Genomic DNA, 72,089 nt, shown 5'->3' with positions numbered 1-72,089 from the left:
GTCCGTCTGGCTGGTTGGCTGGCTGTCCATGTAAACCTTGTGCGCAGAGTACAGGTCGCAATTTTGAAGATATTTCGATAAAATGTGATACCTATAATTTTTTCGGCCCAAGGACGAAGCCTATTGAAACTGGCTGAAATCGGTCCATTATTTCACCTAGCCCCCAAACAAATGTCCTCTAGAAATTGGACTTTATAGGTCATAAATGTTTAATTTATATATGAAATTTGTGTAGATAAATTTCGCTCCAAATAAGTTTTATATATACAAAATTCATGTCACCAAATTTTGTTACGATCGGTCCATAATTAGTCAGAGCTCCCATATAGACCCGCTTTCGAAAATCACTTTAACGTGCTTAAATCACTTAAAAATGTTGGTATATACACAAATTCAACATAAATAACTTTAATATAGACATAAATCACATGACCTAATTTCATGGTGATCGGTCCATAATTGGTTATAGCTCCCATATAAGGACCAATTCCGAAAAACACAATAACCTACATAAATATCTAAAAAATATCAATATCAAAACAAAATTTCACACAGATCCGTAATTTATATTTATAAATCATAATACAGGATTTTGTGAATATCGGTCCATATTTGACCATAGCTCCCATATAAGGACCACTTCCAAAAATCAGTTAAGTACTCATAAATCTCTTACAAATACCTTTATCATGCTAAAATTCGAAAAAAATAATACTCATATACATAGATATCACTGTACCAAATTTTATGCAGATTGGCCGATAATTGGCCATAGCTCCCCTATAAGGCCCATTTCCGAAAAAGATATTAACCTTAAAAAATATTAAAAACATATCGATATCAAAATGAAACTACGCACAGATCAGTAATTTGTATCCAGTAATCATACTTCTGCATTTTGTGAATATAGGACCATATTTAACCATAGCTCCCATATAAAGTCCACTCCCGAAAATCACTAAAATCCTCATAAATTTCTTACAAATATAGTTATCAGGTTGAAATTCGAAACAAATTTATTCAATATATACAAAAATCGATGTACAAAATTTTATGATGATAGGCCCATAATTGGTCATATCCTCCATATAAAAACCACTTCAGGAAAACACATTAACCTGCACAAATATCCAAAAAAAATTATACTGAACCAAAATTTTACACCGATCAGTAATTTGTATCCAAGAATCGTACTACAAGATTTTTTAAATATTGGTCCATAATTCGGCATAGCTCCCATATAAGGTCCACTCTTGTTAATAGCGTTGATTATATGAAATTCTACAAAAATAGCCCTCAAATACTTAGGACCATAATAGGTCATAGCATCCATATATTAAACCAAAATAGTACACGGATCAGTAATTTGTATTCAAAAATCATAATACTGAATTTTTTGAGTATTGGTCCATAATTGCCACAGCTCTCATACAAATACATAAAAATCACGTTAAAATATTTTATGGCAATCGAATCATAATAGGTCATAGCTCCCACATAAGTCCCACAACCAAATATTTTGAAATTTGTCTAAAAATATTTGTATACCCTTTTTTATACTCTGTTTCTTCACTTGAGGTTAAAAGGGAAAAATGTTGATCCAAACGTATTAACTAATTATTCGGGGTTATTCCTGTTCTCACTTTCACCATTCACCTTATTTTTGGAAGCATAATTACAACAATAGTATCTAATTTTCTCAGCATTTCTAATTATAAATTTTTGAACCTTAATTATATAATTTTCGAAATTTTATTTTATATTATATTGCTGTAATTATGCTTTCAAAAATAGGATGAATGGTGAAAGTGAGAACAGGAATAGCCAAGATTAAGTATATAAATTGTTAAATTTCATACGTTCTAATAGGAATTTCAGTTATAAATTGCTGAATTAGATACAGTGTTTTGTACATTTGAAATAAAATATCTTCTGCGTAAACTAGTCCTTCTAACAGTTGTTATATTATTTCACTTGTTATACCATCATATTTAGGTGGAGGGTATTTAAGATTCGGCACGGCCGAAGATAGTACTCTTACTTGTTTTTTGATAATATTTATGAACTTTGTTGATAATTACAGGTAAATAACCAATCATGTTTGGACCCTGCTAGCTATGAGTGCCGATCACTTTTAGTCAATAATTATTTATTTAAAATGTTACATTTACAAAAGTTATGTTTTGTGGTTAATGATTCCAAGTTATTTCTTTTATAAAAAATAAAAATTTAAGATTTCTTGTAAATTTTCGAAATAGCTATTTGGTTTTTATATACATTAAGATGTAATGAATTGTGTTTATTATACATATCTAAAAAAATTCTTAATTACCACAAAATATTGAACTAAAAACTTGATTAAATGTTTTCGTTATTTTATTTTTTTTTTAATTTCAGGCTTAATGAACATTTCATATTCGCTCATTGTTTACTTCTAGTTTGTTCTAAAAAGTAATAATATATATATATTTTTTTTTTTGTTATATTTGAAGTTTTTCCCACAAAATTTTTGTATTTAAATTACTTTTTCACCATATTTATTAAGTCATCAAATATTTGATTCAAAACTTTTAATTTGTTATTGATCAATTCGAATAATATTTAGTCTGGCTGCCACAAAACAGAAAATAATAAATTTCGTTACCTTAATATTGAAAGGCCCTAACTCGTGTTTTTTAAGTCTAGATTTTTTGGCTAAATATGATTTAAGAGCGGACCATTTATCGAAATAAACGAAAATCTGGGCTTACAAAAAAGAACACTAGTTAGGGCCTTTCTATATTAATGTAACGATATGTATGTACATTTATTTACACAATGTATCATCGGTCTCTATGAATTGAACATTAAAAACATTTTATTATATTTTGGAAAACTATTTTTCTTTCTATTTGTATTATTTAATTCTATGCTCTCTAATCATATTCCATTGAACTCCGCTTTGATAAAAATTCAAATAAAAATTTCACACATTCTCAAACATGAAAAATTTATTCAAATAATTCTCACATCTAAACATATGTTCACATAGACACACAGTTATATATATATATAATATACCCTACCAACAATTGCAATTGAGAATGTCTCTCAACCATGGACTGTAGTAGTTATGAATAGGTGACGGATTTGTGTGCAAATCTCGAACGTCCAAATACCACGAATACTTAAGCAGGGCACCCGGTGGATTAACCTAATTCGAGTACGCTGAATCGAGGTATACCGGTTGTACGCAAAGTATATGTCGCACATATTTTATTTGGTTCAAGGACTAAGGTCAATTGAAATCGGTCCATTTTTTCATATAAATGTCCTCCCGAGACAGAACTTTATTGACCTTAATGTTAAATTTACAATGATATCTGAAAAAATTTCGCTCCAAATAAATGTAACAACCATTTTGGGACCTAAATCAAACTTGACACAAATAAATTTTTTATAAATAAATAAATTATGTCACATAACTTTTTGAGAATCGCTACATAATTAGTCATAGCTACCACATAACACCCACATCCGGAAATAACTTGAGAGTATTAATATCGAGCTAAAATTTAACTCAGTTAAGTTTTATATGCACAGAAATCATTCTACTCAATTTTTTTGTGATCGGTCTATAATATACTCATATACTCGATGATGGATATTAAATGGTCGTGCTTTACCGACTATACTTTCTTACTTGTTTTAAAATGTAAACTGTCGAACAAAGATATGTATATCGAGGGTTTATATTCAAATGGTGCTATAAGCAAAATCAATATTTTATATTATATACTCTAAGAGTAATAACTAAACGACGTTTAAATCCTACATATGTTAAGTTTTTTATTAATTCCTGATATTCGCGCTTATATTTTAATAGCACTTTTTACAAGTTGAAGTTTTTTCGATTCTAACAGTGAAATAAGCAGATAGCACTATTTGAACAAACATAAAAATGAGCTTTAATGTAAACTTTGAGGTTTTGATGTAAGTAATAGGGCTCATATATAACACCATCATTGATGTGCCATCAAGTGATTGTGCAATTAAGTGCTGGTACAAAATTAATTTTTTACCAAAAATTGTGTGGAAAAGGTTGTAATGAATAACGATAACATTTGTAATACACTTATTATTGCTATTATCCTAAAACGAAAAGGAAAAGGAGTAAAAAAATTCGTTTGTATAGAAAACAAAGGAAAGCTAGGTTATATTTAACTTTTATGAGCTACTTTTACAACACTCGATTCAATCATACTGGTGCAATCAAAAAAATATCAAACTATTTTTGATAAAGCACCAGCAGCTGGTACAATCACACCACAAGCTCATCCAATTTTTGGCAGTATTTTACTCTACTTTTTATGCAAGTTTTCGATAAACACGCGCGTCCAATTTCTCTTTGTTTTCTTGTTGTCGAAAATCCTAAATACTGCAGCCCTTCACACGATTTTTCTTACTTTCTAGTTGGGTTTTTGAAGCAGAAAAACTCGTTTTCTTCTACGACAAGAGACTACATTATGATTAATATGTTCATCAGGGTGGCCCTAATAAACGAAAGTAGGATTTTGGCCATTCTCACCCTCCAGTTTGGTGAACATTTGTAAAAAAATCATCCTGAAAAAATTTTAGGTAAATCGGTTGGGGATAAGACGTGCCGCAAGCCCTCTGAAGTTTTGAGATGCATTTACAAGGGGAAAAAATGCATTTTTTTCAGTTTTTGTAAACATTTTGCCATTAAAAAATTACTTTTGTAATTATGAATTTTAAGCCAAACTTATTCCGAATATTATAGTCCAGATAATTCTAAATATACTCTGAAACTTCTACTAAAATCGGAAGACGTTAACCCTTAAATCGTGAGGGTCAAAGGTAAAATTTTTCAATATTTGGAATTTCTCTTGGAAAGATTTCGAAATGGTTGAAATGTTGTATATCTTTGGGCCGATTTTGATGAAATTTAACAAAAATATAACATAAACTCTAGGGTTTATACTAACAGCACAAGAATGGAAATTAACGTTTAATGGCACTTGGGGTTAAAATAACCCCAAACTTTTAAAATCATAATTTTTTTTTATGGTTTTAGAAGTTTGGGTTAATTATAATTTTTCTGCTGTTTTTGTAAACACTAGGCTTTGTATTATATTTTTGTTAAATTTCATCAAAATCGGCCCAAAAATATACAACATTTCGAACATTTCGAAATCTTTCCTAGAGAAATTCCAAATATTGAAAAATTTTACCTTTGACCTTCACGATTTAAGGGTTTACGATTTCCGATTTTAGTGAAACTTTCAGAGTATATTTAGAATTATCTGGACTATAATATTCTCAATAGGTTTTACTTAAAATTCATAAGAGTAAGGAAATATAGCTCATTGGCCTAAAAATTGCCAAATAATTGTTTTTTCTCGAAAATTTCAAAATTTAAGTCGCAGGTACGGAAAAACTATAAGAGATATTTTCATAATTTTTTCACATTTTTATTCCCCATTATATTCTTAATAAATCCCAATGAGATGATCAAAAAATTCTGAAATTTGTTTAACAAAATTTTTAAAAATTTTAAAATGTAGTTGTGAAACTGCAGTTAAAAAAATTTTATTTTTTTGTTCATACCTAAGAATAGGTAAACGGTCTCCTACGAAGACAAAAACTCATATACAAGTAAATATGAACATATTTTAAGTAAAAATGAGCTTTTATTTTAATATTTCTCAAAATATGTTAATTTTGTTCCTGCATATCTTGTTCTAGTTGCCTGAGACACGTTAATGGCCTGGCGAATTTGTAATAACTTTAACACTTTTTGACCAATTTATGTTTTTTATGTCTCATTAGAACGACAATTGCGTACACATTTCGATTCTTTTAAATTAAATTACAAAAGTAATTTTTTAATGGCAACATTTTTACAAAAACTGAAAAAAATTCATTTTTTCCCCTTGTAAATGCATCTCAAAACTTCAGAGGGCTTGCGGCACGTTTAACCCCAACCGATTTACCTAAAATTTTTTCAGGATGATTTTTTTACTAATGTTCACCAAACTGTTCACCAAACTTTCATTTATTAAGGGCCACCCTAATGTTCATTCTCGGAATCTATAATACATTTTTAGTTAAAATTATAACTGTGACGAATTTTGAACAACAAACCTGTTATAAGATCGTCCTCATCTTCTTTAGATGAAATATAATCAATTGCAATATGCTGTAGGGAATTCATTTGTTTCATTCATTTGTTGGTTGATCAAAAATTACAACGTATATATAATATATATTTGGTCAATTCACTAGGTATCTTATCATGTCATATTTCCATAAAGTCCTAATATTTCACAATGGTTTTTATTGCTTTCCAATCAAAAAATGTCCTAAAATAATACTACTCTGTATGCTATGTTTATTGTGTTATCGTGACCAACCAGAAGAGACTGTGCCGAATGCCTAAGATTCGGATAAGCCGAGTTGCCTAGTCGTAATATATTAGGACATTATGACTATATGACTGATAAGAGACCATGTGAATTGACCAATTGTATTTTATAAAAAACACTTTTAATATTTTATTATATACACGAATATTTCATATTTTTACTAACAAAATAAATTGTGTGTTAGATAGCACAATACAAATTTTATGAAAAAAACCATTGGAAATATTTTTTTTTAAATTAAAATGACAGACGAAAAATTAGTCAGGGAATACGTTGCTATAAAAAACTCATTTTCGAGAAAATGTCGTACAGCACTATTTGAATATTAACCCTCGAATATTTTACTTTTACAAATTCAACATTAATATAATTTTTTATTGTAAAAATTCGTTTATATTCTGAATAACATTTTTTTGAACACGAAGTATAAACATTTGAGCGTATATATCGAAAAGCTTACTTCCAATTGATGGCTGGGTAATAACACATAAATATATAGATTTCAATACTAAATTGCTTTTTAAATTCCCTTTTATCCCCTGATTGGCTGGCAACACATTTACACTAACACACATCTATGTTTCGCACTCGTTACACAGAACAAATTTTGTACATAAATTCATAATAAATATAAAAAAAATTAATAAATTTTATTTATTTTTTTCATATTTTTTTTTTAATTTGTACAAATCCAGAAAACTTGAAGAAAATTATTAGAATTTTTATTTATATACATCATATTTTTGAGCCGTTAAAACACAACACTACACGACAACCAAAAAGGGCTCGACGAGCAAAACATATTTTTTTATATCTATCAGTCATAAAATCATTCAACCGATGAGTTCCTACCAATTTTCATTAGAAAAGCAATTTTGTGAAGATGGTTTTAGTCACCGAAACACTAAATTAAGTCTATTTTGTCCTTTCGTGAAGCCGATTTTCCAATTTTCCAATACAAATTTTTTAAAAATATTGAATTTTTGAAATTTGTATGTCTTGATATTTTGTATGTAGGTGTGTAGATGTGTAGATCCACTAAGAAGGATTGTTTGCAATTTAAAGGGGGGAAATGGATAAATACTTAGGTATCTTCGGAACTAATAAAGCTAGCATCAAAACTCCAAGTGAACAGGTGTGTGGTGGTTTTTGATTTTTGACTTTTAAGGGGATAATACGTGCGAAAACCGTGTTTTGGTAATTTTTTGTAGCCCATATCTCAGAAATTAAATTTAAATGGAATTGTAGTCCTTCTAAAAAAAATTTAAATGGATTTTGGATTGATCCCTCTTTTTGCTGCCTTTTTTTAAAAAATATTTTTTGTGAACATTAATATGGTAAAAAAATGAAATGTTTTTTTTTTCAACAGAGCACAGTGGGGTATTTCTGGTATTTCTAAACGGCTAGTCCGATCGCAATAAAACTTGACGTGGGCGTAGCCAAGGAGTATTCGAGTTTAAGTTATACAAATGCTCCAGGGGTGGCGCTATTGAGGCTCACGGTAGGGTATCTTCGAATCTTGGGCGAAAAGGTGACTTAACTCTTTTTTTATTAAAAAAAAACTTTCTTTAAGAACAAATAATAATGTAATATTTTTCTGTAAGGTATCTTTACGGGGAACATTTTGGTATAAAAAACATGTTCTATTTTTCGTATATCTCGGCCTTATGCCCTTCGGAAATTGACCTATTTTTATCAAAATTTCAACATTGGGCCACATGTTCCAAAATCCCAAAGCTGGGATCAGAAAACGGAAAGCAGTTTTGGAAACCTTGTATTTTCCCAGCCCCAAAGGAAATGTGGACCCTATGGGCAAAATGGTAAAATATACCATTTTTGGGAATTTCGCTACAATTATTAGGAATTTCAGGATTCCCTTTGACAAGTTTTTTTACACTTTGTTATTTGGAATGACAAATTTAAAAAACTTTGAAAATTTCATTGAGTTTTGTTAATAAGTAAAGATTTTATTACATATTACATATTTATTGAGTTTCTAAAACTAAAATTTTTATCAAAATTTAAATAGGAATGCAAATATTAGGAAGAATTTGATTTATTCCGAACTAATTCCTTTTGTTTAGATAAGTTAATTCTTGGTATAATAAAAAAAATTTCAAGTTAATATCTCAATCAGATTCAAAAATACGCCACTTTTAAAAATCACACTGTGTATTTCGGATGAGTCAATTATGCATAGTGCTGTATTTTTTTAAACATAATGGTTCCAAGACAATGGTTTCTAGACAAATTTTCCTTGCTATTTCGAAAATGGATTTTTTTATCTGTCGAAATCGATCCGTCATATTAGTTTCAGTTAATAAAACAATAGTGTATAAGCATATACACCATTATTTTTGTTATTGCATATTAAGAATCTAAATAGCTGATTCTATATATGGTCAAATTTGGTGAAATTCTACTTCCACAAAGTGGGTCAAAAGATCACTTGAAATATTACTTTTGTTCTAGATGTCTACTAACACAAAAACTTTAGACTCAATTATTTCGAAATGGCAAAAAAATTATTCACTATTGTTTTATTAATGGGACTATATATATTTCTACTTTAGGAAAAACTAAATGGTTAATAATGAAAATATGACGAAAATGTTAAATAGTTTTTTTTTTATTAAAAAATCAAAATCGATTTGACATTTAGGAAGATTTTTTTTTAAATAGCATGGGCATACTTAACCCTGATTGCTGATTGCTAAAAAGAAGCTGAATTCTTCATTAAAAAAAATCAGAATTTCGCAGCTGATATATTTGATATGAAATTAAAGAAAGGTGATTTGCAAGGAATATTATTTATGTAGTTATGAAATTTTTTTCTGTGTAATAATTCCTACAAAATGTATAGTTTCCTTTAACAAAAAAGATATGCACTGGGAAGTGATACACCACAATAACATCGTAAATTTTACAATTGTTCTTTTAGTACTCTATAACAGCTGCGGTCAAAATATTTTTTGTTGTTGTTGTATAAGTTTATACTTAATTCACAAAACTTTCAAACATTAAAAAAAAAAATTTAAATTAGACGCAAATTTTAAAGAAAAACAAGTAAGAAGGTACGGTCGGTCAAGCCCGACCATATAATACCCTACACTAAGTAAATGAGCAAAAGCAATTTTCTTTTAAAATATCAATAATTTATATTCGTGACTCATTTTCGGAAGTGGGCTTTATATGGGAGCTATGACCAATTATTGACCGATCACCATGAAATTAGGTCGTGTGATTTATGTTTATATGAAAGTTTACTATATTGAATTTTGTGAAAATACAAACATTTTTAAGCGATTTATGCACGTTAAAGTTATTTTCGGAAGCGGGTCTATATGGGAGCTAAGACTAATTATGGACCGATCCAAACAAAATTTGGTGACATGAATTTTGTTACTATAAAACTTATTTGGAGCGTAACTTGTGGAGATACATATATAAATTATACATTTATGACCGATAAAGTCCAATTTCGGAAGGACAATTTTATGGGGGCTAGGTGAAATAATGGACCGATTTCAGCCAGTTTCAATAGCCTTGGTACTTTGGCCGACTCAGAAAGTGATTCTAAGTCGATCGATATACTTTAAGGTGGGTGTTAGACTAATATTTTTGGGCGTTACGTTGGTGTAGAGTTATGGTGGGGTAGGGTGTAAATGGCACCAATATAGAAACCGATGAACCCTCGGAGGTATAGGGATTTTTTGGCGATAAATGGTATAACCAGGTCTGTGCAGACCTACATGTGATTTGTATGGAAATACATAGTCAGGTCTCCTAAAAGTATGTTTAAATTTGTTTGTTTCGCATTCAAGGCATGAGCACCTGACATGTGAATGGTGTCAACAAACCGGCGTTTTGGAATACATGCAATGAAACATTAATTATGCACATGAATTATTAATGTGTGAATCCCCTTACATTATACATAGAAAAGAGCTACCATATGTATAGTTTCCTTTTTTAATTTTTAATAATGTTCAAATTATTCATAGGTCTGCAAAGACCTGGTTATGACGCTTGAACCAAAATATTTGAAAATCTCGATTAAGCCGAACCAGGATCCACAATCGGTTCGATTTTTCGCTCATTGTGTCCGGAGAATGTTGCTCCAGGATGTAATGAAAGGATTTGTCTCTAACAAGAAAAACAATAAAGTTATACACACTTTTATATGCAAAAGGTCTGCACAGACCTGGTTATACCTCCAAGGGTTAAAATAAACAAAAACATGTAAGAAAGTATGGTTGGTCAAGTCCGACCATTTAATACCCTACACTGAGTAATACCCTACACTAAGTAAATGAGCGAAATCATTTTTCTTTTAAAATTTCAATCATTTATTTTCGTGAATGATTTTCTTAAGAGTTCATTATATGACAGCTATGACTAATTATGGAATTACGTCATTTTCATTGTAATCTATATATGGGGCATTTCATGTCAAGTGAACCAACTTTTGAAATCGATGTCTTCCGATCGGGATGAAATTTGCACCAAGGTATTGGATAGTAACTCAGACACAATTTTTCAACAACATCGGTCGAGAACTCTCTGAGTTATAGGGGGTAAAATTTTGACAATTTGGTCAAACAGGGGTTTTTTCTTATCCATGTAACTTATTACCTATTGTTCTTAGCAAAATGTGTCCCAAATAGTATAGATAGCTATTTCTTCGATCTTTCGAAAAAAAATATTTAAAAAAAAAATAAAAAATTTTTAATATTTTTTTTCCAAAATCAAAAACTTTTTTGACTTTTTTTTAAAATATGCCCTTTTTTTTTTTTTTTTTTTTTTCTTAAAATAAAGTTTAGATATTTTCCTTGAACACCTACTTGGTCGCTTAGTGGGATGCGAGTGGGATATCTATCAAAATAAATATTTTGTAACTCAAAACATAAAATTTTTGACTTTTTTTGCAAAATCAAAAACTTTGTTGACTTTTTTTTTTCAAAATGGACCCTTTTTTAATCTTTTTTTTTAGGTCAAACAAAAGCTTAGATATTATCCTTGAAGACCCTTTTGGTCGCTTAGTGGGATGCGAGTGGGATATCTATCAAAATAAATATTTTTTAACTCAAGACTTACAATTTTTGACTTTTTTTTTTGCAAATACGATTTTTTTTCCAAATGGGCCCTTTTTTTAAAATTTTTTTTGTAGTCAAAAGAAAGCTTAGGTCCATTCCTTTAAGATATTTTTAGTCCCTTAGTGGGATGCGAGTGGGATATCTATCAAAATAAATATTTTGTAACGCAAGACATACAATTTTTTAATTTTTTTTTGCAAAATCAAAATTTTTTTCCAATATGGGCCCTTTTTAAAATTTTTTTTTTGCTCAAAAGAAAGCCTAGGTCCATTCGAATTTGCAAAAAAAAAGTCAATAATTGAATGTCTTGAGTTACAACATTTTTATTTTAATAGATATCCTACTCACATCTTCCTAAGTGACAAAATAGGTCTTAAAGGAAAAGACCTAAGCTTTCTTTTGAGCAAAAAAAAATTTTTTAAAAAAAGTCCCATATTGGAAAAAAATTTCGATTTTGCAAAAAAAAATTAAAAAATTGTTACAAAATATTTATTTTGATAGATATCCCACTCGCATCCCACTAAGGGACTAAAAATATCTTAAAGGAATGGACCTAGGCTTTCTTTTGAGCAAAAAAAAAATTTAAAAAAGGGCCCATATTGGAAAAAAATTTTGATTTTGCAAAAAAAAATTAAAAAATTGTATGTCTTGCGTTACAAAATATTTATTTTGATAGATATCCCACTCGCATCCCACTAAGGGACTAAAAATATCTTAAAGGAATGGACCTAAGCTTTCTTTTGACTACAAAAAAAATTTTAAAAAAAGGGCCCATTTGGAAAAAAAATCGTATTTGCAAAAAAAAAAGTCAAAAATTGTAAGTCTTGAGTTAAAAAATATTTATTTTGATAGATATCCCACTCGCATCCCACTAAGCGACCAAAAGGGTCTTCAAGGATAATATCTAAGCTTTTGTTTGACCTAAAACAAAAGATTAAAAAAGGGTCCATTTTGAAAAAAAAAAGTCAACAAAGTTTTTGATTTTGCAAAAAAAGTCAAAAATTTTATGTTTTGAGTTACAAAATATTTATTTTGATAGATATCCCACTCGCATCCCACTAAGCGACCAAGTAGGTGTTCAAGGAAAATATCTAAACTTTATTTTAAGAAAAAAAAAAAAAAAAAAAAAAAGGGCATATTTTAAAAAAAAGTCAAAAAGTTTTTGATTTCGGAAAAAAAATATTAAAAATTTTTTATTTTTTTTTTTAAATATTTTTTTTCGAAAGATCGAAGAAATAGCTATCTATACTATTTGGGACACATTTTGCTAAGAACAATAGGTAATAAGTTACATGGATAAGAAAAAACCCCTGTTTGACCAATTTGTCAAAATTTTACCCCCTATAACTCAGAGAGTTCTCGACCGATGTTGTTGAAAAATTGTGTCTGAGTTACTATCCAATAGAGCTAACCTTGGTGCAAATTTCATCCCGATCGGAAGACATCGATTTCAAAAGTTGGTTCACTTGACATGAAATGCCCCATATATAAAAGTGAATGTGTGTCTGTATGTATGTATGTATGTATGTATGTATGTATGTTTATTATTATTAGTTTGTGATCTATAGACGGCTAAACAGCTGAACCGATTTTCTTGAAATTTTTACAGTATATTTATGTATGTCTGGAAGGAGCTATAGGCTACTTTTTGTTTTGAAATTTTAAGTGGGCGTGGTACCTCCCATACAAAGTTAATTCTAAAAATCAAATATTTAGGAAACTATATATATATATAGCAATAGTCCTCAAATTTTGCATGAGCAATACCACCGTTTGTATAAATATTTGAGGCCAAAATGGGAGTAGAAGCCACAGAGGGCGTGGCATATCCCATATGATGATAATTAAAAAATTTATTATATGGGATACAATAAGAGATAGAGTCCATACATATTATCATCAATATTAATAGTTAGGACAAGAATGGGCGGACTATCAATAGTGGGCGTGGCACATCCCATACAAACTAAATACTAAAAATTATATCTATGTGTATAATTTTGATATGTAAAGCAATGAAACTTTGTATGAACTACATATTTAGGACAAAAATGGGCAAACTAGCAAAAGTGGGCGTGGCACCTTCCATAGATATAATGACAAATTATATATATGGAAAGCTATAGCAGCTATCAATATTAATTTTTAGTACAGATGTGCGCGGACTACCAACAATATTAAGTAAATGTTAAAATTTGCATACATTTGAAACCCTTATACATATATAAAAGTCAATGTGAGTTTGTTTGTATGATTGTTTGCGTATTTATAATGGCATTCGACTTACAGTAAGGCAAATAATGAACAATCTAATCGGAGCGACCAAATTATAACTTCGGAAATGCCATTTGATTTTATTCGATTGCAGCTTCCTATTTGGTTAGTATTTGCAATGACAATTGATAAAGCTCAAGGTCAGTCTTTGCAAATTTGCGGACTAAATCTAGAAAATCCATGTTTTTCACATGAACAGAAACTAATTTCACATAGACTAACCCCCATTTTCTCAATATCTGGTTATCGTTTTTCGTAACGATAAACCTCCAATTAACATTTTTTTGTATGAGAACTGTCAGTTTATCGTCACGATAAAAAATAATCAGAGATTGAGAAAATGGGGGTAAATATATTGTAAATCTTTACGGTACGGGTAGCGAAGCACACGGGGTTTTAGCTAGTAAGATATAAAAGACAAAAATTGGTTAAAAAATGTTAAAGTTATTAAAAATCAATTTGACTGTGTTTTTTGTGATTTTAAAAGTTGATGGTCATTTGGACCCAAAGTGCTCTTAAGGGTTAATTTATATTTAGACATCTATTCAACAAATATTCAGAATGTTAATATCCATTGAAAACCTCAGGCTCTAAGCACGTTGATCGATTTACACAAATTGTTACGAAGATATTATTAATGCTCCAAAATCCAATGCAATTGATTAACAAAATATGACACACGCCCTGGATGAGTAAGAATTGAGTAAGAAAATATTATGCCATTAATTACTAAAATAAAGTTTGAAGTATTAGGCCGTTGAAAAGATGAGACAAATAAATTGACTAAGATTGTCTAAGAACTTCTATGGAAATCTATAACAAATATTTAGTTTGAAAATTTTAAAACTTAAGTAAAATAAATTTATTGCTAAATGTAATAAAATGAATTGAATCGAACTATTTTATGTAGTGCTAAAGTCACTAAAATCGAAATTTAATCCTATAATAACCAATTTTAATTTATAAGCTCAATATTTTATTTACTTCTTATATATTTTTTTTACTATTTTTACTATTTAGAACTATTTTTAAGTGCAAAAACGCTTTTTTAGAGCTTATTTTTGGTTGAAAATAATCATAAATTTCACAGAACCAATAAAACTTCTTGGGTTGTTTATTTGAACATATTGTTTTCTATTGGAAAAGTAACTTTTAAATAACAAAAGCTCAAAGAATTTTAAGACATTCCAGCAGAACCTTCGTCCAATCCACTACAAATAAATTGTACGACATTTAATATAAATTATTTGAAATATAAATTATTATTCACTTCCACATAAAGTAAAAGCCTGTTATGCATCAGTTTTTCAAATCTTTCAAAACATCTGGGTAGACTGAATTATGAATCAACTTGTTGAATATTTCAACCATTATAATGGTTGAAATATTCTTAACCCATTCCCAGCCATTGTACCTGCTTGAGTACAGAAAAAAGGCAATATTCAAATACTCATAAATTTGTTAACTAGATAAATTTGACAACTTTTTTTGTGATTTTGCATTCAACACACTATGCTTTTAAACATCACACATACAAATTTTAAAAAAATAATACCCTTAAGGTATATTTTGTCCTGGTTTTATAATGCTACATCATTTTTTGGAATATTAGCGAGGTTAGTAACAATTGAGCTGCGGAGAGCAAACACAGTTTTACGAAAGCAAGAGTTTTTTTATAATTTTGTGAAGTAGAGTGATTATGTGTACATTTTATAAAAATGTATAAGAAAAATAATTTTTTGGGACAAAGTTGTGTGATTAGGAAAATCGGTGTACCCAGTTGGGTACAATGGCTTGATATGTATTATTTTTTTTAAGATTTTTCTTACGCTAAAATAGAATTTCAGACCATCAAAACGTGAAGTTTTTAATGCAAATGTTTTAAAAACTAGATTTTTTGGAAAAATATGAGCACCACAATTTTGATAGCTATTATTTTATCAGATCCGGATTGTAATATGGATGAAGATGAAGGTGTTGCTGACGACTTTGTTAGAGATCGCATGTACCAGGTGAAATATAAGTATTTGGTGATAGTGATAGTGACGATGATGTTCAACTTGAGATGTTCTGACAGAAAATAAAGCCCATGCGATGTTCAAATGTCTCAAACTATGTTTTTGGACAATGAGTTAATATTATTTCATACTTGAATGGGAAAAGGTTATTAGTTTAACCATTTTGCAGACTTGCATTTATGCATCGCAAGCTAATAAACACAATTTTTTTTAATTTTTTTTTAATTTTCTATGTTCTTTGACCGTATTTTAGTTTAAATAAATAAATCAATTTAAAAATTTTTCATTTTAAATGGTCTTGGTTTTTAATGGGTTAAGTTGCTTAAACTCATATTCAGCATTAATAAAGAAATTGTTGAAAATGTAACAAAAAGCTAAAACTAACTTTGTCGCTTTAATGTTTATGGTTTAAAATGGCTAATTTTACCCTTCAGATCCAAGTTATAAAAATATTGAAGCTAGATATCTATATATCTTCCATATATGAATGTATTTATAGTTATCATTTAATTAAATCGGTTCAGTCAATTCGGCTAGATTGACCCCCATTCCATCCCCCAATTTATTCATATTTTTTAAATTGCTGATTTTTGACCTATTGATGATGGGCCAACAAATTAAGAATATTATAAGTTTATCTAAAATTAATTTAAATGAGTGATAATGTTATGATAATAGTTATACTCAATACCAAATATTTTACATAAAATTTCAATTGCAAATTTACTTTACTAATCGTTAAGTTATTGAAATAATTTTCATTTTCAAATTAAATTACAGAAATTTAATAAATAAAATTCATATAAATGCAAAAAACTAGCAAAACTATAGCACTTTTTTCAATATTAAACCACTAAATAACTTCGAAATTTTAAAGTTGATTATTTTAATTTTCTTTTTTAGTTTTTTAATTAAACTCGTACAATAGTTTGTATTTAAATGTGTTTTTCCAGTTGCGAGTTTATGTAACTAGTAAAAAATTACTGAAATAAAATAAAACAAAAGTAAAAACAGTAAATAAATAAAACTTTTTCGTAACTCATATTTTTATTTTCCTGCATACAGGGTTTTGTAGAATTCTATTTTGCTCTATTCTACTTGTGTTTTTCCATTGGTTTTTATTTGTTTCAATTTTGTATTAATAAAGGTTTTTTTGTGCTTATATCTCCATGGAATTTAAGTTAACACAAACAAATATGCATATATACATATATTAACTGGGGAAATGAAGAGTTGTTATATTTTTAAATTGAAAATATAAAACTCACAATTATTCTCAAAAAAAAAAATAAAATAAAACAAACTGGCAGTAATTGCTAACAGTTGTTTTTTCTACTACAAGCTAAAAAAAACAATATACCCACAGTGCGTATGATTAATAGAATTTTTTGTTTAAAGAAAAATGTTCAACAGGAAACATTTTGACAGTTTAAATATGTAAATACTTATTATTTAGATTACATCTATTTATGCACGTTTTCAGTTAACAAACCAAGGACTAATGTGCTTTCTATCTATGTTTAATTCAGTTTTTGTAGTATTTACATGTTATATTTATACATGCAATTTTTAAATAGGATTCAAACACAAAAATTTGCAAATTTTATACTTTATTTTAGAATATTCTAAAATTTGAAACCAAAACAATAGAATGACTCCTAAATATGTGCATTGAAAAGAAATTTAAAAACCACTAAACTACTTTTACGAACTAAAATTTCTGCGAAAATAATTTCGACAAATTCTAAACAAAAAACTTGGTAATGACTTGAAATTAGTAAATTACTTGCTTTTCAATAATTACTACATACCGTATGTATTACTTAGTAGTGCATTATTTATTTCATGTTGTATAATTGATAATTTTCTAGTAATTTGCATGAACACATTCTACTATTACGATTTTTTGATACCTATGTACCTTAGGGTGGCCCTTAATAAACGAAAGTTGGATTTTGGACATTCTCACCCTCCAGTTTGGTGAACATTAGTAAAAAAATCAATTTGAAAAATGTTTAAGTAAATCGGTTGGGGATAAGACGTGCCGCAAGCCCTCTGAAGTTTTGAGATGCATTTACAAGGGGAAAATGCATTTTTTTCAGTTTTTGTAAAAATTTTGCCATTAAAAAATTACTTTTGCAATTTAATTTAAAAGAATCGAAATGTGTACGTAATTGTCACACATAAATTGTAGAATAAGAAAGGTAGGAACAAAATTAACATATTTTGATAAATATTAAAACTAAAGCTCATTTTTACTTAAAATATGACCACATTTACTTGTATATGAGTTTTTGTCTTCGTAGGATACCGCTAACCTATTCTTAGTTATGAACAAAAAAATAATTTTTTTTTAACGGCAGTTTCAAAACTTCATTTTCAAATTTTTAAAAATTTTGTTAAACAAATTTCAGAATTTTTTGATCATCTCATTGTTATTTATTAAGAATATAATAGGGAATAAAAATGTGGAAAAATTATGAAAATATCTCTTATAGTTTTTCCGTACCTGCGATTTAAATTTTGAAATTTTCCTGAAAAACCAATTATTTGGCAATTTTTAGGCGAATGAGCTCTATTTTCTTACTCTTATGAATTTTAAGCAAAACTTATACAGAATATTATAGTACAGATAATTCTAAATATACTCTGAAACTTTTACTAAAATCGGAAAACGCGAACCCTTAAATCGTGAAGGTCAAAGGTCAAATTTTTCAATATTTTTAATTTTTCATGGAGAGATAGCGAAATATTATATACTTTTGGGCCGATTTTGATGAAACTTAAGAAAAATATAACATAAACTCTAGGGTTTATAATAACAGCACAACAATGGAAATTAACGCTTAATGGCACTTGGGATTAAAATGACCCCAAACTTTTAAAATCATAATTTTTTTATGGGTTTAGAAGTTTGGGGTCATTTTAACCCCAAGTGCTATATAGGGTTAATTTTAATTTTTCTGCTGTTTTTGTAAATACTAGGTTTTGTGTTATATTTTTGTAAAATTTCATCAAAATCGGCCCAAAAATATACAACATTCCGAACATTTCGAAATCATTCCAAGAGAAATTCCAAATATTGAAATATTTGACCTTTGACCTTCACGATTTAAGGGTTAACGTTTTCCGATTTTATTAAAAGTTCCAGAGTATATTTAGAATTATCTGGACTATAATATTCTGAATAAGTTTTGCTTAAAATTCATAAGAGTAAGGAAATAAAGCTCCAAATAATTGGTTTTTCTGGAAAATTTCAAAATTTAAATCGCAGGTACGGAAAAACTATAAGAGAAATTTTCATAATTTTTTCACATTTTTATTCCCCATTATATTTTTAATAAATCCCAATGAGATGATCAAAAAATTCTGAAATTTGTTTAACAAAATTTTTAAAAATTTGAAAATTGAGTTTTGAAACTGCCGTTAAAAAAAATTTATTTTTTTGTTCATACCTAAGAATAGGTTAGCGGTATCCCACGAAGACAAAAACTCATATACAAGTAAATATGGACATATTTTAAGTAAAAATGAGCTTTAATTTTAATATTTATCAAAATATGTTAATTTTGTTCCTACCTTTCTTATTCTAGTTGCCTGAGACACGCTAATGGCCTGGCGAATTTTTAATAACTTTAAATTTTTTTTACCAATATCTGTTTTTTATGTCTCATTAGAACGACAATTACGTACACATTTCGATTCTTTTAAATTAAATTGCAAAAGTAATTTTTTAATGGCAAAATTTTTACAAAAACAGAAAAAAATGCATTTTTTCCCCTTGTAAATGCATCTCAAAACTTCAGAGGGCTTGCGGCACGTCTTATCCCCAACCGATTTACCTAAAATTTTTTCAGGATGATTTTTTTACTAATGTTCACCAAACTGGAGGGTGAGAATGGCCAAAATCCAACTTTCGTTTATTAAGGGCCACCCTAATGTACCTACACAGAAAACAATTTCATATCTGGATTGAATTTCTATATAAACTGTATGAATTGAACATGTAAATTGATCCCCAAAACATTTTGATTTAGAGTATGAATCACTAACAGAATTTAATGTAAAAGGTTTTGCTTTAATTACATACTAATTGTTTATCTGAAAAACATAGAACATTTCTTAATTTTCTCATCGCTCAAACCAAGGCTAGACTTGATAAATACTATGGGAACTCTGCACCATCAATTTCAATGGTAAAAAAGTGGTTTACTGTGTGGCATGGAAGATGCCGAACGTTCTGTAAGCACAGTTGAAGTCTTTATACCAAAAACAATTGGAAAAAATCACGATATGGTGCCGGGAGTTTGGATATTGAAAGTGCGAGAGATTGTGGAAGCCATAGTCATCTCACATGGTACAGTGGTTTCAATTTTGAATGAGGTATAAGAATGCTTTTAGAAAGATGGATGCCGCGTTGGTTCACAATAGACCACAAATGCAATCGTGTGAAATTTCCCAGGTGTGTTTTGCGTTGTTTAACCGCAGTATGGACGAGATTTTGTACCGTTTCGTAATCGTGGACGAAACGTGGATCCACCACAACACACCAGAGACCAAACAGCAGTCAAAACACTGGGGTTCTCGGGGTGAATCGGCGCCAAAGAAAGCCAAAGTGTGTTTATCAGCAAATAAAGTCATGGCGACTCTTTTTGGGATGCAAAAAATTGTAAAACAATCAATAAGGAATATTATGTCGATTTAATGAGGACTTGAAAAAAAACGAACGCATTTTGCAATAAAAGAAGTTCTTTTTTACCACGACAATCTTAGAGTGCACACATGTGCAGTTTTCATTGAAAAAATCCATGAATTAGGCTACGATTTGCTCCTTCATCCGCCCTATTCTCCAGGGTGACTACATCCTGTTTCCAAACCTAAAGAAATGGCTCGGCGGATTGAAATTTGACTCCTATGATAAAATTCTCTCAAAAACAAATACATCGACAAATCTTATTTTGTGGAAGAGATAAAATAGTTTGAGAAACGTTGAAAATGTATATGGAGATCAAAGAAGACTATGTTGAAAAATAAAATGATTTTTTAATTCCGCTCGTTATTTTATTCATTACGTGAAACCATATTTAGTAACATTAAAGGCATCACCGTCACTAAAAATAATGAGCCAAAATGGTTTTGGGTAAGTAGTGAACTGTCAGAATTAAGCAATTTAACTCATTAATTGGTAATGAACTGGTTTGTACTGACACATAGGTTTAAAATCGCAGCACATTGTGATCTTTTAAAATTCTAGATTACAAAATATCCATATATAAATATAATAAAGAAAGATAAATTCATGACATTGGCGAGATCATATTTTCGGAGTCCTTCAGTTCTTCAATACAAAAAAAGACGACCGCTCAGTCGAGTGCAAATATTCAAAGCAATTGCCTGGGGAGTTTCTTCATTAATTTGATAAAAATAAAATCCAACATTAATTACACAGAAAAAATTATATTTCAAATCAAACATTTATCCCATATTGAACTGGTTTCAATTATTTCATAATTAAATCAAGTATTCATTTGCTCAAAAACAAAATTTCTTGATATTTTCTATTGAATTTTGAGTTTTGAATTTGATTATTTTGACAATTAAATATACAATTTTCGTTATTGGTTGAATTTCAAATACAAAAATTATTGAATAGATAATTTTCGTAATTGAAACACAAAAAATAACAAAAATATGTTTTCAATTACGAAAATTTTGTCTTTTAGCAAATGAATACTTGATTTAATTATGAAATAATTGAAACCCGTTCAAAATGGGATAAATGTTTCAATTGGAATATAATTTTTTCTGTGAATATTTATATTTTAAACATATAGCACATTTTTATATGGATCGATTTAGCAATCGCTATTTTGCCTTAGAGTTTTCGATAGCTTTTGGCATGAGGAAAAATAATTCCATTACAACATATCAAAAAAGAAACCATGTGATCCTTACATTTTAGGTATAAACTGTGTTCAGCAACTTTATTTAAAATGTTACGGAGAACATTTTTGTAGAATATGTTAATCCTCTAAATCCTCAAGGCATGGGTATTTTTTGTCCTTCTTTTAAAAAAGAGCAAAATACACCATTAAAACAGGGATTTAAGGGGTTAAAATGTTCAGCTAAAATATTACCCGTAAAAATTTACTATAAGTTCCTGAATAAACCAAAACGGAAAATTAAACCAGAAAAAATTTGCTATCAAAGGTAAACTAATAGAGATATTATTGATTTTTAGTTAAATTTGAATTATTTTCTTCATGCTAAATTTTTGGGGTATTCTTTTTTAAAAGCAGGACAAAAAAGACCCATGCCTTGTGGATTTACAGGGTTATTATATTCTACAAAAATGTTCTCCGTAACATTTTATTTGTTGAACATATTTTATACCTAAAATGTAAGGATCACGTGGGTTCTTATGCCGATTAACAATAGGAATGTGCCAGAGTTGGGAAACTTTAACCACCCCCCCCCTCTCATGAAATTCAGATATAAACTTTCAAAACACAGATATCTACATGTATCTTTTTATTTTGTCTCTTTTATCAAAATTTATTGGTCGGTCCTTGTTATTTTGGAAAAAAAATTGATTGTGTTGTATAGTGTTACTAAAATGTTTGGAATTTGTTAATGCAGTTGCTGAAAGTCATACATGTATTTACATCTCATATACATACGAATTTGTACTACCATATACATTAGGGTGGGCCAAAAAAAATTTTCCTAAAATTGTTGAAAAGCTCATCGATAAGATTTATTGCATCCGGAAGTCGTTTGAATTTTTAGAAAGATTAAATTTTTGATATCACATTAATAGTACTTTTTTATGAGAAATAATATTGACTACTTATGTATATATGAAACAAATAGATTTCATATATACAGTAGTCTTGTCCCTAATTTTATGGCGATTGGTCCATAATTAGACTACACTTTCTTACTTGTTTTTATTATCAAAAACATGCGTCAGATTTGTAGTTTGTAGTTTATCGACTATTCGACTTTTGAGATAACTTAATCGATTGTTCGACTTTTTTCCGAACGAATAGTCGATTTCTACTTTTTTCAGCAAAATTTATAGAACGCACAGGCATTTATTTCTCCACAGGCATTTTTAGGAGAAATTTGCAAAGCATTTGAACGCTGTGAAAATGGCAATTAGTGAAGTTTCAAACAATTCAGACGAACTTACCAGAGCTTTGCTTTAAAAATATAAGTATAAACACAAAAAGTATTTGTACAAAATAGTTGAACAAGTTTCAAGTGGTAAAGCTTCAAACGACTTGACAAATTTATCACCAGTCAAAATGCTAACACATTCTAACAGAATTCTTCGTCTATATATTTCAGTTGGAATCCTACTGCAATTCTAACAACTCTTGCAATATATATTTTAAAGGTTTAGGCTTCAGTGTTGTTTTCTATAACTACAAACTATTCCCAGCTATAAATCTGTGGACATTTGACAAAACGACTTCTCTCGAGATAAGACAACTTTACAGGATTTTTGTAGTAAATATAAAATTTGAATGCGCTTCTTTTGGTCTTATCGCCGTATTTCTATGACTTTTAGAACATAAGATACGCAATCGAAAAAACGACCTCTTTCAGGTTTTTCCCCAATTTCAATTTGACAAAACAACTTCTCTCATAGAATTCAAATCATTTTAAAAAAACTAGTAACTGCCTTTTGACAAAACAGCCTATCTCTATTTAGTTTTAGCACATTATTAACAATTATTTTTTTGATAAAATAGCTTCTTTCGAAAGAAGTCGTTTTTTCGAAAGCAAAGATTGAAAAACCTACTTGTCTGAGACAAGTAGATTTTTAAATCAGTTGATCGCGAGTTTTCGTTTTGACAAAACGTCTTGTATCGACAGAGGTTCTTTTACAAAAACGAAAATTTAAAAAAGTTAAGTCTTATCTTAACATAAGTGCTTTTAAAAATGGAAAACAGCAGAAAAGAAGCTGTTTTGCTACTTAATACTAGAATAAATAAAAATAAATTAAAATTCGTATAAATGAATGAATTAAAAAACTTGAGGCTATGGTCAATAATGTGAAAAAAAGAACACGTAAATATGTCTTTGTTTTCGACCAAAGACCATAAACTAGAAAAATCTTTGGCTAAATATATGGTTCAAGTGATGAAAATACTTTGACTGCCAAAAATTTCGATGATGTGAATGGATTGACCATACATTTCTAGTTGTGTTGCATCTTGAGTTTGATACAGTGCATGAGCAAATTGAAAAAAATTAAGAAAAATTCATCCTTTTCAATATACCATACACACGACTGGGTAAATTTAATAACGGCTACAAATCGTTCATGAATTAAACCAAAACTATTTTTTAGATTTTATTGGTCTGATGAAAGATAGATACACATGGAGGAAATGCAACATTTCAGGTATTTATAAAAATAATTTTATTTATAGGCTACATTATATATTAACTTTTTACTACTTACATACATATATCTTTTTTAGGTAAAAAATTTGAGTGAAAATAGGTTCGATGGATGCAGTACGAGTAAAGTAAACCTGGAGTTTTGCAGTAGAAATCATCACTAGACCCAGGATAGTCTTTTAAGCTGCTAGACATCAACTCTCGTCATCTAAAGATGCAGATTCCACAATTGGTCGAAGTTACATGTCTCCATTCGTCGTATCACATAACAAAAAACGCGATTTGATGGATATGCTGCCACTGATAAATACGCATCTACACATTTTTTAAAGCATAAAGATCGTTTAAAATCTATCTCAATCTTGACGAAGAAGAAACTCAATAAAGTTTCACAAAGTAAATCGCAAAATATGATTTTTTACTGTTTTCTTCTTATAATAAGATAATAGTATTATTTTATTTAAAAGTTAATTTTTATATTAAAATTCAACCTAATCAAATATTTACTATTTTTAAAGAAACATTTTTATATTTGATTAATTATTTGGCTATTGTAACGAAAAAGTTGAATAATTTTTTTTAATAATACCGAAATATGTTTGTCAAATCAACTTCTTTCGACTTTTTTTTTATATTTCAATTTCACAAAACAACTTGTTTTTACATAAGCCGACTCTAATTTAATTAAAACAATTTTGACAAAACGACTTATATGATACAAGCTAATTTGTTTGCTAAAAATACATTTGACAAAAAAGCTTAAAATTTGTTGTTGCTGTTTTAAAGAAAACTATTGCTCTTTCAAACAAAAGAAAAAGCGCTACTTGTTTATTGGATATTTGTCTATAATGTTTATATATAACATTTCTTTGATTTTCTACACAAGAACTTTTGTTAGTAGTTTTTACAGTTTTTTCGCTCTCCTGAAAAGTTGACGTTTTAGAAAGAATCCGTTTTGTCAAATGTCCACAGAAATATTGATTTCGACACCTTTTTGAACTAATCAAACCTAGCAGATGTTTACCAACAACTTTGAAGGCCGTTGTCGACCCAGTAACTCAAATCAACAGCTTTTGTGCAGTTCCCGAAAACCTATTTATTGCAATGATAACAGATCCCCTGCAACTTATTTCTGAATTAGCTGCCCATTGAATTTTGAAAAGTAGATCAACAACGTCAAATAAATGATGGAAGATTTAGTACCCGTTTGGAGTACGCTGGATGCCGACTGGTTTGCAAACAAATAGCGTAATATTTTCTGAATTGGAAGTTCAGACTATAGGTAATTTACTCGACGTCAACTTTCTTCTGCTTGTGAAACGCAGTACAATGTGAAAACAGTTAAATTATTTAAAAATTGAGTTGAACAGATCTTATCTTGTTTGCAACTGTATATTAAAATTTGTGGATGAAAAAAATCTTGAAAGATTCATCATGAAACCGGAGGCAGAAAAATAATTACGATTGCTGCCAAACTTAGTAACATGAAAATATTTATAATTAGGCACCAAAAAAACAAAATTATTTATTTTTCATGCCCTAATATAAACCCACGTATGTATATTAAATTAATAGTTAACATGTAAATACAAACATGCGTTCAAATACACTTGTAAACTCGTTGATTCTCTTGTAGTTTTTGTTTGAAATTCAATTGATTTCAATTGATTTTCAAGTTTTTTTATCTAAATTTTTGCTCTATGAACTGTTTGCTCATTTCATATGTAAACTACAGTGTCAGCCTACAATAAGGCAAATGATGTTAAAGTAAAAGTTTTTAATATGCACATATTTTAAAGTACAGAGGATCCGAATAAGGGTGCAAAATTCTGCCTTTTAGCCAGCCAAACAAATGTTGGAAACAAATGTATTTGGTATGTACGAGTATTTTTAATTTTAAAGATTATTGAAAAATTGTTTACATAAGAATTAATAAGATTCATGAGATGTTAATAACATCTTTGCATTACAATATTCCTCTGTGAACAACAAATATATAAAATTAAAATACTAGTTATATGTGTAATATATATTAATTTAATAATTTCAACAGATTAGTTGAGCTACAACAATTAAGAGTGTTATATTCGGCTGTGCGAACCGTTTTGCTTGTCTGCAGATATACTCAGAGTCTCTAGCGGGAATCGAATCCGCAACCCTCAGATTAATAGTTCAGCACACTATCGACTGGTTTATCGGGGCACCCTGATTTGATTTGATTAGTATTATATTTTCTATTAAAGAAAGTATCAGTGGTAAATTTCTTATTGTAAGATTTATGTAAGATTTAAATCTTTTTAACGGTTCAACCTATTTTTGGATACATAAGATAGCTATTGGTGGCAAATAGCGGGTTTCTATAAGCATTTATGTACCACAGAGCCATATTCCAGGAAGAAACCTAGATGCTGGGAAAAATCACGGAGCGATTCTTACCATTTCCAACAGAGCATAGACTTTTATCATAGGCCCAACGTGGTATTATCTGCAATATATTTAGAGAAGGTTGTTTCACATTTTGGTTCACAGCTCTAGTTCTACTTAACATTTTCTGATCAATAGTTAATATTTGGGAAAAAATACTGGGTATTTTGTTATTATTTCATCATATCTATGATTTTCAGTTATTTTTTGGGGAATGTCAAGTATTGTTAAGGCCGAAAAGTTAAAATATTAAAACTTTAGAAGAGCTAAATGAACATTTTGAACAAGCAACATATATTCCAAAGTAATGTGCCCTCTCATAGACTTTACTTTTCTTTTACAGCCAACTGTAAATACACAATCATACATACATATTAATGTATTTACTTAGAATAAAGTTAGCTCATGGATGTAATTGAATTATATGATTGTTCGACTGTAGAATATATGTACATATGTATATTAGGGTGGGTCGATAGGTATGGATGCAACATTTTGTTTTTTTATTTATACCCTCCACCACTATAAGTGAATGAGGGTATATATAAGTTTGTCATTCCGTCAGACCCACAAAAGTATATATATTATTGATCCTTATGACATTCTAAGTCGATTGAGTCATGTCCGCCTGTCTGTCCGTCTGTCTGTCTGTGTAAAACACGCTCACGTCCAAAATAGACACACAAAATTGGTAAACTTGCAAGATAAATACGTACTGTTCTCCTAAGCAGTTTGGTATTGAAAATCAGTAAAATCGGTTCAGTGAGTTATAAACGAAAAAGTAAGACAACCTAAAAAAAAACTTGATAATTTTAACATAGTTTTTGTTATTTGTGCAAATATATTGCAGCTAATACCATAACATTTTACACACGTTATTTTTTGTTAAAAGGCCTAACTCTGCCAAAAATTATAAGAATCGGTCTATGAATTCTCCTAGCCCCCATACAAACTTCTTCCCGAAATATGGTTATATGGTCTGTAAATGCCTACAAAATTGCAGTATCCACACAAAATTCAGGAAAAATAAGTTTCGTGCTTAAAAAAAATCACAACCCCAAATTTTTGGTGGATCCAAATTGACCATAGCCCCCAAATAAAGTTCACTTACGAAAATCACGCTATTAAGTTGAAATTCGTCATAATAGTCCCCATGTATACCAAAATCGCTGTAGATAATTCTTTGAAGATCGCCAGATAATTGGTAATAGCTCCCATACAAGGACCACTTCCGAAAAACACAATAACCTACATAAATATCTAAAAACTATCAATATCAAAACAAAATTTTACACAGATTCGTAATTTATATCTAGAAATCATACTACAGGATTTTGTGAATATCGGTCCATATTTGACCATAGCTCCCATATAAGGTCCACTTCCGAAAATCAGTTAACTATTCATAAATCTCTTATAAATACCTTTATTATGCTAAAATTCGACAAAAATAATACTGATATACATAGAAATCACTGTACTAAATTCTAAGCAGATTGGCCGATAATTGGTCATAGGGCCTTATAATGGCCCAATTCCGAAAAAGATATTAACCTTAATAAATATTTAAAACATATCGATATCAAAATGAAATTACACACAGATCAGTAATTTGTATCCAGTAATCATAGTTCTGGATTTTGTGAATATCGGTCCATATTTAACCATAGCTTCCATATTAGGTCTACTTCCGAAAATCACAAAAATCCTCATAAATTTCATACAAATATAGTTATCAGGTTGAAATTCGAAACAAATTTATTCAATATTTACAAAAATCGATGTACTGAATTGTATGGTCATAGCCTCCATATAAGAACCACTTCTGAAACACACATTAACCTGCACAAATATCCAAAAAAATCTGTACTGAACCAAAATTTTACACTGATCAGTAATTTGTATCCAAGAATCGTACTACAAGATTTTTTAAATATTGGTCCATAATTCGGCATAGCTCCCATATAAGGTCTACTCTTGTTAATTGAGTTGTTTATATGAAATTCTACAAAAATAGCCGTCAAATACTTAGGACCATAATAGGTCATAGCATCCATATATTGAACCAAAATAGTACACAGATCAGTAATTTGTATTCAAAAATTATAATACTGAATTTTGTGAATATCGGTACATAATTGGCCGATATATAAATAAATAAAAATCTAGTTAAAATATTTTATGACAATCGAATCATAATATGTCATAGCTCCCATATAATTCCCACAACAAAATATTTTGAAATTTGTCTAAATATATTTGTATACCCTTTTTTTAAACTCTGTTTCTTCACTTGAGGTTAAAGGAAAAATGTTGATCCAAACGTATTAACTAATTATTTAGTATATAAATAGTTAAATTTCATACGTTCTAATAGGAATTTCAATTATAAGTTGCTGAATTAGATACAATTTTTTGTACTTTTGAAATAAAATATCTTCTGCGCAAACTAGTCTTTCTAACAATCGTTATATTATTTAAGTTGTTATACCATCATGTTTAGGTGGAGGGTATTTAAGATTCAGCACGGCCGAATATAGTACTTTTATTTGTTTATTTTAACTTTATTTTTATTTATTGAATCTGCCTTATATCATTAGGCCTAACAATAAGTATTTAAATCTAATTGCTTTCTAACGAGAGCATTGACTGATAGATGGACCTCATCTTAGCGGAGTGGTAGATTCCATATGTCGGCTCTTAACTTCATGAAGTCTCTACGCTTCTATATGGCGACGCACGGTGGCTCAGATCTCAATGTCATCGGCCAAAAGTCTATCTTTTTGTAAACTCCGATTTCAAAAATTGTTATGCCATTCTTAGATAAAAATATTGTCGATTGTGTGCGTGGCATGCTGTTAAAGTCAAATATTTTATGTCATTTTATAAAAAATTTGATTTTTGTAAATATGACCAGAAGTTATTATTACTACTCGCAAGATATAATAAATAATTGGATGATTTTATTTCGATATGTTGGTAGGATAATAGTCTTTAAGAACAGGTATGATTTGTAACTGTACAGTTTATACCTACTGTGTTATTATATTTTTTCTCATGTACTATAGTTTAGTCAAATTTAAATTTCAGTGGAATAAAACTGCTTAGGGTCAAAAGCTGTTAAACAAATTTTACTACCGGAAGAAAGGTAAAAGTATCCTCTTTAAGCCCATATATACTTGTTGACCAGTTTTGTCCTGATTGTTGAACACTTTTTTCATTTGAATGAAATTACTCCCAATTTTGTTTCTATTTTTATTTTACCTGTTCAAATGACTGAAGATATTGCAATGAAATTTGGTGCATACATTTTTTCGGCATGAGGACGAAGCCTATTGAAAATTACTCAAATCGGTCCATTATTTCACCTAGAAGCCATACAAATGTTCTCCCGAAATTATACTTTATCGGTCGTAAATGGTTAATTTATATAGGTATATATATAAAATAATTGCATAAAGATAGAGTTAAAAAAGCGTTCACAAATAAAAATAAATTTAAGGAGACCTTTTTCATATTAAATAAAAATTTAATACAAACCGGTTAACCGGTTTTTTTGAAGAGAAAAACCGAAACCGGTTTTTACAAAAACACACTTTTCAAATTTTCCAGTTTTTTGAACACTCTAGTGAGTATATAAGATTCGGCACAACCGAATATAACACTATTACTTGTTTAAATTTTATTTTCCTTACTTGCTATTTCAACACTAGCACTACATACAACATATGTTTTTATTTTCGCAAGGTCAAAATCCATTATAGACCTATGGTTTCTAGGGTAAACTTACTTAGAATTCTGCGCAGAATAATTTCCAGACCACTATGAATTTTCGTCAAAAAAATCGACCCTCCCTAAGCGTATATAAAAGTACATATGTAAAATTACATATGCCTATACTCAAAATATACAGAATGTTTGTGCATAACATGTCACTAGTATATGTATGTGTGTATTAAAAGTTTTTATATATAGGTAAGTTTGTAGGCTCCCAGCAGTTCTAGGACACAGTCCTGAACTAGTGATTTTACCTACTTTCTAAAGTGATGTACAAAATAAAAGTGACATCTCTATAGGTTACTAAGAAAAAATATAAATAAACTGTATGAGAATTATATCAACACAATTTGTATAAAACCAGTTTTTACGAATTACTCACAAAACGTTTAAAGTGACTACACTCTAGATTACTTAGAGACACCTAACTGGCAATTGTCTTCACGCTAGATTACCTGGGAAGTATAATGTAACCAATTGCATTATCTCTGCACTACAGAGAGCACATACGTTTCAAATTACCAAAATATATAAATTGGAGTCATCCAAGTGATAAGACATTTGTGACTATTACTGTCTATAAGGGATACATTGACTGCTTGCTTAACTGCTAGGTATTGTACTTAAATACATACATATATGTATCTATAGAATTTTTTACATAAATGTTGTGAATACATTTTTCTATTATATACATATTTTTTTCTTTAAATTGTTTAAAATATTTACCATTTGGATAGACATTTCTACTTGTAAAGCACTATATTTATGAATACGTTTACATGGATATAATTTCATAAATATTTTCCTTGTTTATTTATATGCAATATTTCACTTAATATATAAAAGTGTTTAACATTCTAAACATTAATGGTTCCTTTTGACTTTTTATTCAAGTTTATGCAGAGTAATAAGCAGAGCAAACATTTAACATAATTCAAACAAAAGATTTTATAATTTTTTAAACATCCAGTTATATTTATTCGTACAGTGAGATGAGAAAATCTTAGGAAATATCTTAAAAACCTTTTACACCAATAAGCTAAATTTATGATTTTAAACCTTCTGCTTTAAACCCTGGTTCAAAATATCATTATGGCTCTCAATATTTAAAACATAAATCAATTACACAGGGCAACAAAATTGAAAAAAAATTTAGAGGCTTTTTAAACCACTACACAATTTTGATGTATTATGGTTCCAGTAGTAAAAATATGGTTTTAAAAAAAAAATTAAGTAAAATTGGTATTTTTTTTAGACGTTTCTCCACATAATTAATGATTGCTCAAAAACTGTTAGCCCTATATTATTAAAGTAAACTTAAAAAAATAAATTTATATATCCTTTAATTCGGAGTTATAATAATAAATTTAAGCAAAAAATTTATTTTTTGTTTTAAAAAACTCATTAACTCAAAACAATTGTGGGACATTAGAAATGCAACAATTGCAATTGATCCCGCCACAAATGAGATTTCCTTCCCGATCTTCTGACAAATGCAAATGAATATTCAAGCTGTTGTCGACAAGGTATTCCCAAGTCTTACTACCAACTACAAATCGGATTGACAGTGGGAAGATGTAATTTTGGCACCAACAAATTATGATTTTAACAAGCTCAATAAGCAAATACAATTGAAATTGCCTGGCGAAACAATACAATACAAATCGTTTAAAACAGTAATGAACGAATGACAAACCGGACCGCCACCACTTTGTGACACTGTATACAATATAAAACAGATGATTTCCTAGGGCCAGCAACGCGTACCGGATTCAGATAGTATATTTATTTATTTGTTTGATTGTGCTTATATGCTGCTAAACTTAAACTTTTTACAGTAAGTTCCTCTATATCTGGAAGGAACAATAGGCTTCTTTTTTGTGGGCGTGGCACCTCAACTACAACGTAAAAAGTTATTGTCGAATATCAGATGAACTATAATTGTGAAATTCGCAAAACTTCGTGTGATTTTCTTCAGTACTATTGTATGTAATTTGTCTGGAAGTGGTCATGGTTGAATAAATGCGTAAATAGTTATTTTTGAATATATTCAGAACTATAATCTTGACTACAAGAAGTTTAACTAAAAATAGGACGGATAGGAGAGTAATTAGTTATTTCTAAATATCTTAAAAATGGTGGAGGTCTTTAAATTTTGCCCGGACAGCTTTTTTCACATTTTAAATAGTTTGACCGAAAATGATCTGTATTGGATTAGTGGGCGTGGCTCCTCCCATATTATATAAATTGTTTATTTCGAATATCAGAAGAAGTATAAACGTAAAAGTATTTAAACTTTGTACGAAGTAATTTCATATCACTATTCGGAGTTTAGCTGAAAATAGACGGAATTGAGTTACTGGACGTAACAGTAAATAGTTATTTCGCACATCTTGAGATATGTATGTGAGATGTTTTACATACAAAGTTGTTTAGATAGCTATTTCTTCAATATTTCGATTAAAAAATTAAAAATGTTGGACATTTTTTCAAAAAACAAAAACTTTTTTGACTTTTTTGCTCTCAAAGGTAAGCTGAGATTTTTTCCATGAAGAACTTTTTGGTCGCCTTTGACCTTTTTTGCAAAATCAAAGTAGTGAGATCGAAAAAATCTTAACATACATAAATGTTAATAAAAAAGAAATCACTAAACTTACAGTTTCTGGTTGGAACAGGTAGTCCGTTCTCCGTTTAAAATCTACTACGCTCTTGGACAACTTTTTTGTGCTCTTCAATTCTCTTTCAACAAGAGCCCAATATCTCTCCACTGGCATTAGCTCCAAGCAGCTTGGAGTATTTGCCTCTCATGGTACAAATACCACATTATACCACTCAAGACCTTGCTTATCGAAGTGACAGAATGCCAAATCAGTCCAAAAATAAGTGGACACATTAAGAAGTCTTAGGTAATTATAAAGTCCTTTATACCGTACGTATGGATTCTTTTGTCGCAACTGCATATTGCTTGTCATACCACGAACTTTATGGGAACATTTTCTGCTTTTGGGTACTAAAATTGTTCACTACATTGCCTCGAGCATCAGCAACGAAACATATTCCAGAACATACGATTCGTCATCCATTTTGAAACAAGTCTATTTTTTATAAAATTTGACATAAATTTCCGTGCTCTGTCTTTGGTCTCTAAATTTTTAGCAGAGGCTTAAACTTTTCGTACCAAATAATCCGAATCTGAGCTAACCGGACTGCCTTCCTACCGGAAGTGTTGGGAGCTCTTTTGAAAAGCTTTCTATTTATTTACTTTGGAAACATCACCTGCACCATTCCTTCTACCTGAACCAGGTTTTCTACCAACGGACAAGTTCTCCCGCTACTGTTTAATAACATTGGAATCAGTTTGACGGCAGACCTTTGACTGTTTGGCCAACTTTATATAGGACCAAGTTGGGTTTTGTTGAAAATATTTAATAATTTAAGTAGTTTAGTACTAATCCTTTGGTTTTATTCATTTCTTTCGTTTCATATTGTTTGTTAAATTATTCAGAGTACAAAATCTAAACGATTTTGTTTCGGCTCAGAGAGTTTGAACAACCTTCCAATTCATCCAGTCCTTTCCCACTTCACCCGGCTTTTCAGCTCAACAAACACAATAACTGACATGCTTTACAAATTTAGCGTGATAAAAAATCAAATAATACTTGGGTTAAAAGTTTTAAAGAAAGGTTTTTTTAAGGTTTTTTCGATATCAGTCCTTAGATATAATATTTGAAATACTTATTGTTAATTGAATAAGTAAATGATAATGAAACAAAAGAACATTGACCTAAACATAAACCTTGCTTTTGTTTGTATGTCTTATACACATTTAAACGTAGAAAAAAGTAATTTTTACATTAATGAATTTTACACACATATAATTTAGGCGGTCTAAATGAAATGAAAACATTTGAATACAGATCAAACAACTTTCTAATTAAAATAACATTATTGTTTAAAAATAAAATGTATTTTTATATAACAAACTTTTTAAATATTTATATTTAAATAAAGGGTTAAGATGAATTTTTTTTAAAGACTTTTCAATTTTCCTTTGAAAAATATGTATAAAAATACATAAATTGTCAAAAGTAATTTGAACTTTCTTCTGGTTTCTTAATAGTCTTTAAAACAAAGTATTTTTTAGTATTGGGTAGGAAAGAAAATCTTTCCAACTAAACTAACTTTATAAAAGCTATGATGCGACTCAGAAAAGATTCACAGATAGTTCATAAGTAGAATTGATGTTTCAATATTTAGCTCTTCATGACAATGGAAAAATTATTTATAACAAACCGTTTTTAGTAACCATAAAACAATGAAAATGTTAAATTTTGGTCAGAATAATTTTTTGAGTCAAACATATGGGACATTTATTAACAGATATCGCTTTAAAATTTATTTTAAGAGTGATCTGTACGTTCTATATTTGATTTATAGAGAAATTTAAATTTTCTAAATAACGTTTTGCATTTTTGTCATCCCCACCCAATATACTATATTCATTCAAATACATATATTTTTTATTTTTAATATGTAAATTATATTTAAACTTCAAAAACATTTCAAACATACTGACAGTAAATAAAACAAAAAGGGTTAAAACATAAGTACGTATGTATATGAATTTCGTTTATTTTTCATCTCTTTAAATATTTGCATTAGGTTGGCTCTAAATAAAGAAAAGTTTGATTTTACCCAGTTTTTTCACATCCCCCCCCAGTTTGGTGAATATTCGTAAAAAATCGTTTGGGGTTAAAACATGCCGCAAGCCCTCTGAAGTCTTGAGATGCATTTAAGAGGGGAAAAAATAAAATTTGTTCAGTTTTTGTAAACATTTTGCCATTAAAAAATTACTTTTGCAATTTAATTTAAATAATAGAAATGTGTACGTAATTTTCGTTCTAATGAGACACAAAACACAGAAATTGGTTAAAAAATGTTGAAGTTATTAAAAATTCCCCAGACCATTACCGTATATCAGGCCACTTGAACAAGACATGTAGGAACAAAATTAACATATTTTCAGAAATATCATAATATTAATAGGCAAGTCGATTTCTTTAGACCCCTTTTACGCTCACATTATACATTTAATTTGGGCAAAAAATATATCATTTTAAAGGGATTTATTCACAGAAGTGCAGAATATATATTTTATTGAAATTAGTTTTTTAGATTTTATAAGCGTTTAAAGATGTTACTAACACTTATGCAAAAACGTGTACATGTGAACCTTAAGCTAAAAAGTAAACAAAGCAATGCGTGTTTGACCAATTTGTTGTTGTAAATTAATAAGAGAAACAATTAAAGAGTTGTGATTTCGCTCTGTTTTAATTGAGAGTTGTTATAGAAAACAAAGAAGAAGACTTTAGTAATTTAAATTCGCTTTAATAAATATATTTTGAAGGTGTTTTTTAATTTCCATTCATAATTTGTTTTATAAACTTTTGACAAATTTAAAAAACTGTTTATGCATATTGGGGTAATTATGTAATTGTACATAAGTAAATAGTTATTTTATAATATGTGCAGAACTATAATTGTGACGATTTTCAACGGTTTATCACTGCATGAAGTTTAATGAAAAATGGGACGGGTCGGAAAAAATGGTGAGTCGCATCCCATACAAAGTAAATAGTTATTTCTAAATATTTTGTGAACTATAATTACAAGATTCTTCAATCTTAGTCTAAATGGCTCTTTTATAAATTTGCATAGTTTCGCAGAAATTGTTCGGGATTGGAATAGTGGGCGTGGCACATCCTATACATAGAATATAATTAATTTCGAATATCTGTAGATCTATAATTGTAAATGTGTTTAAACTTTTAGCGAATTAATTTCTTATTACTGTGCAGAGTTTAGCTGAATATAGACGGAATTAGATTAGAGGGCATAGCACCCAAAATGGGAAGGGTCGGAAAAGGAGGTGAGTCACCTCCCATACAATGTAATAACTGCAAGGTTCTTCAAACTTTGTCCGCATAGCTCTCTTACCATTTTACACAGATTGTCTGAAAATGGTCGGGATTGCATTAGTGGTTGTGGCCAGGGACGGAATATAACTGTTATTTTTTTATTTCAGATAAAAAGGTTACGAGGAAATTCCTTTTATTTAGTATTGGGAATTTTTAACCATTATCATTGCATATATATTATTTTGGTTATCGTAACCAATTAAAGTAAGAAATATTTTTTTTTGGTTATAAGTAACCATTATATCAACCAAAAACATTTTTTGGTTAGAAATAACCATTACAAAAAAAATTTTTTTTTTTACTCGCTGGGCTATTCTGTAGGTTCACTGAAAATTTCATCAAAATCGGTCTAGCCGGTTTTGAGTTCATTCCGTACATACATACAAACATACATTTTTATATATATAGATTTCATAGCTGATAACCAAAAAAAATAAATTTGGTTGTAATGGTTATTTCTAACCAAAAAAACTTTTTGGTTGATATAATGGTTACTTATAACCAAAAAAAATATTTCTTACTTTAATTGGTTACGATAACCAAAATAAAATATATCTTATAAAAATGGTTAATTATAACCATTTTATAAATTCATCAATATAAATGGTTAAAAATTATTTTTTTGTCGTTTATCTTATAATTGTTACGTCCCTGGTTGTGGCACAAAGTAAATAATTAATTTTGAATATCTGGAGATCTATAATTCTAAAAGAATTTAAAATCTGTATAAATCAATTTATTACCATTCTAAGGAGGTTAGCTAAAAACGAATTTATACCTGATCCCTGCTCGAAGTTTAGCTAAGCATGATCGGCTTAGTAGGAATTACCCCTCCCTTATAAAGGAAAGTTAAAGTAAAGCTTAATATTTACATACATAAAAGGTTTATGTTATTTTCGAATATCAAATTAACTGTATGTGTTATATTCGTATTTCCATTCATATTTTTTTAATTTTACTAGGGTAGGGGTAGCGAAGTGCACCGGATTATGCTAGTTATATTAAAATCATCATATTGGGATTTACAGAGAATATAATAGGGAATAAAAATGTGTAAATGTAAAATTATGAAAACTAGCATAACCCGGTGCACTTCGCTACCCCTACCCTAGTAAAATTAAAAAAATATGAATGGAAAGACGAAAATAACACATTAAAAATTTGAGAATCTCTCAATTACAATTCACTTGACATTCGAAAATAACTAACTAATTTTGTATGGAGATACCACTCCACTGTTCTGATCCCACACATTTTTTAACCTTTTATGTAAATATCAAGCTTTACTTTAGCTTACCTTTATAAGGGTGGTGTCATTCCTACTAAGCCTATCATGCTTAGCTAAACTTCGAACAGGGAACAGGAATAAATTCGTTTTTAGCTAACCTCCGTATAATGGTAATAAACTGATTGATACAGAGTTTAAATTCTTTTAAAATTATAGTTCTCCATATATACAAAATTAAAATCCCGACCATTTTCAGCCAATCTGTGTAAAATGATAACAGAGCTATGCGGACAAAGTTTGAAGAACCTTGCAACTATTACTTTGCATGGGAGGTGACTCACTTCCTTTTCCGACCCCTCCCATTTTGGGTGATATGTCCTCTAATCTAATTCCGTCTATATTCAGCTAAACTCCGCACAGTAAAAAGGAATTAATTCGCTATAAGTTCAAACACTTTTGCAATTATAGTTCTACAGATATTCGAAATTAATTATATACTTTGTATAGGGTGTGCCACGCTCACTATTCCAATCCCGAACAATTTCAGTGAAACTATGCAAAATTATAAAAGAGCCATTTAAACTAAGTTTGAAGAATCTTGTTATTATAGTTCATAAAATATTTAGAAATAACTATTGTATGGGAGGCGAATAACTACATATTTACTTATGTAGGTACAATTACATATGTATAAACAGTTTTTAAATTTGTCAAAGGTTTATAAAACAAATTTTGAATGGAAATTTTTGTTTATAAAACAAAATTTGATAATTTTAAAAACTGTTTATGCATATGGGAGTTTGAAAATAAACAAAACCTTCAAAATATATTTGTGTGTCTTTAAATTACTAAAGTCTTCTTCTTTGTTTTCTATAACAACTCTCACTTAAAACAGAGCGAAAACAATACTGCACAGCGGTAAAAATACACATTATGTAAGCGCTTATCTAAGTAATATTTCGTAGCAGTCATTGGTGATTCTTTCGCTTATTTTCCCACTTAGATTTAACATAAAAGTGTCATAGGCTGCCTAATCGGTGTGCTCTTGCTTAGAATGTAAGCCACAATATCAGTAGGTGTCACTACTATTTAATTTACATTAACAGCGGAGTTCTAATCGAACTTGATGATACGCCTATAAAGACTTGGAAATTATAATGTAACAAATGTAGATTACAATCCTATTTGCATTTGCAAGTTAAGGTATAGTGCTTACAGATTTCGTAATTGAAAGAATACTTTTGTATATTTTCATATTTAAATTTTTGGAGGAAAAACCTTCCATTTTCATTTAGTTTATTTATTATTATTTACGGCACTAAAATCAACACCTCCACTTACAACACCATAATACCAACTTTAAACTAAAACGTAAATAAATATCAATTTTGTTTTTCATGTATAAACAAGAAAGAAACTGTATTATTTATATTTTGTAATCGAAGTTCTAATTAGTGCACGATGTGTTGGATTACGAATAGATTATACTCTAAGTACTTAGATTGCTTGCTTAGAATATCATCCTGACGTTATCGATTAGTATCTAGGTACTTTGTTTCATTTACCGCTGGGTGTTTAATTGTTTCTCTTATTTATTTGCAACAACAAATTGGAGAAACACGCATTGCTTTGTTTACTTTTTAGCTTAAGGTTCACATATACGCGTTTTTGCATATTTGTTAGTAACATCTTTAAACGCTTATAACTCCTAAAAAACTGAACCGATTTCAATAAAATATATATTCTGTGAATAAATCCCTTTAAAATGGTATATTTTTTGCCCAAATTGAATGTATAATGTGAGCGTAAAAGAGGTCTAAAGAAATCGACTTGCATATTATGATATTATTGATACCTCCTATAGTTTTCCGTACCTGCGATTTTAATTTAGCAATTTTCAAGAAAAACAAATTATTTGGCTATATTTGTCTATATTATTTGAATGAGCTCCAGTTGTGAAATTTTTTTAACAAAATTTTTAAAAATTTGAAAATGGAGTTTTGAAACTGCCGTTAAAAAATATGGATATATTTTAAGTAAAAATGTGCTTTTACTTTAATATTTCTCAAAATATGTTTATTTTGTTTCTACATTTCTTGTTCTAGTGGCCTGAAATACGTTAATGGGCTGGGAAATTTTTAGCGGCACGTCTTAAACCCCTTTCGATTTACTTAAACTTTTTTCAGGATGATTTTTTTACCAATATTCACCAAACTGAGGGGTGAGACTGGGAAAAATCAAACTTTTCTTTGTTAAGGACGACCCTAATGTACATACATACATATATACGTATTTTCTACACACAAAAAAATATGCATATAATAAATGTAAATTAATATATATATTTTTTTCTATTGTATATCAAAGACAATGGTTAAATTTATTTTTATTTACATATAAATTAACTTATGACAACAATTTTTATATGGATTTTTAGTAAATCCTTTATCCTGTTACACGACTGTCATTTTTAATAATATTACATACAATGCTCCTTCAAACGAGTACATATGTAAAAACTGTACAAGTATATTACCATTTTAAAAAATTAAACCAAAGAAAAAATCAGCTCTTTTATTTTACCACAACCAAAACCATTGTCAAAATCACCATAATGATGATGATGATAATGCTGATTATCATCATTCTCATCTTGAACATAATTTGGATACACATGCACACATACTTAGGGCTATTCTACGTACAGAAGTACGTACACACATAACAGAATCATGTGTCAACTAAATGCTGACAAATAATTTGTCATATCTTATGTCACAACTGACAAAGGTTTTGTTGTTATCACACCTAAGCATTTACTCTTTGGAAAATTCAATGCAGATGTATTCATTTACATATATACTTATGTAAAATGTTGGGATTTGTATGAGTGTGTGTCGCCTAGACATGCCCTAAGAAAATAAATTTTTTTGACATTTTTTTCCGAAATATTTTATATTTTTTGTATATTTTGGACTTTTTTTTTCAAAATAGGCTCTTTTTTTCTCAAAAGAAAGCTTAGATATTTTCCTTGAAGACCTATTTTTCGCTTAGTGGGATGCGAGTTGGATATCTATCAAAATATATGTTTTGTAACTCAAAATATACAATTTTTGAAAATCAAAAACTTTTTTGATTTTTTAATATTTTTTTTGCTCAAAAGAAAGCTTATGTCCATTCCTTGTGAAATTAATTAATTTCACAATTTTCAATAGTTCCCATTATCTTATCCCATCCAAAGCAAATCAATTTTTTAAGGGCAGGTCTAGTGTTCACATTGAATGTTCATTGTCTGAATAAATTTATACGTTTGTATGTGTGAATAAGCTGGCAAAATTGGCAATAATTTTACAAATCAAAGATACATCTGCAAACTAAAATCTTAGAAATATTTAAATTAATAACTGTATTTGCAGTTAGGGGCATAATTGAAACAAGTTGTCTAAGAAGCTTTTGTATGAAATATTAATATGTTTATCAAATAACGATTAAACCTCATAACGAAAGAAATTAATTTATAAATTAATATTGCCCTTTATTAAAGTTCTAAATAAGGGCTTAAATTGTTTGCCTCTGACACCAACGCCATTTTGTATACGCCGATATTTTTAAGAATATTAAAACTGATCGCGTCAATCATTTTAATACCCACCACCAAAAAGATGGCGGTGTACTGGTAGTAAAACCATAAAGTATTATGGGTCCTTATAAAATTCTAAGACCCCCTGGAGGGGGGGTCCCTATACAAAAATCACCATTTTACCACCACTTTACATGATGTATGTGCATAAGTTTTGTCTATAAATTTTGTTTATAGGGCGTATGATGAATATAAATGTGATGTATTTAATAAATAATATTGTTCATACGTCTATGAGAATCAGCATAGCTTTATTTTAAGACTTAGTTTAAACTTTAAACCAGCATAACTTTTGCTCACCATGGGCGAAATATTGAACACGAATAGTTTCTGCTTGCTTAAGTAGCGGAGTATTCAACAAGCACAAAATGCCGTTTGTGTCATAATAAACAAATTTGGAAAAATATGCTTAGTCAAATTCTTTAATTTTTTTTTAAATTTGACCTTTGGGTCAAAATTAGGAACATCAGAATTCATTTTAGAGGTATGGTTCCTTGTGCAAAGTTTCTTATTTTGATCCCTAGAATACGATTTTCCTTGTCGACCCGTCCTAATGTATATGATATATATATAAATTATATATCTCGACATATACACAGTGATACAAAAGTGATAGAAAAGTAAGACAATTAGAGTGCTCCAAAAAAATAAAATTGCGAATTATGGCCGCCCCTTTAAAATTGTTCTATGTATTGTAGAAACATGTTGTGTAAAATATTAGGATGATAGGATAACGTTAACTGGTGCCGCAACGACGCTGAATTTTTGGGGTGCATTTACAAGGTGCATTTACATGCAATTTTTTCTGTTTTTGTAAAGATTTTTTCATTAACTAACTATCAATAATTTGTTCAAATCTTAAATTTAAATATTATTTTTTGTTTACGTCCCACCACAGTTGCAAGTGGGTTTGGGTGAACTTCTAACTTTTTCAAATATGACTCCGCTTGTTTTTTTATTTCATTTTTCACCAGGGAAACACCTAGGTCCTTATGAATGTTAATACTTCTCACATACCAAGGCGCTGCTGTTATCATTCGTAATATTTTATTTTGGGATCTTTGAATTTTTTCAATATTAGAAGCCGAGGCCGTGCTCAATAATTGAATTCCATAGCACCATATAGGTTTTATTATTGAGCTGTACAGCAAAAGTTTGCAATATAAACTCAATCTCGAGTTTTTACCAATTAGCCAGTAAATTTGTAGTAATTTTAACTTCACTTGAGTCAATTTCGTATATATATGCTTTTTCCAGGTAAGACGTCGGTCTAGATGCAGACCTAGATATTTAACTTCAGTTTGTTGAGGTATTATATGATTATTTATTAGGATTGGAGGGCACGATTCTCTACGCAATGTGAAAGTGAGATGTATACATTTTTGCTCGTTTACTTATATTCTCCATTGTTTTAATCACCTTTCTATGTCGAGTATATGGTCTTGTAAAAGTACAGATGCTTCTTGGGTGTTTTCATGAATGGCTAGTATAGCTGTGTCATCAGCAAAAGTATATATGTGGGTTCGACTGTTTGTAGGCATATCACAAGTATATAGCAAATATAGGAAGGGACCCAGTATACTTCCTTGGGGTACGCCTGTTTCAATAGGCTGTGGTGAACTTATGAAGTCACCCTCTTTAAGAACGAACTTTCGATGACTTAAATAACTTTCTAGAAGCTTGTGTGTGTTCACTGGTAAATATTGTTTTATTTTTATCGATAATCCTTTATGCCATACTTTGTCGAAGGCTTGCGAAACGTCGATGAAGAGTGCAGAACAATATTTTTTTTCTTCAAATGTCTTGGATATGAGTTTGTTCTATGGTATTATGTTTTTCTCGAAATCCGAATTGATGAGTTGGAATATTTCCCGGCTTATGTATCATTGTAACTAAAGAAATCTTCCATTCTGGTGGACAATATTCAAGGCGTAAGATAGCATTAAAAATAAATAGGATTATTCTTAATTCATTTTGGGGTAGCTCGAGGAGCATCTTTTTACTGATTTTATCAATACCAGGTGATTTTTTGAAGTTTAAATCAACAATAGCCTTGATAATCTCTGAAATCTCAAAACGAAGTGGTTCAGCTGTAATATGGGGTAAAGTAGGTAGTAACTCTATTATGTCGTTTGACTCGTTTGGGGAAAATACATTCTTTAGGTGACTAACAAACAGGTTTCCTTTTTCTGTATCGTTTCTCGCCACAAGAAATGTATGAACAAAATTAACATATTTTGAGAAATATTAAAATAAAAGCTAATTTTTACTCAAAATATATCCGTATTTACTTGTGTGTGAGTTTTTGTCTTCGTTAACCTCTTTGCAGGTATGATTGAAAGAATTTAATTATTTTAATGGCAGTTTCAAAACTCCATTTTCAAATTTTTAAAAATTTGGTTAAACAAATTTCAGAATTTGTTGGTCATCACATTGGGATTTATTGAGAATATAATCTATCTATATATATAAAAATGAAATGGTCCATGTATGTAATGGCATCACCTGAGAACGGTTGGAGCGATGCTGCTGATTTTTTATTCGATTCGAAATTTTCATGAGAAACTTTTTTTTTGAGTCCAGTCAAATGTAATAAAAAAGCTCCCTAAATAAGAACAGGCATGTGTATGTGGATTGTAGAAACTTTAAGAAATAACCGGGCGAAGCCGGTGCAGTCAACTAGTAGGGAATAAAAATGTGAAAAAATGTGTCAATACCTCCTACAGTTTTTCCCTACCTGCGATTTAAATTTTTCGATTTTCGAGAAAAACTAATTTTTTGGTCATATTTTGGCGAATTATAACAATTTCCTTACAGTTATGAATTTTGTAATGAACATTTTACATTTTTTCCTATTTTTATATGATTTTTTTCTATTTGAACTTTATTTGGTTATTTGCATATGAAACTTGCTACCACAGCATTTTTACCACTAAACATCTGTATAATAATGGTTCGTGTGTTGGCTCATAGTTAGAGATGACAATTGTGATCATTTTACATGTTAATAACATTATTAACAGTGGGCCGAATTAACATTTGAATGCATATAACATATAATAACTTAGTTGCATATGAATAATTTCTTATTTTGCTTATTCATAATTAATCGCTTTTTAAATGTATTCGGCTGTGTGGAAGATAATGGAAAAAGAAGGTCTCGAAGAAATCAATGCGGTCTTTATACTTCCTTTTCAACAATAAATGTCAGCATGTGAAGACGTCTTAAAATACTTATTTTAGAAAAAAAGTTAAAATAATAATCGGGAAAAATCTTAATCATCTAAGTGCATAATTTTCAAAAATAATATTGTGTAAAATATTTTTAAACTCTTAAGTAATACGAATTATATATAAAAATTAAATTATTTTAATTATTATTAACTCGAACGACGACATTTGATTTCCCAAGGAAGACTCTAATTATCTAACAATTTCTTCAAAAACTCAGTTATTCCATTCAATCCAAATATATCAAAGGTAATATCACAAAATTGTTTTCTTGTGCCCTCAAATTCGATATCACATGTGTCAACATAATTTCTTAGAACACGCAAAACCATCAACCCATATATTGGTTATATAACGTGGCCACGGGTTCTTTAAGGAGTAGTCTTAGATTGGATATAGCAATAACATTACTATGTACTTCGGAAATCCACACCGAAGCATTAAAACTTTTGCAAGTAAAATATCTAAAAAGGTAAAGTGAAATCAGTAATATCAAATCAGCACCAATTCGAGATATTCTGAAACGAAATACGTCTTTGCCTTGCTGACCAAGTATTTGTTAGAGCCACAAGAATTAAAGGATTTTCAGACCTGCCTTCGATCTAGTTAGCACCAAAAAGCACAACCATTTATTGAAACTTATAACCAAGAGAAATCATCAAACTATATGAGGATCAATTGCACTAGGTCATACTGCACTGTGCTATCAATTATTGAAATAGCTTAATGTAGGAAAGTGATACGTTTAATTCTTTAATTTTTCTTATTAATTTAGCAAACATCGAATATTCATCTAATTTAATTTATATTTGATCTACCAATAACTCCTTATGTAAATGCAAGAACAAAAACTAATTTAAACAAGTAAGAAAGTATGGTCGGTCAAGCCCGACCATATAATACCATACACCAAGTAAATGAGGAAAACTATTTTTCTTTTAAAATATCAATAATTTATATTCGTGAGTGATTTTCGGAAGTGGGCCTTATATAGGGGCTATGACCAATTATGGACCGATCACCATAAAATTAGGTCGTGTAATTTACGTCTATATGAAAGTTATTTATGAAAGTTATTTATTTTGTGTATATACCAACATTTTTAAGTGATTTAAGCACGTTAAAGTGATTCTCGGAAGCGGGACTATATGGGAGCTATGACTAATTATGGAACGATCGTAATAAAATTTGGTGACATGATTTTTGTATATATAAAACTTATTTGGAGCGAAATTTGTGTAGATATATATATAAATTAAACATTTATGACCGATAAAGTCCAATTTCGAGAGGACATTTGTATGGGGGCTAGGTGAAATAATGGACCGATTTCAGCCAGTTTCAATAGGCTTCGTCTATGGGCCGAAAAAATTATATGTACCAAATTTTATCGAAATATCTTCAAAATTGCGACCTGTACTCTGCGCACAAGGTTTATATGGACAGCCAGCCAACCAGCCAGCCAGACTAACGGACGGAGGGACGGACATCGCTTAATCGACTCAGAAAGTCGATTCTAAGTCGATCGGTATACATTAAGGTGGGTGTTAGACCAATATTTTTGGGCGTTGCACACTATGTTGGTGTAGGTTATAAACATCTACACAGGGAGAACAGATTCGTGATAGAAACCGAATTTATTGCCAATCGAATGATTCGGTTGCAAACATAGAATTTTTCGGTTCTATTAACAGAAATTCAGTTGACAAAGAAAAATTTCGGTTGAAGCAACCAAACTTTTGTTACCCCTTTTAAAATGTTATAGCAACAACTGTAAAATTCAGTCACTAAGGTAGAATCATTCGATTGGCTACAAATTCGGTTGCTATCATGAATCTGTTTTTTCTGTGTAGTAAATGATCATCATCATCAACCTCATGATCGGATCTGAAGGCCTTCAAAGTACAATGAGAATATTGGGTGAGTGTACTTATAAAAATTGTTATTAGTAAATTTTTATTCTTGCATAAAAAATAACAAAAAACAACCAAAAAATCCATGATAAGCAATAATAAAACAATAAAAGAAAACAAAGAAATAGTAAAAGAAACAAAAACATATTTGTTCACTGTAAAATTATTGTTGCAGGGATATTTATGAATGGATAATGTTATTCATTCATAAATGCTTTTACCCAAAAAGCTACATTTCAATTTATTTCTATTCTTACTCGTTGTAAAGTCCATTGATTATTACCTGATTATACGAAACGGTCGGAATTAAAACTATATAAAATAGGTCCACACCGTAAACGTATCCGTTTATTATATTCGTTATCACTTTTCTAATAGTATTATTTTGATCTTTGTTAGAATTTTTGTATTAACTGAAAAACAACTTTAAATTCTCAGGAATTACAAATTCTTATACTAAAAATTATTTTTTTTACATTAGGATTTAGTAAAAATAAAATTTGAAGTTTTTGTTATTTTTTTAATTCGATCACGGTCGATATTTTATTCTAATATTTTTGAATAGATAAATAAAATTGATTTATAATGAATTGCTAAATCTAAAAGGAAGTGTTTTCTGTTAAAATGCTAATAATGGGTAGATTGTAATTATAGTTAGGGGCATAGAATAAACGCATAGAACGGAAGGAGAGAGTAAAATATTACTCTCTTTTCACACATACAGGTGATACAAAAACAAAATACATGCAATACATTCTCATGAATTAGGTTTTTGACAACAGACTTAGGTTTTTGGCTCTCAGTTACCTATCTAGTTGTTGTCTATGGTTAGGGGTTCCTAGGAAAATAAACATTGGATTGGAAGGGTAAAATTGCGCCTAAACTCAACAACATCTGAGAGTTTTTTTTTTGGTAATGTCAGATATTAATTAGCATTCATCAAGTTTGGGGTATAGATTTTGGTAAAGGGAGTCTATAATATATCTGTAAATGGAATGATTCTTCTAAAGGGAAAATGAACCCCCGCCCGGCTGAAGCTAGAACCACAAAGGCCCCCACTTTCCTTGGTTAGAAGAATATAAAAATGTTCCAAACGTTTATCGCCTAGACAGCCTGTTCATTTGGCGAACAGTTAAATATTTGTCTGCTATATATAACGTTTATTATTAAATTTCTATAAGTAAAAAAAAGTAAAGAAACATTGGAGTTTTAAGTAAAGCCTATACAGCATATTATAGACAGATAATTCTAAATATACTTTGAACGTTTTACTAAATGCGGACAACGTTAACCCTTAAATTGTGAAGGTCAAATGCTAAATTTTACAATATTTCGAATTTCTAAATGAATGAAGCGAAATATATATATATATGGGGCATTTCACGTCAAGTGAACCAACTTTTGAAATCGATGTCTTCCGATCGCGATGAAATTTGCACCAATGTTAGTTCTATTGGATAGTAATTCGGACACCATTTTTCAACAAGATCGGTCAAGAACTCTCTGAGTTATAGGAGAAATTTGACATTTTGGCCAAACAGGTGTTTTTTTTATCCATATAACTTATTACCTATTGTTCTTAGCAAAATGTGTCCCAAATAGTTTAGATAGCTATTTATGCAATCTTTCGAAAAAAAAATTAAAAAAATTTAATAAAATATTTTTGATTTTTTTTTTTTAAATCAAAAATATTTTTGACTTTTTTTTTCAAAATGGGCCCTTTTTATTTTTTTTTTTAAGAAAGCTTAGGTCTTTTCCTAAGCGACCTATATGGTCGCTTAGTGGGATGCGAGTGGGATATCTATCAAAAAAAATATTTTGTAACTCAAGATTTAAAATTTTTGAATTTTTTTGCAAAATCAAAAACTTTGTTGACTTTTTTTAAAAAAATGGACCCATTTTTTAATTTTTTTTTGTGTTTTCCTTTAACACCCTTTTTGTCGCTTAGTGGGATGCGAGTGGGATATCTATAAAAAAAATGTTTTGTAACTCAAGACATACAATTTTTTACTTTTTTTTGAAAAATCAAAAACCTTTTTGACTTTTTTTTTCCAAAATGGACTCTTTTTTTATTAATTTTTTTTCTCAAAAGAAAGCTTAGGTCTTTTCCTTTAAAACCTTTTTGGTCGCTTAGTGGGATGCGAGTGGGATATCTATCAAAATAAATGTTTTGTAACTCAAGACAAATGTTTTTAAATTGATTTTTTTCATATTTGTGTGTAAGTGTTTCTAAAACCTTAAAAATTAAAACCACAACAACTGATCGATAATAGCCACTGGAGGGTGCAATATGAGTCCGACCGCTATTAATTTTCCACCCCCAAAATTTGTCTGAGTTTTGTATCTTGCGGCTTTTTTAGTCAATCCTAGAGGTAGTTTTCAGCGCACGTGATTTTCATTGTTAAAATATCAGGTGCCCCAGAAAAAAATTTTTGGAATCAAGTGGAAATATTTTATGGCCCTTCTCCGAAGTACCAGTTTATTTATTATTTTATGACATTTGACTTTAAGAAGTGGGTGGAGAGGTAGAAGTTGACAGGTAGGTTGTTTATATGGTGGTTTATTTTTATTATTATTTGTAACATTTGGTTAAACTAGGTACTTTAGTATGTAAGCCCTTCTTGACCCTAATAAAAGATTTTAGACTCATTCATTAAAACGTACTACCTATATGATCTTAAAAAACTATTTATTGTCATTCTGAAGACATACGGAAATCAGTTTTTTAGAAACAGCGTTAAAGTTAAGGCGTGTGTTATTTACATAAATACTTACAAAATTCAAAATGTCTACGACTTCTAAAAAGGCTAAGGTTGAAAATGAAATTTATTCGTCTTTTTGTTTTAATCCCTTTAACAAAATGAAGCACAGATCATCAGATATGTGAAATATTTCCGACGGCTTATTAAAAAAATTCCCTACGCTGTCAAAACGATTGAAAATTTGTGGATCATGCAGGAAAGAGCTCGGAAAGTTGAACGAATTACCGAATTGGAATAGTAATGAGCCTTGCGTTGAAGTTATTCCAGATGAAGACAAAAGTAATTCCGAGAATGAAGACAGAACTGTTGATGATGATGGTTATTCTAAATTTTCCAATTCAACGAATGAGTGTCGAAACCAATACCATAAGGATGCAGTAGAAGTTCTTGAACAAATAAAAGAGAAATACAAAACGTCACAGAGTGAAGCTGAAAGAATTCAACTTCTCACGCTTGCTCCAAGAACATGGAGTTCTGCAAAAACAATGACTGAGTTTGGAACGTCTCAACGAAAAGCAAGAATTGCTAAACAATTGGTTGCTGAGCATGGGATTCTCACACTCCCAAACAAAAAGAAGGGCCCATTTTGAAAAAAAAAAAGTCAAAAATATTTTTGATTTAAAAAAAAAAATCAAAAATATTTTATTAAATTTTTTTAATTTTTTTTCGAAAGATTGCATAAATAGCTATCTAAACTATTTGGGACACATTTTGCTAAGAACAATAGGTAATAAGTTATATGGATAAAAAAAACACCTGTTTGGCCAAAATGTCAAATTTTGACCTCCTATAACTCAGAGAGTTCTTGACCGATCTTGTTGAAAAATGGTGTCCGAATTACTATCCAATAGAACTAACATTGGTGCAAATTTCATCGCGATCGGAAGACATCGATTTCAAAAGTTGGTTCACTTGACGTGAAATGCCCCATATATATATAGTTTTATGCCGATTTCAATGAAAGTTTCGAAAAATATAGATTTTCAATCACAGTGCAAAAATGGAAATTAATCCTTAAGAACACAACTTTTAAAATCGCGAAAAACACAGTCAAATTTAGGGTCAATTTGACACCTAGTGCTCTAGGTGTGAAAAATAATTTGAACCCAAACTCACTCCCTTCTGTGGAGTTGAATTAATCTTGATCTCAAACCAAAAAATTCTTGTTATAAATTCTTTTGATATACTTCATTCATTCCAATGCCGATAATGTGTTAATCCAATAATTTAAATTCATATTTGCGGTATTGTGGCATCATTGAAAACAAGAGTGGTATTAAGATTATTTATTATGATTTGTGACTACACTGTAAATTTAATAGATATGCAACACTTTTTAACATCACTGTACAGACACCTACATTATTTGTGGTGTTGTTATTTAATGATTGTAAAATAATTATTTAATGCGTATAAATTATGAATAAAGCAAATCATCATGCATTATCTAAGATTAATAGATGCTCAAATAGTGAAATAAATTAAACCATTTTAGATTAATATTGCATGTATTTGCTGGAAATGTTTGTGAACATTCAACCGTACCTACATAGATATGTATACGAATGACTTAGCATTAAAATCTCCACAAGAATTAATCTAAATTGATATTAGAGTAACTTCGGGTAATGTGGACTACCGTTTTGTTTTTTCTAAATTTTGGCCACAATATATATGGATATTAAAAAAGTTGTGAAGCAATAAATTAGCTAATGTATTCTCTAATTGTTTTTGCAGTTGAAAATTTTTTACGTCAAAGGATAAAAAATGTATGTGAAAATATTGAAAGGAACCCAAAAACCAGCATTAAAAAAATTGGAGGGTAATATGGACCACTATATGAGGGTAATGTGGACTAGTATTTGATACATAAAATTCATGAATCAGCTGATCATGAATGATTAAAAAATTTAATTTTAATATATTATTATTAATACAAACTAAAAAGTCGCGTTCTTGGCTTAGATAGATTGCTTACAAAGTACATACTTATTGTCGGGTAATGTGGACCAGTAGTACATAATCAAGTAATTTAAGTGGTCCACATTACACGAACTTGGGCTACAGTGGTAAACAATTATTTTTACCTAATAATCTAAATGTGCTTAAATTCTTACCAAATATATGCAAAACTACGTGTCCACTTTAACTATATAAAACAACCAAACATTAAATTCTGCCAAGTAACTGTACCAAATTTTGTTTCTTACTTGAGCCGAAAAAAATGTTGAGCAAGCGCATTAATTTCAATACAAGAATAAAAAGCCAATATATCAATTACTCATGAAAGCAGATATGCAATTGTCGTTTCAAACAAATTGTAAAATGTACGACAAATCAGTTTTATCATACCTTCAATAGTTTCTGAAAAAGACACTGGTCCACATTAGACGCATAGTCCACAATACCCGAAGTTACTCTAATTTTATACAGAAAATATATTACACAATAGATATATGTATATGTACTTATGTATCTATATGTACGTGATTTATATATGGGAAAAACTCTTTAAAATCTTTGAAGCTGACAATTGTTTTTCATTATTTCTTAAGTGTTTATGATCTTGACAAAATAGCAAATAATTTTGTACCAATCATACTACCATCAACAACATTCTTGTATGACGTTAAATTAAAATGGGTACAAGAAAAATAAAATTTTTAAAAGACTAAATAAAAATTGACGATGATCATCGAAATGGTTTGCTTGTAAAATATTTGTGTAATACAGCTTTTTAAACAAAGCGGAACCATCTAAACGAAAGCTATAGTAAATTATTATGTGAAGCACCTTGCTAAAATAGACATATATTTCCAATGGTATTGTCAATTCCGATTTGTATTGGCTTTACCAAATTTTGAAATGCGTCTAATATTACTTGAAATATCAAAAGATTTATAAATACTTCTGGCTAGAAAAATTTGTGCAAAAAACTAATATTTTTTTTCTATTTTGTGTATTTGAATAATTTAAGTATATAGCTCCGATAGAATTATGAATTGAATTGGCATCATTATAACTTCACTTAAGCAAAAGCTTTATTTTTAAGATTTTTTATAAATGATCAAATTTAATTCAACACAAAGTTTGTGCGCCAAAATGTATTCTTTTCGCATATGGGCAATTCCATATCATCGTACGTGACATATGTACGTCTATAGAGTGGAATTGATTTTGCAAAAATAAGGGTATCTGAAAAATAATTTGGTCTTTATGTTCCATTCAGGGTACTATATTTTAAAATAATAAAAAGTTCTACCGAAATATTGTTGTCCAAAATATTGAGCGAAATAAGGGTATATTGTACGTGACATAAAACGGCATGTAGTAATATGCGAAAATATTCGAATCGTGAGAGGCGTTATGTTTTCTTTTAATTTCTTACACTAAACGAAATATTTTTCCTTTACAATCCGTCATATTTAAATAAAAACCATCTTTGGATGATTTTATAATAAATAAAATTTAATATCGTACGTGACAGATTATTCTCTTATAATAAAACAATATGTACATTAGAGTTCGTTTGTGACCAGATCACGTCATTTGATTTTCGGGTATCATAATTTTTCTGAAGATTTTTGCGCAAATAAAAATAATGGCGTCCTTTTTTTTGAAAAATGTTCACTCCTTGTGGTGGTTCAACGCACCTAAAGCCGCGCATTTTGAGCACATTTTTCTGTAGAGCAAAACCGGTTGAATATATTGCAAATTTGATTTCACTAGTCGATTGTGGATCAAAAATTAATACAATTGATTTTTTTTTGAATCCATAAAAATAGTTCCAAAAATCCACAACAGGAGGCGCAAATTTCATAAAAAAAATAAAAGAAAGTATTTTAGATTTTTTAAATATATACGATGACAGGGCATTTTTAAACTTGTCAAAATGGTACCAATATTTCCTTTCTATCACAACCCATTAAAAAGTTATGTGTCTTTAAAAATGTTTGGTTAAGGCAAACGAATAAAAAAATTTCTAAACTTTTTTTGTAAATTATTATTTTCTTGTTAAGTAAATAACTTTGAAGCCACATAACTCTTTAATGGTTAGTGATAGAAAAGAAATCGTGCATGTTTAAAAAAAACTGAAATTCTTTTTGCTATTTTTTATGAGATTTGCGCCACATTTTGTGATTTTTTGGAACTATTTTAAGGATTCAAAAAACATCAATTATATTAATTTTTGATTCAGAATCGACTGGTGAAATCAGATTTAAAATATATTCAACCGTTTTTGCTCTACAGAAAAATGTCCTCAAAATGCGCGTCTTTGGGTGCGTTGAACCACCACAAGGAGTGAAAATTTTCCAAAAAAAAAAGGACGCCATTATTTTTATTTGCGCAAAAACCTTCAGAAAAATTATGAAACCCGCAAATCAAATTTTTGAAATTAACTCTAATGCTAATGTAAATATATGTACACAGAGAAAACAGATTCGTGATAGCAACCGAATTTGTTGCCAATCGAATGATTCTACCTTAGTAACCGAATTTTACAATTGTGGCTACAATATTTCAGAATGGGTAACAAAAGTTTGATTGGTTCAATCGAAATTCTTCTTTATCAACTGAATTTCTATTGATAGAACCGAAAAATGGAATTGCCCATATGTTTTGTAATGACGAAAATTGCAAAAATATTTTATTGCGGCAGATACTTAAATAGTTCAATTTTAAAAGTACGTTTGTACTGAAAAGGTACTAATAAAAGTGTAACAATAACTATATCTATCAATTTTCAAAATGGCAATTATTTGAACATTCAAAACTTTTGCCGTTCACAAATTATATTACAATCCTTTTATTGAATTGTTTTATCTGACTGTTTTGCTTATAATATCAAATTTACATATTAACAAATAAATAACAAAAGAAAAACTTCTATAAAAATTACATTAATATTCAACTGTCTTAAAAAATTAAAATCAACCCAAAGGTTTTCTAACTGACATCGACACTAAATCAAAAACATATTTTTTAATAAAATTAAAAGGTGAAAGAAAATAGAGCACCAATCTTTATAATAATGTTATTATAACTTAAAAATGTTTACACACAAATATGTAGTATATAAAATCTAATATTTAAAATTAATAAATCTTTATGTTCTTAACACGAACCAAAGAAAAGGACGTATTATGTGTGTGTGGTGGTGCATAGGTATGTATGTGGTTCATACGAAAAAAGGTAAAGTTTCTCAAAATGAACAAAACGAAAAAGTTTTTGTGCAAAAGTGAGAAAAAAGTTTGAATTTCATTAAAAAATCCTTTTAAAAGATTAACAAAAATTTAAATTACTCAAATTACCATAACCATTCTTTTTTGTCTTCCTGGCTCGAAATCTTCTTTCTATAGCTTCATCAGCATCGTCAACGTCTTTATTATTTGTATCTTCATCTATGTATGTATGTCTTATGTACGCCCGCACTCTCATACATGTACGACACACTTTTGTGTAACCCTAAATTGCCCTAATATGGATGTCCTTAACTTTTGAATACCATTTAGGTTTTAGGAAACCATATGCATAACGAATATTTTTATACTTATGATTTTATCATACGAGAATATGTATGCAGTGAAATATATAGAAATAATAGGACTGGAAAAGGGAAAGAAATGAAATGAAATTGGAAAAAGACACACTTTTAAATGTAAAACTCGTCGTGCTTCTTAACAGGAAAAATAAGGAGACAGAGAAAAAAAAGATGAAAAAACAATATTCTACTTTTTCTCAGATTGTTAGTCATAGTTTCTTTTATATGGCCTCAAGTCAGGTCAAAATTGTTAAGTAGTACGAACTTTTTTTGTTATTTTTTTTTTGCTTGTATTAGTATTGTGGGTGTAAAGCTGTCAAGAAATGTTACAGTGGTGGGCAAATAGATGTGAATGTATAACAAAAGAATTATTTTTTTTAGACAAAAGCTGATATGAAAAGGTAATAAATACGCCGAGGAAAACATATATCCCACTCGCATTCCACTAAGCGACCAAATAGATCTTAAAGGACTAGACCCAAGCTTTCTTTTGAGCAAAAAAAAAAAATTAAAAAAAGGGCCCATTTTGGAAAAAAAAAGTTCGATTTTGAAAAAAAAAAAAAAAAAAAAAAGGAAAAGGAAAATTGCATGTTTTGAGTTACAAAACATTTATTTTGAATACGTCTGAAAGGAAAATATCCAAGCTTTCTTTTGAGCAAAAAAAAAATTAAAAAAGGGTCCATTTTGAAAAAAAAGTCAACAAAGTTTTTGATTTTGCAAAAAAAAGTCAAAAATTGCATGTTTTGAGTTACAAAACATTTTTTTTGATAGATATCAAACTCGCATCCCACTAAGCGACTAAATAGATCTTCAAGGAAAATATCTAAGCTTTATTTTAAGAAAAAAATGCCCATTTTGAAAAAAAGTTAAAAAAGTTTTTGATTTCGGAAAAAAAATATTAAAATTTTTTTATTTTTTTTTTCGTAAGATTGAAAAAATAGCTATCTAAACTATTTGGAAAACATTTTGCTAAGAAGAATAGGTAATAAGTTACATGGATGAGAAAAATCACATATTTGGTCCCCTTCTACCTCAGAGAGTTCTGGACCGAATTGTTGAAAAATTATGTCTGAATTACTATCCAATAGGTCTAACCTTGGTGTAAATTTCATCCCGATCGGAAGACATCGATTTTATAAGTTGGTTCACTTGACGGGAAATCCCCCATATACATATACAAACATCTGCACAAACCCAATATACCCTCGCTACTATGGAATTCTGAAGAGTGAAGTGTCAGAAATTAATTTTTTTTATCGAAATTTTTTGATTTGTCCATTGGTATTGTATGCCAGATTATTTATTTCATCTCATTAAATTTTGTTGGCATTTAAATTTGAGACTGTACTTCATATCCAATTAATATAACTCCATATTGGATTTATAAAATAAAATGTATGCTAAACTAGTCAAACTGGATTTTTCAATACCGGGATTCTGGATTTTAAATCCCAAAATCCTGCAATTTTTTCTGTAGACTATACATGATTATTCAGGGGGCTAGTATACCATGTTGAGCAGCCAATATGATTCGAAATTTATAAGTAATAGACAATAGATTTTTTGGTATTATTAGCTCTACGTTTTCCATGCAATTAGTTCTGAGGAATTTTGTATATTTTAGTTTATTCTAGACCCTGTCATTGCTATACTATCTCCTTTGTTTTTCATAACCAAATTCATTTAAAATATAAGATATATATTTTAAAAGTAAATCTCTTTCATTAAACAATTTTTCACACTTTCACCCCATACTGTAGTCTTATATGATTGTAACTGTGAAGGTGGGTGTCAACGATGAAAATTTTAGTTCTCATTTTTTTACACTTACATTATGTTGATTTTATATTCATAAAAATCTTTTCAACAGAAAAATCAGTTTGCATAATTTAAGTTACCTTTTAGTAATTCCACTAGAAACATACATATATTTGCACATTTATTAAAGAAGGTAAATCTACATACATATGTATATATATACCATGCAACATATGAGTAAGGAAACCAAAGCGATATTAGGAAATATTGTGAAGTATTTTCATATTTTGTAATGTACGTACCATAGAGAACATAAAGCGGAAACTCGAAAAAAACTCAAACAAAAAAAATACTCAAAAAAGTTACACATAGTTTTTTTTACTAATACATTCTCAACACTTAGGTTTTTGACAACTGAGTTAGGTCTTTGACAGGAGAGTTTTCGCTCTATGTGTTTTCTCTATGGTACGTACACAGAAAAAATTATATTTCAATTCAAACATTTATCCCATATTGAACTGGTTTCAAAACAAAAATTATTGAATAGATAATTTTCGTAATTGAAACACAAAAAATAACAAAAATGTGTTTTTAATTACGAAAATTATGTATTCAATAATTTTTGTATTTGAAATTCAACCAATAACGAAAATTGTATATCCAATTGTCAAAATAATCAAATTCAAAACCCAAAATTCAATAGATAATATCAAGAAATTTTGTTTTTGAGCAAATGAATACTTGATTTAATTATGAAATAATTGAAACCAGTTCAATATGTGACAAATATTTGAATTGAAACGGTTTAAAAAATAGTTTTTTCTATGTAATAATTAAAATACACTATATTTAATTTTTTTTTTAAATCTTTGGATCAGAGAGCGGCTCATGTTCTAACACTAAAAAACATCCTGTGGGTTTAACACACACGCAAAAATTAATTTAAAGAAATCTTAAGAACTAAGTAAGCAGCTCCATAAAAAAAAACAAAATGTTGGGTTTTTAATAATTTTCATCGGATTTAAGAGGTTTATTAGCGGTTAAACAAATTGTAGTTTTAGATTGATTTTTTATTTTACTAAAAGACTTGATCAACAGCTATTTTCAATCAAATAAAAAAGATTTTTTATACACTTTTTTCCACAAAAAAAATTAATTTAAATGAAAAAAATTTGCGCAAATTTTTTGTTGCTTTTTTAAAATTTAATATTTTTTATATTTTTTCGACTTTTTTTGTCAGTCATAAATGTTTATGAAGTCACTTCACCGCTTCCTCTTACTATTTGCTGACTAAAATCTAAAAATTAAAATTATTATAAATACATAGTATGCTTTAATTTAGAAACTTTACAACTCACTTTTTACTTCTTTCTTTGAAAATTATTTTTCTTGCATTCACTCAGACTTTTTTGAGCAACGGTCCCACAGTCTCCATGTAAACAATAGTGTTCGTGACTATCTATATTTGTTCATGAAAAAGACAAATTGACTTGAAAAAAATCAATAATAATCAAAAGTAATCTTTATAAGTAGTTTAATTATTTTTTGATTACATTTGATTTTTTTTATTATTTTCTCGTAATCGTAATCAATTAGTAATCATGCGAATCTGAATATAATCGTTTTTTAATCATTACTACACCTTTCGAAAAAATGTAATCTAATTACTAATTATTATGATTAGCAATCAATTCTTAACAACTATGGTAGAAACTTATACTTAACAACAATGTTGATAACGTGCTGTTATTAACATAATTTATAAGTATGACAACATTAACTATTAAAGCTGCTAACATTAGTAACACATAGCTAACATACAGTGGTTTAGAAATGGTCAACATTGGGAAAAATCACCAATCTAGCTTATTTATATTTATTTAAAGATCAACAAAAAAATTTGCTAATATAATCTGAATTGTATATGATACAAATTAAGAAAAGAAAATATTGCATTCAAAGTTAGATTAATTTAATTTTTATTTGCTAACAATTTTTTACCTAAATAAATAAAATTTATAAACATTATTCTTAAGCTTATTATTCCATAAAACAAATTATTCGCTTTCAGGGCCTGAGTCCTGGGCATCTTCGCATTGTTCGGGAATCATCGGGTCACAACGCAGCTTTAGAATTTCGTTTGAAAGAGTCATCAAGGCACGATAGTTGATGGATGATGGATTTTTTTGACAGCAATTAAGTAAATCTTGTAAGTTTCATCATGCGTCATTTTGCGAGTGTGGAATGCCCGGTAAATATGGAAATCTTTATTTCTGGATTCCATTGCATCTTCTGTTTCAAATTCAAAAATTAGTTTGGTGGAACCTAGCGGTACTTTTTTCTAATCTCTTTTCACGTGTTGCAGATTTTCTTAAGCAAAACAAATACAACAAATTTTCAAATTTAACTGAAATAGAATGTTTACATAATTTCAAAAGATTTACTTAAAACTTTTCATGACAATACTGCCTCATTTTTATATAAAAATTTAATTTTTTACAAATTGAAAATAAACTATATTTCCGTTTATGAAAATTATTTAATATGTATGTAATCTTTAAATAAATGGTCTTATTAATTGTGAACTTATGATAAGAAGACATATTTATAGTCGTTTTATATACAAGATTTGTTCTTTATAAATTGTTTTATTTTTTTTTTATATATGCAATTAGGCGTTTGTTAATATCAATTTTGTTTAAAAACAACAACAACAACAACAAAAACCCCTTTCACAAAGATTTGACTAATCCTACACAGCGTTCATAAAATAGTACTAAATTTCCAATCTTCCAAATGTTTTATGCTGGAAGCATAAATATTGCATGCTATTTTACAGCCTCACACGTATGTTTCATTACTGTTTTGGGTCCATAGGTATAGAATCTATACTATAGATAGTGACTAGTAGAATGAAGTTAAAATGTAATGATGTGTAATTTAACTCTTTCCTTTTTTTGCTCAGACTTCCATACTGTTAAGATCATATAAGAATATAAAAAAATGAATTAACTTTCTAAATTACATTGTGGTAGCATATAACCTAACATTTTTTTTAAATCAATATTGTGCTTAAATCCATTAAATATTTTATACATATTTATATAGTTATAGTTGATCAATTGTAATCAATACATTTTGTAAGAAAAAAACCCAGTAGAAATCTGGTAAGCATATTACATATTTGGTCATTTAAATAAATTTTGTTAAATATAAAAGAAATAAGTTCAATAAAACATATTTTTTTAGGGTTTTAATAATTGGCATGTAATATAATTGAAGTGAAATTTTAAGCAGTAAAATTCAACAATAATTGCCTAGTGGCCTGTTGATGTCCAAATAACGAGATGAATGATTTGTAATTATAACCTCAATTTTTTAAATAACAAAAATGCCACTTAATTGCTTCAATTAACACCACCTTTTGGCTGCAGTGTTGAATACAATATTTTTTTCAATAATTAAGAATTTTTTTTGTTGATACTAGAATTTTACAAACATTATGAATTAGTCAACAATTACATTATTTACATGTAATTTTTTTTAACAATATATTGTAAAATTCTTGTACAATTTGAAATTGTAAATTTAAATTAAATATTTTGAACGAAATTTTACAATTTATTCAAATTATTTATAAAAGAAAAATAGAAAAGATAGATTTAATTTAGCATGTATGTAAATTATTTTCTCTTTCCAAAAAAAATATTAATCAAACTCTGAATTAGAGATTATATATAAGTGGATGATGTATTTGAGCTCAAATCGTCGATGACAATTTAGTAAAAACTAAATTCCAAGAAATGGGTAAAAACCGTAAGTTTTGATATACAATAATTTATTTAATCATGCAATCGTTTTTAGATACATATATATATATTAGGGTGGCCCTTAATAAAAGAAAGTTGGATTTTGGCCATTCTCACCCTTCAGTTTGGTAAAAATTAGTAAAAAAATCATTCTGAAAAAATTTTAGGTAAATCGGTTGGGGATCTTATCCCCAATAACGTCTTACGTGCCGCAAGCCCTCTGAAGTTTTGAGATGCATTTACATGGGGGAAAAATGCATTTTTTCAGTTTTTGTAAAAACTTTGCCATTAAAAAATTACTTTTGTAAATTAATTTAAAAGAATCGAAATGAACACGTAATTGTCGTTCTAATGAGACATAAAAAACAGAAATCGGTCAAAAAATGTTAAAGTTATTAAAAATTCGCCAGGCCATTAACGTGTCTCAGGCAACTAGAACCAGAAATGTAGGAACAAAAATTAACATAATTTGATAAATATTAAAATAAAAACTCATTTTACTTAAAATATGTCCATATTTACTTGTATATGAGTTTTTGTCTTCGTAGGATACCGTTAACCTATTCGCAGATATGACCAAAATAATAACATTTTTTTAACGGCAGTTTCAAAACTCCATTTTCAATTTTTTAACAATTTTGTTAAACAAATTTCAGAAATTTTTGATCATTTCATTGGGATTTATTAAGAATATAATAGGGAATAAAAATGTGAAAAAATTATTAAAATATCTCTTATAGTTTTTCCGTACCTGCGATTTAAATTTTGAAATTTTAGAGAAAAACCAATTATTTGGCAATTTTTAGGCCAATGAGCTCTATTTCCTTACTCTTATGAATTTTAAGCCAAACTTATTCAGAATATTATAGTCCAGATAATTCTAAATATACTCTGAAACTTTTACTAAAATCGGAAAACATTAACCCTTAAATCGTGAAGGTCAAAGGTCAAATTTTTCAATATTTGGAATTTCTCTTGGAAAGATTTCGAAATGTTCTAAATGTTGTATATTTTTGGGCCGATTTTAATGAAATCTAACAAAAATATAACACATAGCCTACAAAAGACTTAACCCCAACCGAATTACCTAAAATTTTTTCAGGATGATTTTTTACTAATGTTCACCAAACTGTGGGGTGAGAATGGCCAAAATCCAACTTTCGTTTATTAAGGGCCACCCTAATATATATATTAGTTTAATTAATTAGAACAAAAAATTATCATTTAAGAAAGTAAACTTTTGAACCATTTTGTATTTTCTAAATATTTTATATTTAATTCAAATTAATTACAATAATTTTAAAAAAATCTCTTTTTATGAATTTCGAAATATTATTGAATAAAGTAGGATGTAAAAAAATTAATAAGTTTGTGTAAGAGAATCATTTGGGAATGTTAACTGTAGTATTAAATAATCGGATAGTAAGTTAAATATCTTAAATTATTTATGGGAAGATACAAAGCAACACTTTATTTGAACACTGGTGTATCTAAGCGATAGATGGGTGGGCTTTTATTTGAATAGTGTTCAATGTGATACTGACATCAATCACTAAATTGCCGTACTATAACATATGAATTGTATATTCCTATTTAGAACAAAATACATAGAAATCTTGGAATGAATTTATTTAATTTTCTGCTTTGTTGCAAATAACGTTGGGAATGATCAAACAACACTCCCAATTCCGGCGAGCTAAGCCCTGCAAGCATTCCAAGTATGATCATGTCCTTACAATAGAAATCACTAGCCTGTAATAGGCTTCTAAAGCACAAAAATATGCAACACACGTTAAGAAATTTAAAAAAATATATATACTTTTATGTAAATAATTGCAAGTGGAATTACTAAAATCATTTTCATTAAAACAAATCATGTCCTCGTACTAGTTTTATCAAAAACTAAAATGTAGGTTCAATAGCGCAATAAAACTTTTCATAATACATTGTGAGAAACATGAAACCAAAATCACTCATGAACGTACTACTTATTCACCCTTTTGTTCCCACCAAATACAGATCATTGCCTTAGTGCCATGGATATTTGGCTTTGGTATCGATTCGGCTGGCTGTACTTTTTTCAAATATTTTTTTTTTAGTTTTTTTAAAAAGAAATAAATTAAATTCGGGTTAAAATATATTTTGCCCGATTTTGACCTATTGTAGGTCCAACTTACTATAGTCTTATATACATCGTTGCAATGGACTTTGAAATATCTATCATTAGATATCCATATTATCTATAATAATGACTTAGTAATCCAGATATAGATAAAAAATAGGCCAACAATCGAGGTTGTCCCGATTTTTTCTTTATATCTCAGCCATTTGTGGGCCGATTTTGTCGAAATAGCAACCGAGCCGGAAGAATTTCCGACATATTGATGTATGAATCATGTATGTAATTTATTTGGGGGCTACGTAAAGTTAATTTCAACATACAGACCGACAGACGGACATGGCTATATCGACTTCGCTAACCACCTATAACGATCCAGAATATATATGCTTTGTGGGGTCGCAAATGAAAAATGTAGAAATAACAAGCGAAATGACAAACTTATATACCCTTGCCACTCATGGCGAAGGTTATAAAAATGAGGTTGTTATTTCTTTTTCCTTATATATATCTGAAAAGTGTCGATATCTGACTACAATTTTACAAAGATCAGTAATATTTATTCAAAAATGATACTGCTAGATAATGTGAATATCGCTCACATATTTGATCAGTTCCAATATAAGGTCCATTTCCCAAAATCTCTTAAATATCGTATAAATAGCTCTATCGTGTTAAAATTTGTCATACATAATATATGGGCATTTCCACCGAAAGGTCCACACAGAAAGAATTATTGCTAAAATATTTTCTAACAATCGCTTGTCTGAAACTAATTTTATTTTCTATAAATATTTTTATAGATTCTATTAATGTTTTTGTTTGATTTTTATTTAAATACAACACTTGGGATAAAAAAATAACACAAGCAAGCAAATAAGTGTGTTTGTTGTTATCATGTGCATCTTACTCACATTTAGTAATTTCGTTTGCATGCATGTTTTTAACATGAGTTGATATAATTCTCATTTGGTTAAAAATATTTTTTAAATAAGTAGTTTTGTTTTTGTCAAAGACTTTACAAAAATTGTATGATGTATGATAAACATATAAAAACATTAAATACGGTTTTAAATGTTTATTTATTATTGTTTTATTTACTTATCTTTTTCTTTATTTTCTTATTTTTAATTTTTTTCTTTATTTTCCTATTTCTTTTTTATTTTTTTTCTGATATTATTATTTTTAAAATATTTTTTTATTGATTCTAACCAATTTAGCTTAAAAATATTTTTTTGGACCAGACAAACATTTTACTGTTTTAAACAAATTTTTGTTTGAAATTGTGTTGTAAATTCAAACAACTTTTTTGTTTAATGTCATACTTTTTTTAATTGAAAAAATATTGTTTTTTTTTTAAATTAAATTTTTGCAAAATTTCTTATTTGAATTTACAAATTTTGTGATAGGTCCTAATTCAAACAAAATTTTGTCTGATTGAGCAAATTTCTTGATTGAATCAGAAATTTAATTCTTTCTGTGCAGACCGAAATATTAAAAAGTTTACCAACAGTTTTTCCTTTCCTGTATTATTTAAGATAAATATTCAAAATTAATTAAACTAAAGAGTTCAAGGCTTTCCTGAGTTTTTTGACTTTTTTTTTTTGCAATATCTAACACATTTTTTTCAATGAAAGAATATTCTTTTATAACTGTTTTGATCGATTAGTGGGATCAAAACAAATGTTTTTAAACAAATGTTTTTTAAACCAAGAGAATTTGAAAAAAAGTTTTTTATTTTGCTAAAAAAAAAGTAAAAACTATTTTTTTTCGAAAGATTGAAGAAATAGCTATCTAAACTATTGGGGACAAATTTTGTTAAAAACAATGGATGAGAAAAAACAACTGTGTGGCCAAAATGTCAAATTTTGACCCCTCAGAAAGTTCGTGTTTGTTCCAAACAACAAGACACATATTTGTGCAGTAACACAAATTTTTTAAAAATCTTATCTAAAGTTTTTTTGACCGAAATTCGTTTTTCTTTGGCATATGAACATTGATTTATTATGTCTACTAAGTATATAAATTCAATTCAATAAGTTCCACTTTTATCTTCATCAAGATTATTAATATTATTTAAACGATTAAAAATATTTATGGCTTAATTATAAATTAAAAATATATGTGGCTTATCAAGTTCATGAAGTGAATATGTTAAAAATATTTTAAAGAGCAAATGTATTAGAAAAAGAAGAAACATACAAAATCTATTTTTGAATGTATGGCTTATCTAATACTAAAGGTAGGATCACACGATTGCCGCAATGCACCAATTATTGGTCTATTTTATACGTCAATCGTGTGATTTCACAACTTATTGGCTCATATGTCAAACCACAACAATATTGTGCTTATTTGGCCCAATCAAATGCAACCCTGGTACGGCAATCATGTGAATGCTTGATAGGCAACATGCACCAATAAAAAAGTTAAAAATACACCAATATTTATTGTGTTCTAGTGCGGCAATCAAAGAAGATAATTAGCGCCAATATTAATTTTTGTAAATGAAATATTGTTTTTGTGAGCCACTCTCTGACCCACATACATCTTTTAACATTTCTTTATTAATTTTTTTATATGATAATTAAGGCCGACGCAATTTTCTTTTTTTATTTAACAAATATTTTTTTCAAAAACAGATTGGTTTTACATTTATGTAAACAAAACAAAATTTAACATCTAGCACAACAGCGGTTTCTCTGAGTTGCCGTAAACTAGAACAATCGTGTGACTGAAATGCGACAATTATTGCCACTAAATCGCTTTGCGCCAATTTACGACAATCAAATTTATATAAAATGAAGCAATCATGTGACTGCAGAGAATTTGATTGGGACAATTTCTTTATTGGGCCCCAATTCAGCACAATAAAATTTGTATTAAATTGGTTCATTGCGGCAATCGTGTGATCCTACCTTAAGCCCTTCAATTAGACAAATTATGAGTAATATGGCAAATGCTTAATGTTAAAAATATGTTTTTGTTGAACAGATGTGACGAATATACAGTGCCGGTCAAAATAATAGCACCACAGAACCTTAAAGCAATTAACTTGGAAAATATTTTTATTTCCATAGTAATTTTAATTAAATATAATATAAGATCGTTAATTAATTTCTAATTCTTCTATGAGTAAAGTTTCTTTAAGAAATATTAAACTTTTAATCAATTATATGGTATTTTTGAAAAATATCCAGATTTTGTGCGGTCAAAACAATAGCACCATCGTATGAAATTGTCGAAAAAATATAGAATATTTATGTTTTCGATTTAAAAAATCGCCATAAAATTATAATTTGAATTAATTTATATCGAAATGAATAAAATTAAAAACAAAAAAATTTAATTTTTCTAATTTTTTTAGTAACAAAAAAAGTTTAAAAAATTATGATTTCTGAACATACAAATTAGTTTAATTCAGAATAAAACTATTTATAGATACATATTTAGAAATGGTTTTATAAAACATTGTGTTGAAATAAAAATATAAATTTTTGGTTGCGAAACCGCTTATCGCTTTTAATCATAACACTCTTGGCCCACCGTTTCGAAAATCAGGCATTTATATTCTGCACGGTGGTCAAAAGTGGCGACTAGTGTTGCAGTTATTCGCTGACCATTACAAGAACAAAATTTAAATTATTTAAATCCTAGAAAAGTTTCACCAATAACAATATTACATCCTCTATTAAAGGTAACATTTCCAAAGTCGCATTACCATTTTTCAACATTCAAGAACCAAAACACTTCTTGGTCCCATAATTAAACAAATTAGATTGTTTGATATCAGTCTTCTATAGAATGTTCTCTGAATCCAATTTCAACCAAAATTTAAGATAATATATTCATCTTTTCTTACAAACACACAGATTTTAAAATTAAAGTTTGATCGTGGTTTTTCTACTATAACATTCGAAGAATATATTGAATATGTGGAATAAATAATTCAATATTATATGATCAAATGCTTGATAAAATCATACTTAGATATAAATCAAAGAAACTATGACCTTAGGAATGATCTATGGAATGATAAATTGATATAAATTTGAGTTTCAAGCTAAAAAGTCAATGTCGTGGCACAGGATGCGATATCCCCAAACAGAATTTTATTAAAAATAGATGGTCAAGAGTCACAAAAAGGGTAAAAGGAAACCAAAAATATTTAAGAATTTATTTTGTGGAATGAAAAAATATATTTGGCATACATGTTCGATACAAAATTTTAAAAATTTTAGAATCTTTATGGGTAGGAGGTCGGTCTCTTTTTTGCAAAAAAAATACGAAAACAAAATTTTACTTTTAATAATAACGTGTTAAGAACGTTACAAACCATAATAATTGTTACTAAATTAAATTTTGTCCTGGTTAATTTTTGTTTATTTTAATCGATTTCTATCTAGGTGCTATTTTTTTGACTGATGAATTTCTTAGGTAGTTATATATTATGTAGTTTTTCTTTAAAATTTGTATATAATTTTCAAAATTATTTTTAATGTTTGAAAGTTTATTGAATTAAGTATAAATTTATACAAAAACAACAAAAATTAATTTAACAGTTTTTACGTAATATTATTATATAACAATATGAATGTCGTGGTGCTATTATTTTGACCGCAGCTGTAAGTTAGACTAAATAACTGATTTTTCCTTTGTTGTAAGTAGTAGCTAGAAACTGGTACATCTAGCAAAAATTAACACTAATACAAGTAAGAAAGTATAGTCGATCAAGCCCGACCATATGATAGCCTACATCAATCTAATTCTGTATATGTGAAACCTATTTTAGTTGAATTTTATTTGAATACCAACATTATTAAGAAATCTATACTCATTCAAATTAATTTCGGAAGTGGGCAGTATATGGGAGCTTTGTGACATGACTTTTGTATACATATGGGGCAATTCATGTCAAGTGAACCAATTTTTGAAATCCATGACTTCCGACTATTTGGAACACATTTTGCTAAGAACAATAGGTAATAAATTACATGGATGAGAAAAATCACATGTTTGGTTAAAATGTCAAATTTTTACCGCCTCTAACTCAGAGAGTTCTTGACCGATCTTGTTGTGTCTGAACTACTATCTAACAGGTCTAAGCATGGTGTAAATTGCATCCCGATCGGAAGACATCGATTTTAAAAGTTGGTTCACTTGACGTGAAATAATTCCCCATATATAAATTATTTGTGTTGAATTTTATTTGAATACCAATATTTTTAAGAGATGTATGCTAGTTAAAGTGATTTCGGAAGTCGACTTATATTGGAGCTATGACTAATTATGGACCTCGCCGATCGTTACTATTGGCGAGGCAAATTCGGCCTATGTAAAAATTATTTATGCTGATTTTGGTTTGGACATCTATATAACTAAGATATTTATGAGAGCTTAACTTTTCAGATAGGGCAATCGTATGGGGGCTAGGAGAAATAATGAACCGATTCTAACTAAATTCAATAGGCTTCGTCCTAGGAATTATCTTGGAAATTGCGACCTGTAGTTAATCGACTCAGAAAGTGATCCTGAGCAGATTGGTATACTTTAAGGTGGGAGTTTGGACAATATTTGTCCACGTTATAAAGATCAGCACTAATCCAATATACCCTACCCACTATGGTGGTGTAAATTTATCAAAAAGCGTTCGCAGTAGGTATATTTAATTATGTTTATTATATCAGTTCTACAAATGTTATAAATAAATAAAATGGAATATAAATTAAATGCAATATAATTGCATTGAAATAAAATCAAAACGATGCTCATTTGCTAGAAATAAAAGGGTCATCAAAGTTGTGTAACATCTGACAGATTGTGTATTATTATTATTATTTTGAAAAATTTAAAAAAAAAAAACAATTTAATTTTGGTTAAAACTTAGGGAGAACAATTATTAGACTTTTCTCAAAAACCTGTTTGCAGTTTTTATACCCTACACCACCATAGTGGGGAGGGTATTGTGCGTTTGCCCAGGGGGGATAAACAAGGTCCTATGAGCATTTTACATAAATTAAAAGAAATTTTGAAATGAGATACATTTGTTTTAATATTCGATCGTCAGTTTAAAAGAATGATGTTATAAAAATCAAATCAAAATCAGTATAATTATAATACTGAAGTGACAGTGTGTCACTTCAGTATTATAATTATCTCGATTAAAAAAACACAATTTAATGTTTCCAAAATATTTTTTATAAAAACAAATATTTATTTTCCGATATACATTGCTTATACGAAAGTACTATAAAAGATTAAAAAGCCTTTTTATTGGGACACTCTAATATACCTAGCGCTTACTTAAAGTTAGAGCGTTAAAAATCAAAAAATATAGTAAAAGGGAAATAGTTTTCAGTTTAATTTCACTATTATTAAATCCATTTTTCTTCAAATTATATGTATGGAAAAATATTATATCCTAAATTACTGAATAGAAGCAAAAATAATATGAAAGCCTTTCGCTTAGACAACATTTGTTAGTATCCATTTAAAATATATTTAAGTTTGAATTGTGACGGTTTTACTTTAAATGAACTTTATATACAAATACTTCACATACATTATAAATGTTTATAAATAGATAACATTTGATTGCCAAAAAGGTAAATAATTCATTTGCATTCGTTTAAAACACAACTCACATCCTTTTCGCTCAATAGAATAAAGGATGTTGATAGCAAAGCGAATATTCTAAATTATATTATCATTTATAATTTATTCAATAATTTTGCGTATTAATGCTGAATTATAAATTACACCGCATTGGTAATTTCCCATGTACAATGTATATTGATGTTTAAATATTGACTTCAATTATGATGAATTTTACATTCATTGATAATGTACACAGAATAATAAATTAATAATTACAAATTTTACAATCATACTACAAATACAATATTCATTTGGGGTATTCAAACGATTTGCTATTACCATATCGTTCTAATATATTATGATAGTTTAAACAAATTGTTGTTGTGCTTCAAACAAAAGAAAAGTATTATTTTATGACAAAACTATAAACATATTCAAAAAGTTTTATTAGTTTAGAACTTGTTTTTGAAACACAACTTTTTTTTATACTTTCATAATTTATTGGGACATTATGACAATATGACCAAATACCAGAGCGTTTGAATACCCCAATTGTATTTGAAGTAAACCAAAAATAATAGTAATGGCAGACGTGCTTTACACATCTGGTAATTGATGAAAATTAATTTTAAGCCAGTAAACTAAAGATTTTTATACATATTTTAAAATACAGGGTACATATTGTGCCAGCTTGGCGAAAATCTGGGGACACGCTCGCGTCCCAAATACATAAGCGAAATTAATGAAATTTATGCCAAAATGTTTATATTTTTTCTAAGCAGTTAAATCAGCAAAACAAATTAGTAGAATCAGAGTTATGGACCAAAATGAAAGACAAAATTCAAATATGTTTATAATTTTCTCAAATTTTTTGTTATTTTCGTAATAATGCCGTTATTAAGTAAATATTTCCAGTAATTCCAGTAATTTGTATCAAAAGTCCATACTACTGGATTTTGTGAATATCAGTTCATATTTGACCATAGCTCCCATATAAGGTCCACTTCCGAAAATCTATTAAATATCTTCTAAATACCTCCATCAGCATGAAATTCATATAGGCCCCATACAATGACCACTTTCGAAAATCACCTAAATACTTATAAATATATCATAAATACCTATATCAGGTTGAAACAACTAATCCTCGTTTTTTAAAAATTGCAATGTTGAATCTTAGGAAGATCGTACGGCATATAAGAACCACTTCCGATAAACACAATATACATAAATATCTAAAAAATATCGACATCGAAACAAAATTTTTTAACCAAAAATCATCTTACTGGATTTTGTGCATCGCCATAACCATATAAGGTTTACTTCCGAGAATCAGAACGACACCCATATTTGAAATAATTATGAAAGTATGGTCGGTCATATATAGCACTTATTTGGAGTAAAATTTGAGATTTATGACCGAAAAAGTCCAATTTCGGAGGACATTTGTATTGGGTGGACATTTTTATTAGGTGAAATAATGGACCAAACATCTGTAGTGGTGTAGGGCATAAAAGCTGTCAAGCTTTAGGGCACCCGGCGGGCTAACCTAATTCGGTTTTTCTTTATCGAGACGGGTATTCCGTTAAATGTAATTTTAAATGAACTTTTAAATTTGAAAGGAACAAAACAATTCTCTAAGAAAGAGTTAAGGTCACGCCGGGAATTCAATAATTCAAATGCTGAAGTGTATTTTGAAGAAAGAACGAAAGAAAGAAAGGCAAACAGACAAAGTGAAAGATATACTTACGTACAGTCAGAAACGCAAGGCATGTAGAATATATAGACATTAATTGTTGTTGAGATTAAGTTTGAATTTGGTGTGTGTAATGATAATGTTTGGAAAACAAAAATTGGAGTTATCTCGCATTTTGTTGTTGTTTTGTAGTGATGAGCAAAAGCGCTTAGTCCAATTTATCACAAAAAAAAGCTCTAAGTCCCTATAAAAAGTATAGTTTAACCATTTCTGTCAAATAGTTCAATGACATGTATTAAAACAAGTAAGAAAAAATGGTCGGTCATGCCCAACCATTTTTTTCTTTTAAAATTTAAAAAAGTAATTCTCGGAAGAGGGTCTTATTTGGGAGCTATGACTAATTATGGACCGATCGCCATCAAAGTTATTTGCGTTGAATTATATGTGTATGATTTTTGGAAGCGGGCCCTATATGGGAGCTGTGACTAATTATAGACCGATCGGCATGAAATTAGGTGACATGATTTCCATAGTATAAAGTATTTCAGGAGGACATTTGTATGGGAGCTAGGGGAAATAATGGACCGATTTCAGCTAGTTTCAATAGGAGGCTTCGTCCTTAGGCCTAAAAAAAGTGTATATACCACATTTTATCGAAATGTCTTCAAAATTAATCGACTCACAAAGTGATTCTGAGTCTATCGGTATAATTTAAGGTGGGTGTTAGACTAATATTTTTGGGCGTTACAAACATCTACACAAACGTATTATAGCTTTGTATATTCGGCTGTGCCGAATCTTATATATCCTTCACCAAGTTGTACTTTAAAAAAAATTTTAAATATTTTTAGGTATAAAATTTAAAAAAAATAAAATTTCAAAATTGTTTTTTAAAATTTAAAAAAAAAAATTACCAAATTTTTTTTTCAAAATTATTTTTAAAATTATTAGTGAAAAACAAGTAGGAGAGCTATATTTGGCTGTGCCGAATCTTATGTATCCTTCTTAAAAAAGTTTTTTCCAAATTTTTTTTTTAAATTTTTTAAATTTTTGAAAATTTTTTAAATTTTTCGGGTTAAATTATATTTTTTATGATTTTAACCCATTGTAGGTCCAACTTACTATAGCCTTATATAAATAGTTGCAATGGACTTTGAAATTTCTATCATTAGATACCCATATTGTCTATATTAATGACTTGGTAATCCAGATATAAAAACTAGCAAATAAAAAATGAAAGACAATTTCTAAAAAAAAAGACCTAAGTCCATAGAAAAAAATACAAACTAAGCAATAGAAAAAGCTCTAAGTCCAAAAAACCTTTTATCTCGGCAAATACTTATGTTATCATTTTGCTTTTACGCACATCGAAAACAAAGAAAAA

The sequence above is a fragment of the Calliphora vicina genome, chromosome 1, assembly GCF_958450345.1.
Source record: "Calliphora vicina chromosome 1, idCalVici1.1, whole genome shotgun sequence".
Taxonomy (NCBI): Eukaryota; Metazoa; Arthropoda; class Insecta; order Diptera; family Calliphoridae; genus Calliphora; species Calliphora vicina.
The sequence above is the reverse complement of the archived record's forward strand: the minus strand, read 5'-3'. Positions refer to the sequence as shown.